The sequence below is a fragment of the Nerophis lumbriciformis genome, linkage group LG03, assembly GCF_033978685.3.
Source record: "Nerophis lumbriciformis linkage group LG03, RoL_Nlum_v2.1, whole genome shotgun sequence".
Taxonomy (NCBI): domain Eukaryota; kingdom Metazoa; phylum Chordata; class Actinopteri; order Syngnathiformes; family Syngnathidae; genus Nerophis; species Nerophis lumbriciformis.
In genome coordinates, this window is record NC_084550.2 from 28,835,632 (window position 1) to 28,900,000 (window position 64,369).

At 42.9% G+C, this 64,369-nt stretch overlaps 2 protein-coding genes across 3 annotated transcripts in view; both read right to left on the bottom strand.

The window, feature by feature from the left end:
- Positions 1 to 13,724, bottom strand: part of LOC133582320 (ankyrin repeat domain-containing protein 33B-like) — a 14,151-nt gene extending 427 nt beyond the window's left edge. Inside the window, exons 1-5 of the mRNA XM_061936492.1 lie at positions 12,661 to 13,724; positions 6,533 to 6,662; positions 4,031 to 4,171; positions 3,802 to 3,965; positions 1 to 429 (exon numbers count right to left, since the gene is read on the bottom strand). The exon at positions 1 to 429 is cut by the window's left edge and continues 427 nt beyond it. Of these exons, the coding sequence (XP_061792476.1) occupies positions 1 to 429; positions 3,802 to 3,965; positions 4,031 to 4,171; positions 6,533 to 6,662; positions 12,661 to 13,143 (1,347 nt within the window). The 5' untranslated portion in view covers positions 13,144 to 13,724. The remainder of the gene's footprint in view (positions 430 to 3,801; positions 3,966 to 4,030; positions 4,172 to 6,532; positions 6,663 to 12,660) is intronic.
- Positions 13,725 to 15,115: 1,391 nt separating this feature from the next.
- On the bottom strand, positions 15,116 to 59,445 carry atpsckmt (fATP synthase c subunit lysine N-methyltransferase). 2 transcript variants are annotated; one of them, XM_061936522.2, is made up of 5 exons: positions 59,004 to 59,445; positions 58,316 to 58,595; positions 51,697 to 51,834; positions 30,035 to 30,085; positions 15,116 to 18,995 (listed from the first exon to the last, which is right to left on the bottom strand). In XM_061936522.2, the coding sequence occupies exons 2-5, from the start codon at positions 58,580 to 58,582 to the stop codon at positions 18,783 to 18,785; spliced, it is 669 nt and encodes a 222-aa protein (XP_061792506.1). In that variant the 5' UTR covers positions 58,583 to 58,595; positions 59,004 to 59,445; the 3' UTR covers positions 15,116 to 18,782. The 2 variants fall into 2 exon arrangements, with proteins under 2 accessions (XP_061792506.1, XP_061792498.1); XM_061936514.2 differs by having other exon boundaries at positions 58,316 to 59,444.
- Positions 59,446 to 64,369: the final 4,924 nt, after the last annotated feature.

Sequence of the window (64,369 nt, forward strand, 5' to 3'; positions counted from 1 at the left end):
GGCCCGCCTCATGGCCACCGAGGAGGCCGCCGCCGCCATGTCCGTCAGAATCTGAGGTTGGAGGCTGGCCCTGCGATCCCTGGCCTTGGGGATGAGGAGGACGCGGGAGTTCTGGAAGAAGGTCTTGTAGTGGTTCAGTCTGTCAGGGCCCAGGTTCTTAAGGTCGGCCAGCCGTTGTCTCTTGAGGATATCCTGCACCGCGTAGCGCCGTTTCCCCAGGCAGGGGGGGCTCCCCGGGCATACGGTGCGACAGGCGGTGGCGACAACCGGACTGCTGAGACCGGTGGTGATTCTGACCATGTGTTCCAGAACGCCGTCATCCAGAGGGTGGACCTTGTTGCTGAGGTAAAATCTGAAAGGGCAACAGGACAGGAGGCCCACCAGACGCTTGCAGCAGGACTTGGGCTCTTGGGCCTGGGACACCAAATCCTGCAGAGGACAAAACAAATTGTTCAAAGAAAAAAAAAATGGAGGATTTTCTTTCACCAATTTAGCCTGGAGGCCATGTGTGACCTGCCTGTTTGAGGCTGGAGCGCTAGGCATCGAGCTAAAAGCCCCAGCTGTCAACTCGATGTCCAGCACCATCTCTGAAGGCAGGGGTGTCACACTCCTTTTCATGGAGGGCCACGTCGCAGACGTAATACATGACGTGGTGGACCACTTTAAGTGACGGACCGGGGTAAAGAATGTGGCGGACCACTTTAAGAGACGGACCGGGGTAAACTATGGGGCGGACCACTTTAAATGACGGACCGGGTAAACGATGGGGCGGACTACTTTAAATGACGGACCGGGTTAAACGATGGGGCGGACCACTTTAAAAAATGGACCGGGGTAAAAGATGTGGCGGACCACTTTAAATGACGGCCCGGGGTTAACGATGGGGCGGACCACTTAAAATGACGGACCCGGGTAAAAGATGTGGCGGACCACTTTAAATGACGGACCCGGGTAAAAGATGTGGCGGACCACTTTAAATGACGGACCAGGGTAAACGATGGGGCGGACCACTTTAAGTGACGGATCGGGTTAAAGGATGTGGCGGACCACTTTAAATGACGGACCCGGGTAAAAGATGTGGCGGACCACTTTAAATGACGGACCAGGGTAAACGATGGGGCGGACCACTTTAAGTGACGGACCGGGTTAAAGGATGTGGCGGACCACTTTAAATAACGGACTGGGGTTAACGATGGGGCGGACCACTTAAAATGACGGACCCGGGTAAAAGATGTGGCGGACCACTTTAAATGACGGACCAGGGTAAACGATGGGGCGGACCACTTTAAGTGACGGACCGGGTTAAAGGATGTGGCGGACCACTTTAAATAACGGACCCGGGTAAAAGATGTGGCGGACCACTTTAAATGACGGACCAGGGTAAACAATGGGGCGGACCACTTTAAGTGACGGACCGGGTTAAAGGATGTGGCGGACCACTTTAAGTGACGGACCGGGGTAAACGATGTGGTGGACCACTTTAAATGACGGACAGGTGTAAATGATGTGGCGGACCACTTTAACTGACGGACCGGGGTAAACGATGAGGCGGACCACTTTAAATGACGGACTGGGTTAAACGATGGGGCGGACCATTTTAAATGACCGACCGTAGTAAACGTTGTGGCGGACCACTTTAAATGACGGACCGGGTTAAACGATGGAGCGAACCACTTGGCGGTGGCGGCGTCTTACCGTAGTAAACAATGTGGCGGACCACTTTAAATGACGGACCGGGGTAAAAGATGTGGCGGACCACTTTAAATGACGGACCGGGGTAAACGATGGGGCGGACCACTTTAAGTGACGGACCGGGTTAAAGGATGTGGCGGACCACTTTAAGTGGATGGGGCGGACCACTTTAAGTGACGGACCGGGATAAACGATGTGGCGGACCACTTTAAGTGACGGACCGGGGTAAACGATGTGGTGGACCACTTTAAATGACGGACAGGTGTAAATGACGTGGCGGACCACTTTAACTGACGGACCGGGGTAAACGATGAGGCGGACCACTTTAAATGACGGACTGGGTTAAACGATGGGGCAGACCATTTTAAATGACGGACCGTAGTAAACGTTGTGGCGGACCACTTTAAATGACGGACCGGGTTAAACGATGGGGCGAACCACTTTAAATGACGGACCGTAGTAAACAATGTGGCGGACCACTTTAAATGACGGACCGGGGTAAAAGATGTGGCGGACCACTTTAAATGACGGACCAGGGTAAACGATGGGGCGGACCACTTTAAGTGACGGACCGGGTTAAAGGATGTGGCGGACCACTTTAAATGATGGACCCGGGTAAAAGATGTGGCGGACCACTTTAAATGACGGACAAGGGTAACCAATGGGGCGGACCACTTTAAGTGACGGACCGGGTTAAAGGATGTGGCGGACCACTTTAAGTGACGGACCGGGGTAAACGATGAGGCGGACCACTTTAAATGACGGACCGGCTTAAACGATGTGGCGGACCACTTTAAATGACGGACTGGGTTAAACGATGAGGCGGACCATTTTAAATGACGGACCGTAGTAAACGTTGTGGCGGACCACTTTAAATGACGGACCGGGTTAAACGATGGGGCGAACCACTTTAAATGACGGACCGTAGTAAACGTTGTGGCGGACCACTTTAAATGACGGACCGGGTTAAACGATGGGGCGAACCACTTTAAATGACGGACCGTAGTAAACAATGTGGCGGACCACTTTAAATGACGGACCGGGGTAAAAGATGTGGCGGACCACTTTAAATGACGGACCGGGTTAAACGATGGGGCGGACCACTTTAAATGACGGACCGTAGTAAACAATGTGGCGGACCACTTTAAATGACGGACCGGGGTAAAAGATGTGGTGGACCACTTTAAATGATGGACCGGGTTAAACGATGGGGCGGACCACTTTAAATGACGGACCGGGTTAAACGATGGGGCGGACCACTTTAAATGACGGACCGTAGTAAACAATGTGGCGGACCACTTTAAATGACGGACCGGGGTAAAAGATGTGGCGGACCACTTTAAATGACGGACCGGGTTAAACGATGGGGCGGACCACTTTAAATGACGGACCGTAGTAAACAATGTGGCGGACCACTTTAAATGACGGACCGGGGTAAAAGATGTGGTGGACCACTTTAAATGATGGACCGGGTTAAACGATGGGGCGGACCACTTTAAATGACGGACCGGGTTAAACGATGGGGCGGACCACTTTAAATGACGGACCGGGTTAAACGATGGGGCCGACCACTTTAAATGACGGACCGTAGTAAACAATGTGGCGGACCACTTTAAATGACAGACCGGGGTAAAAGATGTGGCGGACCACTTTAATGACGGACTGGGGTCAACGATGTGGCGGCCCACTTTAAATGACGGACTGGGTTAAACGATGTGACGGACCACTTTAAATGACGGACCGGGTTAAACGATGTGACGGACCACGTTAAATGACCGACCGTAGTAAACAATGTGGCGGACCACTTTCAATGACGGACCGGGGTAAACGATGGGGCGGACCACTTTAAATGACGGACCGGGGTAAACAATGAACCTTCGCTTCGTTGAACCTACAACTTCTTACCCTAATGTAATGAAGGATTGCGGCCGCTAGGTGTCACCAGATCACAAATTATCACTTGATCAAACCTTTGCTAACATTCCACACTGCAAAATAATAAAAGGATGCCTGCTGATGTGGTAAAGGATTAATATTGACATCGGCCAACACTCAAGGCGGAAGTGACATGGTATGGTAGTACGGGGACAAATAAAAGGAGCCCATTACCTCCAGCAGGGGCCACTCCAGGCTGAAGCAGTCACAGAACTGCTCGGCACACGGCTTCAACATGAGGCGGTACATCAGGTTGGCGGTCTCGTAGCGGCCCGTGAACAGAGCCCACTCTCTGGGCGTCATCTTGCGCCCGCCGTCCCGGGCTTGGACGTCGCCTCCTGCAAACATGAACCCACGTGGCTTCGCTGCGTCGGCGTCAATGTCGGCGGTGGCGGCGTCTTACCGGCCAGCATGATCATGCGGCAACAGTCGGCCCGACCCTGCATGGCCGCCTTCATCAAGGCTGTGAAGCCGTGACAGTTCCTCCTCTCGATGTCCAGTCCACTGAAATAGTTGAGCAGGAAGTAGGAGATGATCATGTGACCTGCACGGCACACAAGAACAATATCTGTGAATAGTTAACCATTAAAAATGTCCATTAGTTTGGCACAAAATATTACTGCACAAATGATGCAGTAAAACTTGACTACAACTCCCAAAAACAACAAAAATGTTTGCTATTCAATAAAGAAATGTCCAAAGAAAGTTAAGGTCTTAAGTATTTATGTGAGATCTCAAACAACCGGGTTACAGAGAAGCGAGTCTACGCTGCTTAGAGGGAAGGAAGGAAACAAAGTGTGAGAAAGAAACCTCCAGACCCTTGTGTCGGCCTTAAGTATGTGAAGACAGCGGAGGAGGGGCTGGGGTGGAATGGCGGGAAGAGGATGGGAGAAAAAAAGTCTGATTGTGAACAAGAACGGTTTAAACATCATAAAAGACAGTAATACAGCATCAATCACACAAACCATTAAAAGGCAGTAATACAGCATCAATCACACAAACCATTAAAAGGCAGTAATACAGCATCAATCACACAAACCATTTAAAAGGGCAGCAATACAGCATCAATCACATATGAAACCCATTTGAAAAGTTACATTTTGATCAAAAGACAAATAAAGCATAAATGAGTGATCTTTGACATCACAAGAGACCTTGTTTCATGATTTAAGGATGTGTGCGTTATAACCGGGTCGCACGGTAGGAAAGGTCGTGTTGCCTGGGATGCGGAAAGTCAGGCAGGAGAAGCAGTGTGCAGGTAAAAGAGTCTTTTGATCCACCAAGAAAATGCAAACATCCAAAATAGGAATTTTTGCTATTCAATAAAGAAATGTCCAAAGAAAGTCAAGGTCTTAAGTATTTATGTGAGATCTCAAACAGCCGGATTTTAGAGAAGCGAGTCTACGCTGCTTAGAGGGAAGGAAGGAAACAAGAAACCTCGTATCGGCCTTAAGTATGTGAAGACAGCGGAGGGGGGGCTGGGGTGGAAAGGCGGGAAGAGGATGAGGGAAAAAAAGTCTGATTGTGAACAGGAACGGTTTAAACATCATAAAAGGCAGTAATACAGCATCAATCCCACAAACCATTAAAAGGCAGCAATACAGCATCAATCACATATGAAACCCATTTGAAAAGTTAACGTTTTGATCAAAAGACAAATAAAGCATAAATGAGTGATCTTTGACATCACAACAGTCCTTGTTTCATGATTTAGGGACGTTACCATGAATCAATTTAAGTGGACCCCGACTTATACAAGTTGAAAAACTTATTGGGGTGTTAACATTTAGTGGTCAATTGTACGGAATATATACTGTACTGTGCAATCTACTAATAAAAATTTCAATCAATCAATCAAAGGTGTGCGTTGTAACTGGGTCGCATGGTAGGGATTTGATTTTTGATTTTTATTAAGGATCCCCATTAGCTGGTTGCCACCACAACCCACTGGTCTTCCTGGGGTCCACAAACTCAATACAATTACAAGTAAATGCACATAATTATAACTACACAATACAGAAACAAATAAAAGCAAGAGGATGGGAGAAAAAAAGTCTGATTGTGAACAAGAACGGTTTAAACATCATAAAAGACAGTAATACAGCATCAATCACACAAACCATTAAAAGGCAGTATCAATCAATCAATCAATGTTTATTTATATAGCCCTAAATCACAAGTGTCTCAAAGGGCTGCACAAGCCACAACGGCATCCTCGGTACAGAGCCCACATAAGGGCAAGGAAAAACTCACAACCCCAATGGGACGTCGATGTAATACAGTATTACATCATCATATACAGCATCAATCACACAAACCATTAAAAGGCAGTAATACAGCATCAATCACACAAACCATTAAAAGGCAGTAATACAGCATCAATCACACAAACCATTAAAAGGCAGTAATACAGCATCAATCACACAAACTATTAAAAGGCAGTAATACAGCATCAATCACATAAAATCCCATTTGAAAAGATAGGTTTTGATCAAAAGACAAATAAAATATAAATGAGTGATCTTCGGCATCACAACAGTCTTTGCTTCCTGCGTGCAGGTAAAAGTCTTTTGATCCACCAAGATAATGCAAACATCCAAAAAGGAGACCATACTTAAGGACACTTAACATTCAATGAAAAAAATGCTTTTGTTGCCTGTGTCCGCTTCCTAAAATTAGACTTAAACATGAAAAGTAGTTTTCAATAATACATATTTGGGTTAAATAATATAATCAAAATGTGTTTCCACTTAGTCCTGTTAAGCTAACACAGGAAGTTGCATCATTCAGACGGTCTGCAGGCCATTAGGGCCAAAAGTAAGAGTACAAAAAATGAAATATCAGACTTAGTTTTCAAAAATGAGTGTTTTTAAGAGCGTTACAACACGTGTGTGTTGTTGTTTACCTGCTTGTGCTGCAGTAATGAGGGCAGTGTTGCCCTCGTTGTCCTGCCAGTTGACGTCAATGTAAGGACATTGAGCCAGGGCAATGACCACGTCCACGTAACCATGGTAACAAGCAACAATCAGTGCCGACTGAAACACAAAAGTAGAAAGATGTTCAGTCGTTAATGTCAGAATAATTGTATATATAATAATAATAATATAAGTTATCACACAACTTGTTTTCCCATGAGTTCAGGCTGCCCTGCGAGAAGACAAAAACTGTCTTTGTCCTTATATATATATATATATATATATATATATATATATATATATATATATATATATATATATATATATATATATCCCCAGGGAAACCTGCGAAACAGGCTTGTAAGGATGATATAGCCTCTATGTTTTTCCTGACCTAACATATATATATATATATATATATATATATATATATATATATATATATATATATATATATATATATATATATATATATATTTATATATGTGTGTGAATATATATATGTGTGTATATACATACATATATATATGTATGTGTGTGCGTGTATATATATACACAAATATATGTGTGTATATACAGTATATGTATGTATATATATATGTATATATGTATATATACATGTGTGTGTACATATACATACATATATACATACACGTGTGTGTGTATATACACACACGTGTATATATACACATTTTTGTGAATATATATATATACAGACACATATGTATGTACATTTATGTATAATATATATAACATACATACACACATATATACTGTATATGTACATACGTATATACTGTACACACACACATATATACAAACATTTATACACAAATATGTATATATATATATACACGTAAAAGCCAGTAAATTAGAATATTTTGAAAAACTTGATTTATTTCAGTAATTGCATTCAAAAGGTGTAACGTGTACATTATATTTATTCATTGCACACAGACTGATGCATTCAAATGTTTATTTCATTTAATTTTGATGATTTGAAGTGGCAACAAATGAAAATCCAAAATTCCGTGTGTCACAAAATTAGAATATTACTTAAGGCTAATACAAAAAAGGGATTTTTAGAAATGTTGGCCAACTGAAAAGTATGAAAATGAAAAATATGAGCATGTACAATACTCAATACTTGGTTGGAGCTCCTTTTGCCTCAATTACTGCGTTAATGCGGCGTGGCATGGAGTCGATGAGTTTCTGGCACTGCTCAGGTGTTATGAGAGCCCAGGTTGCTCTGATAGTGGCCTTCAACTCTTCTGCGTTTTTGGGTCTGGCATTCTGCATCTTCCTTTTCACAATACCCCACAGATTTTCTATGGGGCTAAGGTCAGGGGAGTTGGCGGGCCAATTTAGAACAGAAATACCATGGTCCGTAAACCAGGCACGGGTAGATTTTGCGCTGTGTGCAGGCGCCAAGTCCTGTTGGAAATTGAAATCTCCATCTCCATAGAGCAGGTCAGCAGCAGGAAGCATGAAGTGCTCTAAAACTTGCTGGTAGACGGCTGCGTTGACCCTGGATCTCAGGAAACAGAGTGGACCGACACCACCACATGGCACCCCAAACCATCACTGATGGTGGAAACTTTACACTAGACTTCAGGCAACGTGGATCCTGTGCCTCTCCTGTCTTCCTCCAGACTCTGGGACCTCGATTTCCAAAGGAAATGCAAAATTTGCATGGTTGGGTGATGGTTTGGGGTGCCATGTCATCTGCTGGTGTCGGTCCACTCTGTTTCCTGAGATCCAGGGTCAACGCAGCCGTCTACCAGCAAGTTTTAGAGCACTTCATGCTTCCTGCTGCTGACCTGCTCTATGGAGATGGAGATTTCAAGTTCCAACAGGACTTGGCGCCTGCACACAGCGCAAAATCTACCCGTGCCTGGTTTACGGACCATGGTATTTCTGTTCTAAATTGGCCCGCCAACTCCCCTGACCTTAGCCCCATAGAAAATCTGTGGGGTATTGTGAAAAGGAAGATGCAGAATGCCAGACCCAAAAACGCAGAAGAGTTGAAGGCCACTATCAGAGCAACCTGGGCTCTCATAACACCTGAGCAGTGCCAGAAACTCATCGACTCCATGCCACGCCGCATTAACGCAGTAATTGAGGCAAAAGGAGCTCCAACCAAGTATTGAGTATTGTACATGCTCATATTTTTCATTTTCATACTTTTCAGTTGGCCAACATTTCTAAAAATCCCTTTTTTGTATTAGCCTTAAGTAATATTCTAATTTTGTGACACACGGAATTTTGGATTTTCATTTGTTGCCACTTCAAATCATCAAAATTAAATGAAATAAACATTTGAATGCATCAGTCTGTGTGCAATGAATAAATATAATGTACAAGTTACACCTTTTGAATGCAATTACTGAAATAAATCAAGTTTTTCAAAATATTCTAATTTACTGGCTTTTACCTGTATATATATATATAAAATTAAATATCCCTCACGAGCAGGGAAACCTGCGAAACAGGCTTGTAGGGATGATATAGCCTCTTGTGTTTTTTCCTGACCTAACGTGTATATATATATATATATATATATATATATATATATATATATATATATATATATATGTATATGTATATATATATATATATACATATATATATATATATATATATATATATATATATATATATATATATATATATATATATATATATATATATACACACACACACATAACAAAAAAGTTTTTCGAAAATTTGGAATTGATTTAGAATCGGGATAAGTACGATTTTTTTTCAAGCACTCCTAAATGCAATGTGTCAGTATTCCATGTATTTGCTAATTCTATGCTAAAAATTCACTCCTCTTACTCAATTGGTCAAATTAAACTCAAATATTTGGCTTAGGAACTGTAACAACGCATTTTGTAATAATGTAATAAACACTCACCTTCTTTTGTAAAAAAAAAAAATCTTCCACATTTTGTAATAAAATTGTTCAACACAACTTTGACGCATTTACATATTTCAAAAGTTATTACAAAATGTGTGTGCTGCACTTTTTTTTTTTTATTGCAACAATTTAGTGCATTATGTAATAAATTACATGACATCACATATTACATCATGCACCGCATGTTATTCAAAAAAGGGCAGTGTCAGCATTTTGTCATAACTTCGGCAATATGTAACACGCTATTACATCATTAGATAATGCATCATTATTACACAATGTGACAGATTATTACATCATTAGATAATGCATCATTATTACACAATGTGACAGATTATTACATCATTAGATAATGCATCATTATTACACAATGTGACAGATTATTACATCATGTGGGGGAAACATATTACATCATTAGATAATGCATCATTATTATACAATGTGACAGATTATTACATCATGTGGGGGAAATGTATTACATCATTAGATAATGCATCATTATTACATACTGCATTGTTGCAGGAACAGTGTACCAAAATGAAGTTGACTGAAATTGGCAAATACTACACATTTTGAGTAGTTCAATATGTGTATTGTCACATTTAAAAAAAAAAACATCTACTTTTATTTGTTGGAATGACCCATTCATTATTTTTGTATTGAAGTTAACTTTATCAGGTATAATTTTCTGATAGGATTGGAAGTAACATGTGTTTGCATTTAGTCACATAACCCTTGAAAAGCAGTCTTCTACTGAGGTCAAAGTGCACGTGTCCATCCCCGCGCTGCAGGGACTTCCCAAGAAAGTGGGAATCCCACAAGAATGTAGGTTTTGGCTTTAGGAGGAAGATTAAAGACCTTAGCAACATCTGGTAGAAGGTCCACACATAGGGACAGAGGATATGGGTCGATCACAGGTTAACTAGTCAAAGACCTTAGCAACATCTGGTAGAAGGTCCACACATAGGGACAGAGGACAGGGGTCGATCACAGATTAACTAGTCAAAAACCTTAGCAACATCTGGTAGAAGGTCCAAACATAGGGACAGAGGACAGGTGTCGATCACAGGTTAACCAGTCAAAGACCTTAGCAACATCTGGTAGAAGGTCCACACATAGGGACAGAGGATAGGGGTTGATCACAGGTTAACTAGTCAAAGACCTTAGCAACATCTGGTAGAAGGTCCACACATAGGGACAGAGGACAGGTGTCGATCACAGGTTAACCAGTCAAAGACCTTAGCAACATCTGGTAGAAGGTCCACACATAGGGACAGAGGATAGGGGTCGATCGCAGGTTAACTAGTCAAAGACCTTAGCAACATCTGGTAGAAGGTCCACACATAGGGATATAGGATAGGGGTCGATCGCAGGTTAACTAGTCAAAGACCTTAGCAACATCTGGTAGAAGGTCCACACATAGGGACAGAGGACAGGAGTCGATCACAGATTAACTAGTCAAAGACCTTAGCAACATCTGGTAGAAGGTCCAAACATAGGGACAGAGGTCGATCACAGGTTAACCAGTCAAAGACCTTAGCAACATCTGGTAGAAGATCCACAAATAGGGACAGAGGATAGGGGTCGATCACAGGTTAACTAGTCAAAGACCTTAGCAACATCTGGTAGAAGGTCCACACATAGGGACAGAGGACAGGGGTCGATCACAGGTTAACTAGTCAAAGACCTTAGCAACATCTGGTAGAAGGTCCAAACATAGGGACAGAGGATAGGGGTCGATCACAGGTTAACTAGTCAAAGACCTTAGCAACATCTGGTAGAAGGTCCACACATAGGGACAGAGGTCGATCACAGGTTAACTAGTCAAAGACCTTAGCAACATCTGGTAGAAGGTCCACACATAGGGACAGAGGATAGGGGTCGATCACAGGTTAACTAGTCAAAGACCTTAGCAACATCTGGTAGAAGGTCCCCACATAGGGACAGAGAATAGGAGTCGATCACAGGTTAACTAGTCGAAGACCTTAGCAACATCTGGTAGAAGGTCCACACATAGGGACATAGGATAGGGGTCGATCACAGGTTAACTAGTCAAAGACCTTAGCAACATCTGGTAGAAGGTCCACACATAGGGACAGAGGATAGGGGTCGATCGCAGGTTAACTAGTCAAAGACCTTAGCAACATCTGGTAGAAGGTCCACACATAGGGACAGTGGATAGGAGTCGATCACAGGTTAACTAGTCAAAGACCTTAGCAACATCTGGTAGAAGGTCCACACATAGGGACAGAGGATAGGGGTCGATCACAGGTTAACTAGTCAAAGACCGTAGCAACATCTGGTAGAAGGTCCACACATAGGGACAGAGGATAGGAGTCGATCACAGGTTAACTAGTCAAAGACCTTAGCAACATCTGGTAGAAGGTCCACACATAGGGACATAGGATAGGCGTCGATCGCAGGTTAATTAGTCAAAGACCTTAGCAACATCTGGTAGAAGGTCCACACATAGGGACAGAGGATAGGGGTCGATCGCAGGTTAACTAGTCAAAGACCTTAGCAACATCTGGTAGAAGGTCCACACATAGGGAAAGAGGATAGGGGTCGCTCACAGGTTAACTAGTCAAGTAAATAAACTGAGTGGTATGCAGGCTGTCCGGCACCAAGATTAGACCCATCATTCCACTCATCCTGGACATTCAAACGAACACTTTCCCAAGTTCCAAACCAAATTCCGGTTTTACTGGAAATTCAAACTCTTCAACATTCAAACCATTCCAACATTCATCCTACGTCCATTAGCATTTCAGTTCAGCGTCAGCTCTTCGACATTCAAACTATTCTTCCATTCATACTACATTCTGTCAGCATTTCACTTCAACTTCAGCATTGGAGCATTCACATGCAATTCCTCTAGGAATGGCCTCTTCTAGTTTACAATTAAGTTTTTGTTTGCCTAGAACCATTGCCCTGTTTTTTATTCCGATTACAATCATGATCAGTATGTTTATACACCACCGAGTAACTGCTGATGAGGCTGCTAGTTTTCTGAAGACCTTGGTATGTTTTACCAAGGGATGAAGGCGATGACTTAGCAAGCCTGTTAAAAGATGATCCCAAAGCCAAGCAGAGAACACCTCCCATCTGTCACCAGGAGGATTAACCCCGTGCTCCGACCCCACAGGACTATTGGATATTTCTCACAAGATGACATTTTGTCCAGGTTACTCTTACTCTTCTGTTCCGGTCCGTCTCCTGCACTTCCTCCTCCGTCACTCCTTGTCTGATCATGATCTTGACGATGATGGCGTTGTTGTTGCAGCAGGCCTTAAAGAAGGTGATGGGCTCCGGACTATCGGGGCTGGGAGAGCGGAGACCGTCCGACCCGACGGAACTGTCAATGGGGTAGAAAGAATCGTCGGAGGCGATGCTCCTCGTGTCCGAGTCCTCCGACAGGGCCTCAAAGTCTAATTCCTCAAACTCCTGGTAGATATCGTCCTCATCCTCCCAGTAATTTCGGGTGTAATCAGCTTCGACCTCCTCGATTTCTCCCGATTCCTCGCTGTGGTCGCCATCCTTGTCCACTTCAGTGACGGACATGACAGGCGTTGACCTGACCTCTTTGTTTGGGCCCGGCTGAACGCCGACTGATCCCATTCTTCCGGCGACGCCATTCTCCTGAAGTTTTCCACTTTCTTCCTCCGTTATTAACACCATTTAGTCCCACCCTCCCCCCACTCACGTCTTTGAATCGTGGTGGGATACCAGGACATCTTTAGGAGGACTTACAGTCGAGTCCAAAGGGTTCTCCTCACATCCATGTTTGGATCACAAGATGAGTTCACCAAGAGTCCAAACAGTTACTAAACATCCCAATGCGGTGTGACGGATTCCAATAGTTCCCACAGAGTCCATAATTGCAGGAAAAATCGTTTGTGTCTACTTTAGAAAAACACAAACTATAGTTTCGCCCGGCATCAAGTCACCACCAAGGAGTTGTTGGGGTGTAAGTAAAGCTGTCACCGTCGTCTGGAAAAAGGAGCACATACTAACATTGGTAGACTATTCAAAATGAATCTTGTACTTCTCCACGGAGGAACAGCGGACTTCTTTCTAAGACACTTCCTTCCCAAGTGACGCACACTAATCCATTTATTTACTCTGTGGCTCCCAGCCCTTCACCCCCGGTCTCTACAAGTCTTCATTTTCTTCAAGTCCGATGGTCCCACACCCTGAGTGACAAAATGAGGATTGGACAAGAAGTTACTTGCCAAACCTGCAATTCATGTTTCATTTACTCATTAAAGGCAATTGTATTTTGTTTTTAATGCCGAAAAAAAATTCAACACAGTCAGACTTTAATTTCCTTTTATGTTCTGACAAAGATCAATTCATACATACTGTAATTAATAAAACATGATTAATGTTGCACAAGATTCTGAGTTCATGTGTGAAAGGAAACATACCTGCCTTTAATTGGATTGGATGGTCACGTGACTTCATTTGCATACAGGATGCTGTAGACAAATCTTCATCATGAAAGTAGGTCAGAATGACTCACCTTCAGCTGGGATATATATCTTTTGCAATGATATATACATTGACAAAGTAGTAAACCTACTCATAAACTTTTAAACTCTTATATATTGTAGCGTCCCAGAAGAGTTAGTGCTGCAAAGGGTTCTGGGTATTTGTTCTGTTGTGTTTATGTTGTGTTACGGTGCGGATGTTCTCCCAAAATGTGTTTGTCATTCTTGTTTGGTGTGGATTCACAGTGTGGCGCATATTTCTAACAGTATTAAAGTTGTTAATATCACCACCCTCAGTGTAACCTGTATCGCTGTTGATGAAGTATGCGTTACATTCACGTGTGTGTGCGTACAGTAGCCGCACATATCTTGCGGCTGGGCCGGCACGTTGTTAGAATGCATGAAAAGCGGACGTGACGACAGCTCGTAGAGGACGTTAAAAGCAGTGCCTTTAAGGCACGCCCCCAAGACTGTGGTCCGGGTGGACTACAAGATATAATGACTGATGAACACCTTCATTCGATAATGAAGGTTGCCTTAGCTCAAAGCCTGAGCCCCGACATTAATGAACTAGCATCCAAGAAAAGATGGCAGGTATCTGGCTTGGGCACATCAGATTAGATCAGTGTGTTGCAAACTGGGCAGTTTAAAGTCCTGAATGGTTGTTTTATTCATTGTTATTTTACTTTCTAATTTATTAGCCTGTGGAAAAAGTTAATGTTGATATTTACCACAGAAGGCTGCAAATAGAAAAAAGGCATTACATTTTTATTTAAATTGTATTTAATATGCCATTGATATTTTTGAATTATTATTATTATTATTATTTGAAACTGGATTTTGCATGTCACTATAAAGTTATATAAGCCTTGCTTGTTCAATATTCAATGCAAAACTTGTTTGGGTCTCTATTAAAAGGTTCATTTGTTCAACCTTGGCCCGCGGCTTTGTTCACTTTTACATTTTGGCCCACTCTGTATTTGAGTTTGACACCCCTGTTCTACCGTAAGCAAAATAAATTGACATTCAGCCGGTAGGTGCAACTTGATGCTGTTATATATATATATATATATATATATATATATATACCGGTATATATATATATATATACACATTTTATATATATACAGTGGTGGTCAAAAGTGTACATAGACTTGTAAAGAACATCATGTCATGGCTGTCTTGAGTTTCCAATCATTTCTACAACTCTTATGTTTTTGTGATGTAGTGATTGGAGCACATACTTGTTGGTCACAAAAAACATTCATGAAGTTTGCTTCTTTTATGAATTTATTATGGGTCTACTGAAAATGTGAGGGTCAAAAGTATACATACAGCAATGTTAATATTTGCTTACATGTCCCTTGGCAAGTTTACCTGCAATAAGGCGCTTTTAGTAAGCTTCTGGCAAGCTTGAATTTTTGACAAAATTGGTGCAGTTCAGCTAAATGTGTTGCTTTTCTTACATGGACTTGTTTCTTCAGCATTGTCCACACGTTTAAGTCAGGACTTTGGGAAGGCCATTCTAAAACCTTCATTCTAGCCTGATTTAGCCATTCCTTTACCACTTTTGGGGTCATTGTCCTGTTGGAACACCCAACTGCGCCCAAGACCCAAACTCCGGGCTGATGATTTTAGCTTGTCCTGAACAATTTGGAGCTAATCCTCCTTTTTCATTGTCCCATTTAAAGCAGCAGTTCCATTGGCAGCAAAACAGGCCCAGAGCATAATACTACCACCACCAAGCTTGACGGTAGGCATGGTGTTCCTGGGATTAAAGGCCTCACCAAACATATTGCTGGGTATTGTGGCCCAACAGCTCACTTTTTGTTTCATCTGACCACAGAACTTTCCTCCAGAAGGTCTTATGATGAAAATGATTTGATTATTGTGATTTGGATTGATAAAGCTGGAAAATATTTAACGTTCTTTAAAAAGGTTGGAGGTAATAATGTGGTAATCCTCCCCTTTGCTTCACAGACCGTTAAAACCGTGTGAATTAGCGGAGACATAATTGGATTCGTCCAAAATAGCCACAAGTCCTGTCCTTTCCAGGTAGGCTCCCTTACAGACCAGACACCAGTTCTTAGGAATAAATTGTTTATTTAGAACGCTGATGTCATCGTTACACATGTTTCAAAGCTAAGCGTGTCCAATTAGATTTTGCTTTCTACAGGTTGTCCCTAGAGTCTGGACATAAGGAAACTTTCACCTTTGCATCACCAATCTTGAAAATCATGTTGAAGGTTTTATTTGTTAATATTACAGTTTTATAAAATGGCAAAAATGCCATTCATTGAAAGACTTAGACTTAGTAGAGTTGTTGGGTTTTGGTTTCACTTTACTTTGAGATATTGATCTGCCTTTCCAGAAACTGCACTCTGCAAACCTCATTTTTACTATTTAGTTTGTTTCCAACAAACTTTCTTTTTATCTATCACATTGCATTAAATGTGTCTATGTGCGTTCTTCATCTAGGTCACAGGTGTCAAACTCAAGGCCCGGGGGCCAGATGTGGCCCGCCACTTCATTTTGTGTGGCCCTGGAAATAATATGTATCAATAAAGTACTGTAACTTTTCTTACTAAATGTATTCTTTCTGTCTATTTTGGGGGGGGGGGAAATATATGTACTTTAACTTAAATATTGTGTAATTATGCAAAAATATATGATCAAACATTCAAACCATTTTTTAAATAGGAATAAATACTAATAATAATGATTTCAAAGCAAATTATCCATCAAATTGTGCAATGTAAAAGTAGCAATAGATTTTATGGTCAAATTGTGAAATTTACTGTGGTTTTTACAGCATTTTTCTCTAAATGAAAAAAACAGTACTTTTTTTTACTGTAATAAACTATGGTGCTATTTTGGCATTTACAGTAATACACCCCAAAAATATATAGTTGTTGAAAATAAAAACATTTTACTGTAAAATTGCATTTTTTTTAATTTGCAGTAAAAAAACCAAATGTACATTTTACAGTAACATTACCATAAAAACAGCAGTACTCTTTTTCCATTTACAGTAATATACACTACATTTTGAAGTGAAATTATTGCAACGTACCATTTTTTTTTTCACATTTTAGTTTGAAAAAAATCTACTAATAAAATGCATTAAAAAATGGTGTAATAATAGTATTGAGTGTTAGAGGCGGGGCCAAACATAACTGCCATGTGGCCCTCAGTGAAAACCACTTTGACACCTCCGCTTTAAAGCCAGAAAAAAAAGACCCAATTTCATTTCAAAATAAAATTCAAATAAACTAAATATGTTCTGTTTTTTAAATGTTCATAAATAAAAAAAGACTATTAAAAAATTGACCGTTGATTATAGATTAAACTGTCAAAATCAACGTCGTTATGAATTAGGCTCCAAATATTTTCAATTTGAAATATTTTTTTGCCATAAAAAAACAAGATTCTCCATGAAAAAATGGCATTAAACAAACAAACAAAAAACATTTAAACAACAATAAAAAGGTTTATAATCGACAGGTAGACGTTGAAGTTGATCTCGAGATATAAGGGTTTTGACGTAAATACAAATTTAAATAATGTACGACTCATTTTTAACACTTTTGTATCCTTGAGGATTTTATTATGATTTTTTTTTTTTAACTGTTATTGCTCAAAAATAATGAATCAAAGAAAAAAATAACAATTTTTGAGCTATTTACTGCTCAAATTACTTCACATCAATTATTTCACTTTTAAAACTTTGGAGGAGGGTGAAATGTTGCATATTTTGTGTTTTTGCCATTAAAAAAAACGGTTTTCTGTAACAAAAAGGGCTTCAAACAGTCAAAAAATAAATACTCATTTATATCCACAGACAGTTTTAAAGTCGATCTAGAGCAAAGGTGTCCAAAGTGCGGGGTTTTTAATTGGTCGACGACACATTTTAAAGACAAAATAAACATTACAACAATACAAAAAAAAAACTAGAATATGCCATTTCTAGTCAAATTGAAATGTGGAGCCGAACTTAAATGCTAACGTTGGCATGCTAACAGCTCGAATGCGTCAAGTATCAAGTTATGACTATGAAGTTGATTAACGTGGATTAACGTGTTACCATTTAGTGGTCAATTGTACGGAATATGTACTGTACTGTGCAATCTACTAATAAAAGTCTCAATCAATCAATCAAAAAAGTGTATGCATGCTAACAGTTAGCATGTTTCATGTACATTTGGCTTTAAAATGATCATCTAGTGGCCAATGCTACTGTAGAATCGCTATTTTTACTTGATTTAGCCATTTTTATGGTTGAAAATGTTAAATTTAGGGCATAATTTGTCGAATATGATTTGTTACTGATAAAACGAAGCTGTGTTGAGATAGTTTAGCATATATTGATTGATTCGCATTCCTTCTAGTTTTTTTATTGTACAAAATGTATCAAAGTGGGCCCTGCGTCCTTCAATTTTTATTTACGGGGCCCCTCACTGGAAAAAAATGTGGACACCGCTGATCTAGAGATTTAAGCTTATTTTGAAAAATGTTATAGTAAGACCTAGCAACTTGAGGGGAGCCCTAATGGTTCAAAAAAAAATGTGTATCTTGTATTGGTTTTGAAAATGAAAATGATCAAACATTTGAAACTTGCTAGCCAACGTAGAACCCTGGGGTCCAAACTTGGGATTGACGTAACTGAGGCGTTCCTCAAGGCACACCTTTAAGTCCTCTCCTTTTGAAATGTTTCAAATAATGTGATGTATGGAACTTACGTGTTTACTTCACATGCAGTCAGTTACATTAGTGGTGTTCCTCAAGGCTCCATCTTAGGTCCTCTCTTGTTCATCAACTGCTGGTCCTTCACTTCACTTTCATTTTCTGTCCTTTCAAAAGTGTGACGTCGTGTTCCTCGGCCGTGTGAGACTTAAAGGACCCGGCTTCATACACCCACACGGTGTCTATGCCCTCCCCGGCGGTGTGTTCAGGGACCCAGTTGGGGAAGGGGAATCTGCAGGCCACCACCTTAGCGCATCTGGGTAACTCCTTCTCCAGCTTCAGCTCCAGTTGGTCCATCTGTGTATGAACCATGACATCTGTGTATGAACATATGTGTATGAACCATGACATCTGTGTATGAACCGTGACATCTGTGTATGAACCATGACATCCGTGTATGAACATCTGTGTATGAATTGTGACATCTGTGTATGAACCGTGACATCTGTGTATGAACCATGACATCTGTGTATGAACATCTGTGTATGAACCATGACATCTGTGTATGAACCGTGACATCTGTGTATGAACCGTGACATCTGTGTATGAACCATGACATCCGTGTATGAACATCTGTGTATGAACCGTGACATCTGTGTATGAACCATGACATCTGTGTATGAACCGTGACATCTGTGTATGAACCATGACATCCGTGTATGAACCGTGACATCTGTGTATGAATTGTGACATCTGTGTATGAACCGTGACATCTGTGTATGAACCGTGACATCTGTGTATGAACATCTGTGTATGAACCATGACATCTGTGTATGAACCGTGACATCTGTGTATGAACCATGACATCTGTGTATGAACCGTGACATCTGTGTATGAACCATGACATCCGTGTATGAACCGTGACATCTGTGTATGAATTGTGACATCTGTGTATGAACCGTGACATCTGTGTATGAACCATGACATCTGTATATGAACCATGACATCTGTGTATGAACATCTGTGTACGAACCATGACATCTGTGTATGAACATCTGTGTATGAACCATGACATCTGTGTATGAACCATGACATCTGTATATGAACCATGACATCTGTATATGAACCATGACATCTGTGTATGAACCATGACATCTGTGTATGAACATCTGTGTATGGACATCTGTGTATGAACCGTGACATCTGTGTATGAACATCTGTGTATGAACATCTGTGTATGAACCATGACATCTGTGTATGAACATCTGTGTATGAACCGTGACATCTGTGTATGAACATCTGTGTATGAACATCTGTGTATGAACCATGACATCTGTGTATGAACATCTGTGTATGAACCATGACATCTGTGTATGAACCATGACATCTGTATATGAACCATGACATCTGTGTATGAACATCTGTGTATGAACCATGACATCTGTGTATGAACATCTGTGTACGAACCATGACATCTGTGTATGAACATCTGTGTATGAACCATGACATCTGTGTATGAACCATGGCATCTGTATATGAACCATGACATCTGTGTATGAACATAAATAAATAATAAATAAATGGGTTGTACTTGTATAGCGCTTTTTCTACCTTCAAGGTACTCAAAGCGCTTTGACACTACTTCCACATTTACCCATTCACACACACATTCACACACTGATGGCGGGAGCTGCCATGCAAGGCGCTAACCAGCAGCCATCAGGAGCAAGGGTGAAGTGTCTTGCTCAGGACACAACGGACATGACGAGGTTGGTACTAGGTGGGGATTGAACCAGGGACCCTCGGGTTGCGCACGGCCACTCTCCCACTGCGCCACGCCGTCCCCTGTGTATGAACCGTGACATCTGTGTATGAACATCTGTGTACGAACCATGACATCTGTGTATGAACATCTGTGTATGAACCATGACATCTGTGTATGAACCATGGCATCTGTATAAGAACCATGACATCTGTATATGAACCATGACATCTGTGTATGAACATAAATAAATAATAAATAAATGGGTTGTACTTGTATAGCGCTTTTTCTACCTTCAAGGTACTCAAAGCGCTTTGACACTACTTCCACATTTACCCATTCACACACACATTCACACACTGATGGCGGGAGCTGCCATGCAGGGCGCTAACCAGCAGCCATCAGGAGCAAGGGTGAAGTGTCTTGCTCAGGATGTATGAACCATGACATCTGTGTATGAACATCTGTGTATGAACCATGACATCTGTGTATGAACCATGACATCTGTATATGAACCATGACATCTGTGTATGAACATCTGTGTATGAACCGTGACATCTGTGTATAAACCATGACATCTGTGTATGAACCATGACATCTGTGTATGAACATCTGTGTATGAACCATGACATCTGTGTATGAACATCTGTGTATGAACCATGACATCTGTGTATGACATCTGTGTATGAACCATGACATCTGTGTATGAACATCTGTGTATGAACATCTGTGTATGAACCATGACATCTGTGTATGAACATCTGTGTATGAACCGTGACATCTGTATATGAATTGTGACATCTGTGTATGAACCGTGACATCTGTGTATGAACATCTGTGTATGAACCATGACATCTGTGTATGAACCGTGACATCTGTGTATGAACCGTGACATCTGTGTATGAACCATGACATCTGTGTATGAACATCTGTGTATGAACCGTGACATCTGTGTATGAACCATGACATCTGTGTATGAACCGTGACATCTGTGTATGAACCATGACATCCGTGTATGAACCGTGACATCTGTGTATGAATTGTGACATCTGTGTATGAACCGTGACATCTGTGTATGAACCGTGACATCTGTGTATGAACATCTGTGTATGAACCATGACATCTGTGTATGAACCATGACATCTGTGTATGAACCATGACATCTGTGTATGAACCGTGACATCTGTGTATGAACCATGACATCTGTGTATGAACCGTGACATCTGTGTATGAACCATGACATCCGTGTATGAACCGTGACATCTGTGTATGAATTGTGACATCTGTGTATGAACCGTGACATCTGTGTATGAACCATGACATCTGTATATGAACCATGACATCTGTGTATGAACATCTGTGTACGAACCATGACATCTGTGTATGAACATCTGTGTATGAACCATGACATCTGTGTATGAACCATGACATCTGTATATGAACCATGACATCTGTATATGAACCATGACATCTGTGTATGAACCATGACATCTGTGTATGAACATCTGTGTATGGACATCTGTGTATGAACCGTGACATCTGTGTATGAACATCTGTGTATGAACCATGACATCTGTGTATGAACATCTGTGTATGAACCGTGACATCTGTGTATGAACATCTGTGTATGAACATCTGTGTATGAACCATGACATCTGTGTATGAACCATGACATCTGTGTATGAACCATGACATCTGTATATGAACCATGACATCTGTGTATGAACATCTGTGTATGAACCGTGACATCTGTGTATGAACCATGACATCTGTGTATGAACATCTGTGTATGAACCATGCCATCTGTGTATGAACCATGGCATCTGTATATGAACCATGACATCTGTATATGAACCATGACATCTGTGTATGAACATAAATAAATAATAAATAAATGGGTTGTACTTGTATAGCGCTTTTTCTACCTTCAAGGTACTCAAAGCGCTTTGACACTACTTCCACATTTACCCATTCACACACACATTCACACACTGATGGCGGGAGCTGCCATGCAAGGCGCTAACCAGCAGCCATCAGGAGCAAGGGTGAAGTGTCTTGCTCAGGACACAACGGACATGACGAGGTTGGTACTAGGTGGGGATTGAACCAGGGACCCTCGGGTTGCGCACGGCCACTCTCCCACTGCGCCACGCCGTCCCCTGTGTATGAACCGTGACATCTGTGTATGAACATCTGTGTATGAACCATGACATCTGTGTATGAACATCTGTGTATGAACCATGACATCTGTGTATGAACCATGACATCTGTATATGAACCATGACATCTGTGTATGAACATCTGTGTATGAACCGTGACATCTGTGTATGAACCATGACATCTGTGTATGAACATCTGTGTATGAACCATGACATCTGTGTATGAACATCTGTGTATGAACCATGACATCTGTGTATGACATCTGTGTAGGAACCATGACATCTGTGTATGAACATCTGTGTATGAACCATGACATCTGTGTATGAACATCTGTGTATGAACCGTGACATCTGTATATGAATTGTGACATCTGTGTATGAACCGTGACATCTGTGTATGAACCATGACATCTGTGTATGAACATCTGTGTATGAACCATGACATCTGTGTATGAACCGTGACATCTGTGTATGAACTGTGACATCTGTGTATGAACCATGACATCTGTGTATGAACATCTGTGTATGAACCGTGACATCTGTGTATGAACCATGACATCTGTGTATGAACCGTGACATCTGTGTATGAACCATGACATCCGTGTATGAACCGTGACATCTGTGTATGAATTGTGACATCTGTGTATGAACCGTGACATCTGTGTATGAACCGTGACATCTGTGTATGAACATCTGTGTATGAACCATGACATCTGTGTATGAACCATGACATCTGTGTATGAACCATGACATCTGTGTATGAACCGTGACATCTGTGTATGAACCATGACATCTGTGTATGAACCGTGACATCTGTGTATGAACCATGACATCCGTGTATGAACCGTGACATCTGTGTATGAATTGTGACATCTGTGTATGAACCGTGACATCTGTGTATGAACCATGACATCTGTGTATGAACATCTGTGTACGAACCATGACATCTGTGTATGAACATCTGTGTATGAACCATGACATCTGTGTATGAACCATGACATCTGTATATGAACCATGACATCTGTATATGAACCATGACATCTGTGTATGAACCATGACATCTGTGTATGAACATCTGTGTATGGACATCTGTGTATGAACCGTGACATCTGTGTATGAACATCTGTGTATGAACATCTGTGTATGAACCATGACATCTGTGTATGAACATCTGTGTATGAACCGTGACATCTGTGTATGAACATCTGTGTATGAACCATGACATCTGTGTATGAACATCTGTGTATGAACCATGACATCTGTGTTGACATCTGTATATGAACCATGACATCTGTGTATGAACATCTGTGTATGAACCGTGACATCTGTGTATGAACCATGACATCTGTGTATGAACATCTGTGTATGAACCATGACATCTGTGTATGAACCATGGCATCTGTATATGAACCATGACATCTGTGTATGAACATAAATAAATAATAAATAAATGGGTTGTACTTGTATAGCGCTTTTTCTACCTTCAAGGTACTCAAAGCGCTTTGACACTACTTCCACATTTACCCATTCACACACACATTCACACACTGATGGCGGGAGCTGCCATGCAAGGCGCTAACCAGCAGCCATCAGGAGCAAGGGTGAAGTGTCTTGCGCAGGACACAACGGACATGACGAGGTTGGTACTAGGTGGGGATTGAACCAGGGACCCTCGGGTTGCGCACGGCCACTCTCCCACTGCGCCACGCCGTCCCCTGTGTATGAACCGTGACATCTGTGTATGAACATCTGTGTATGAACCATGACATCTGTGTATGAACATCTGTGTATGAACCATGACATCTGTGTATGAACCATGACATCTGTATATGAACCATGACATCTGTGTATGAACATCTGTGTATGAACCGTGACATCTGTGTATGAACCATGACATCTGTGTATGAACATCTGTGTATGAACCATGACATCTGTGTATGAACATCTGTGTATGAACCATGACATCTGTGTATGACATCTGTGTATGAACCATGACATCTGTGTATGAACATCTGTGTATGAACATCTGTGTATGAACCATGACATCTGTGTATGAACATCTGTGTATGAACCGTGACATCTGTATATGAACCATGACATCTGTGTATGAACCGTGACATCGGTGTATGAACCATGACATATGTGTATGACATCTGTGTATGAACATATGTGTATGAACATCTGTGTATGAACATCTCTGTATGAACCATGACATCTGTGTATGAACCATGACATCTGTGTATGAACATCTGTGTATGAACCATGACATCTGTGTATGAACCATGACATCTGTGTATGAACATCTGTGTATGAACCATGACATCTGTGTATGAACCATGACATCAGTGTATGAACCATGACATCTGTGTATGAACATCTGTGTATGACATCTGTGTATGACATCTGTGTATGAACCATGACATCTGTGTATGAACATCTGTGTATGAACATATGTGTATGAACCATGACATCTGTGTATGAACATCTGTGTATGAACCATGACATCTGTGTATGACCCGTGACATCTGTGTATGAACCATGACATACTGTATGTGTATGACATCTGTGTATGAACATATGTGTATGAACATCTGTGTATGAACCATGACATCTGTGTATGAACATATGTGTATGAACATCTGTGTATGAACCATGACATCTGTGTATGAACATCTGTGTATGAACCGTGACATCTGTGTATGAACCATGACATCTGTGTATGAACATCTGTGTATGAACCATGACATCTGTGTATGAACCATGACATCTGTATATGAACCATGACATCTGTGTATGAACATCTGTGTATGAACCATGACATCTGTGTATGAACCATGACATCTGTGTATGAACATCTGTGTATGACATCTACGTATGACATCTGTGTATGAACCATGACATCTGTGTATGAACATCTGTGTATGAACCATGACATCTGTGTATGAACATCTGTGTATGAACCATGACATCTGTGTATGAACATCTGTGTATGAACCGTGACATCTGTATATGAACCATGACATCTGTGTATGAACCGTGACATCTGTGTATGAACCATGACATATGTGTATGAACATATGTGTATGAACATCTGTGTATGAACCATGACATCTGTGTATGAACATCTGTGTATGAACATCTGTGTATGAACCGTGACATCTGTGTATGAACCATGACATCTGTGTATGAACATCTGTGTATGAACATCTGTGTATGAACCATGACATCTGTGTATGAACATCTGTGTATGAACATCTGTGTATGAACCGTGACATCTGTGTATGAACATCTGTGTATGAACATCTGTGTATGAACCGTGACATCTGTGTATGAACATCTGTGTATGAACCGTGACATCTGTGTATGAACCATGACATCTGTGTATGAACATCTGTGTATGAACATCTGTGTATGAACCATGACATCTGTGTATGAACATCTGTGTATGAACATCTGTGTATGAACCGTGACATCTGTGTATGAACATCTGTGTATGAACCGTGACATCTGTGTATGAACCATGACATCTGTGTATGAACATCTGTGTATGAACCATGACATCTGTGTATGACCCGTGACATCTGTGTATGAACCATGACATACTGTATGTGTATGACATCTGTGTATGAACATATGTGTATGAACATCTGTGTATGAACCATGACATCTGTGTATGAACATATGTGTATGAACATCTGTGTATGAACCATGACATCTGTGTATGAACATCTGTGTATGAACCGTGACATCTGTGTATGAACCATGACATCTGTGTATGAACCATGACATCTGTGTATGAACCATGACATCTGTATATGAACCATGACATCTGTGTATGAACATCTGTGTATGAACCATGACATCTGTGTATGAACCATGACATCTGTGTATGAACATCTGTGTATGACATCTGCGTATGACATCTGTGTATGAACCATGACATCTGTGTATGAACATCTGTGTATGAACCATGACATCTGTGTATGAACATCTGTGTATGAACCATGACATCTGTGTATGAACATCTGTGTATGAACCGTGACATCTGTATATGAACCATGACATCTGTGTATGAACCGTGACATCTGTGTATGAACCATGACATATGTGTATGAACATATGTGTATGAACATCTGTGTATGAACCATGACATCTGTGTATAAACATCTGTGTATGAACATCTGTGTATGAACCGTGACATCTGTGTATGAACCATGACATCTGTGTATGAACATCTGTGTATGAACATCTGTGTATGAACCATGACATCTGTGTATGAACATCTGTGTATGAACCGTGACATCTGTGTATGAACATCTGTGTATGAACATCTGTGTATGAACCGTGACATCTGTGTATGAACATCTGTGTATGAACCGTGACATCTGTGTATGAACCATGACATCTGTGTATGAACATCTGTGTATGAACATCTGTGTATGAACCATGACATCTGTGTATGAACATCTGTGTATGAACCGTGACATCTGTGTATGAACCATGACATCTGTATATGAACCATGACATCTGTGTATGAACATCTGTGTATGAACCATGACATCTGTGTATGAACCATGACATCTGTGTATGAACATCTGTGTATGACATCTGCGTATGACATCTGTGTATGAACCATGACATCTGTGTATGAACATCTGTGTATGAACCATGACATCTGTGTATGAACATCTGTGTATGAACCATGACATCTGTGTATGAACATCTGTGTATGAACCGTGACATCTGTATATGAACCATGACATCTGTGTATGAACCGTGACATCTGTGTATGAACCATGACATATGTGTATGAACATATGTGTATGAACATCTGTGTATGAACCATGACATCTGTGTATAAACATCTGTGTATGAACATCTGTGTATGAACCGTGACATCTGTGTATGAACCATGACATCTGTGTATGAACATCTGTGTATGAACATCTGTGTATGAACCATGACATCTGTGTATGAACATCTGTGTATGAACCGTGACATCTGTGTATGAACATCTGTGTATGAACATCTGTGTATGAACCGTGACATCTGTGTATGAACATCTGTGTATGAACCGTGACATCTGTGTATGAACCATGACATCTGTGTATGAACATCTGTGTATGAACATCTGTGTATGAACCATGACATCTGTGTATGAACATCTGTGTATGAAAATTTTATCACCATAGAAGTGTTTTGTTTCTTGCCACCGCCATGATTATTGACATTCCTATGCCCTATCGAAAATAAGGAGCATAAATGTCAACATTGTTATTGAAAAAGTAACCTAGTGTTTATTATTAAAAAAGTAATTAACGTGAACAAAATTGTAAAATGCACAAAGTGCATCTGCGGCCCGTAGCTAATTATTTAACGGCCCGCCACACCATCGCTAACATTCCAGTATTAGGTCATTTCCGGGATTTGGCCACATCTTTGGGGACATTTCCATGGAATCACATCTGTGGGTCATGTCTTAGTCTGTGATATCCATTGATTGGCAGGTGCGTACTGATTGACATGTCCCTAACGTCCTATGTTCATGTCACTGTTGTCATTTTCGTGGGGTGTCCAGTCTTTGGGAAATGTCTGTGAGGTCATATCCACGTATGGGGGTCATTTCTGGGATTTGTGCGGCACAGTGGGGACACGTCTTGTGGAGACATTGGCCACATGGGGTCACGTCTGTGGGTGTCATGTCCACGGCTGTGGAGAGGCTCATATCTGTGTCATGTCAACAAAGATCATGGCGTCTGTTTGTGTTCCCATGTCTGTAGAGTTGTGATGCCTCAGCAGTTAGCCACCTGACTGCTCCTTGTCTTCACTTATTCTTGACTATTTTATTAAACATGCGCGATTTGATGAAGTCTTAGTGCTCTGAAGACATTTACATGTACTGTAGATGTCTTTTTAAAGATACAGTACATGTTGATAATCATGTGTCCTCACATGATTCTCTTATTGGCTAGCTCACATTTAATTTCGGTATTCCAAACATCCTTTCTAATCCAAAATGAAGAGTTGACTGTTCCTGCTCTTATGTTTACATCACTGAGCCCGCCTTCCTTTTTTGTAAACTCTTACTTTAGTGGTCAAACAAAAGGCCGTCTGCACTTGGATACCATTTGGGGTGTTGTTGATTTATTGTGAGCCACTCGACGCCTCACAGCTACCCCTTTAAATCTCCATGACAACCATAGCTGATGTTTAAGAAGGCCTTATTGCACACATAAGTAATGTGCCTTGGTGACTTGAGCTCTTGACTTGGGACTCATTGTTTGAAAAACAAACAAATCATTCCATTATCGAGTCATCCCCTCTCTATATCCCTTAACGCTCGTCTCTGTGCGACCTTTGAGGTCACTGATAGAAACTTCCAATCGTCTTTTAAAGAGAAGAAAAAGATTGTAAACTATAAAAGTATCTTTGAGCTGAAGTTCACTGATGACCGTCTGCTGTTTGTGCACTTTGAAGTACAAGGAGGTGATGTTTATTACAAGAAAATGCTTCCTTCACCAAAAAGTGTTTTTTCTTAGCTGATGTAGCATGAAACTCTAATGGAAGTCTGCAAGTCTGTCTGACTTCTCTGGAATGTCTTCAACATGCTGACTTTGTAATAAAAACACTTTTCATGAGAAAAGAAAAAAAACAAACAAAAAAAAAAAACATTCCAGTATTAGCATGATAGCTTTTTTGGGGGGGCTAATTTTGCAGGTATATGCCTCTGCGTTGAATATGTTGTTACTTGACGAATGCTAACTGTTAGCAGCTAGCTTTTTTCGCAAATTTTACACCAGTGTCATAGTTCCACTCAGGCTTGAATACAAAGTCTCCCTAATAACCCACCAGTGCCTCCATGGAAATGCCCCCCCTCCACCTCAGACAACTTCTCACCCCTCCACACGACACCTGCGCTAACCTCCTCCGACCTCCGAGGACAAAGCTCCAAACTATGGGAGACCGGGCTTTCTGCTCCGCCACTCCCAGTCTGTGGAACGCTCTCCCTGACCACCTGAGGGCACCACAGACTGTGAATGCCTTTAAAAAAGGCTTAAAAACCCTTCTTTTTGAAAAAGCCTTTTTTTTAAGATATATGCGTGCTAGTTATAGTTTTTATTTGTATTTATTTTTATTATCTTTTTCATTTTTAATACTGTAGCACTTTGAAGTTTTTTGCTCAATGTAAAGTGCTTTTACAAATAAAATCCATTATTATTATTATTATTATTACTCCATAAATTAGCCGCACCGTTTTATAAGCCGCAGGTTTCAAAGTGTAGGAAAAAAAAGTAGCGACTTACAGTCCAGTATTTACCGTAATTATTACTAGTTTTATAAGTTTAAACACTTCAACTTTGCTTTTTTTGAGTTTTCTTGTTAAATTGTATTGTCACCATGTGCTGTGTACAAAAACAAAACCACACCAAATAATTAAAGTGGAGGAAAAGTATGTAGCAAATAGTGGGACTTACCATTTGAGGCACTCCAAATATGACAACATTGGAGTATTGTGCAAAGCTGACCTAAAAAAAAAAAAAAGAGTCATCACTAGAATGATTGTGATCCTTGTGAGAATGGACTTACTACATGGACTAAATGTGTGAGAATGGACTTACGACATGGACTAAGTGTGTGAGAATGGACTTACTACATGGACTAAGTGTGTGAGAATGGACTTACAACATGGACTAAGTGTGTGAGAATGACTTACTACATGGACTAAGTGTGTGAGAATGGACTTACTACATGGACTAAGTGTGTGAGAATGGACTTACTTCATGGACTAAGTGTGTGAGAATGGACTTACTACATGGACTAAGTGTGTGAGAATGGACTTACTACACGGACTAAGTGTGTGAGAATGGACTTACGACATGGACTCAGTGTGTGAGAATGACTTACTACATGGACTAAGTGTGTGAGAATGGACTTACTACATGGACTAAGTGTGTGAGAATGGACTTACTACATGGACTAAGTGTGTGAGAATGGACTTACTACATGGACTAAGTGTAAGAGAATGGACTTACGACATGGACTCAGTGTGTGAGAATGGACTTACTACATGGACTAAGTGTGTGAGAATGGACTTACTACATGGACTCAGTGTGTGAGAATGGACTTACTACATGGACTAAGTGTGTGAGAATGGACTTACTACATGGACTAAGTGTGTTAGAATGGACTTACGACATGGACTAAGTGTGTGAGAATGACTTACTACATGGACTAAGTGTGTGAGAATGGACTTACTACATAGACTAAGTGTGTGAGAATGGACTTACTACATGGACTAAGTGTGTGAGAATGGACTTACGACTTGGACTAAGTGTGTGAGAATGGATTTACTACATGGACTAAGTGTGTGAGAATGGACTTACTACATGGACTAAGTGTGTGAGAATGGACTTACTACATGGACTAAGTGTGTGAGAATGGACTTACGACATGGACTCAGTGTGTGAGAATGGACTAACTACATGGACTAAGTATGTGAGAATGGACTTACTACATGGACTCAGTGTGTGAGAATGGACTAACTACATGGACTAAGTATGTGAGAATGGACTTACTACATGGACTCAGTGTGTGAGAATGGACTTACTACATGGACTAAGTGTGTGAGAATTGACTTACGACAAGGACTAAGTGTGTGAGAATGGACTTACTACATGGACTCAGTGTGTGAGAATGGACTTACTACATGGACTCAGTGTGTGAGAATGGACTTACTACATGGACTAAGTGTGTGAGAATGGACTTACTACATGGACTAAGTGTGTGAGAATGGACTTACTACATGGACTAAGTGTGTGAGAATGGACTTACGACATGGACTAAGTGTGTGAGAATGGACTTACTACATGGACTAAGTGTGTGAGAATGGACTTACTACATGGACTAAGTGTGTGAGAATGGACTTACGACATGGACTCAGTGTGTGAGAATGGACTAACTACATGGACTAAGTATGTGAGAATGGACTTACTACATGGACTCAGTGTGTGAGAATGGACTAACTACATGGACTAAGTGTGTGAGAATTGACTTACGACATGGACTAAGTGTGTGAGAATGGACTTACTACATGGATTCAGTGTGTGTGAGAATGGACTTACTACATGGACTCAGTGTGTGTGAGAATGGACTTACTACATGGACTCATTGTGTGAGAATGGACTTACTACATGGACTAAGTGTGTGAGAATGGACTTACTGAATGGACTAAGTGTGTGAGAATGGACTTACGACTTGGACTAAGTGTGTGATAATGGACTTACTACATGGACTAAGTGTGTGAGAATGGACTTACGACATGGACTAAGTGTGTGAGAATGGACTTACTACATGGACTAAATGTGTGAGAATGGACTTACGACATGGACTAAGTGTGTGAGAATGGACTTACTACATGGACTAAGTGTGTGAGAATGGACTTACAACATGGACTAAGTGTGTGAGAATGACTTACTACATGGACTAAGTGTGTGAGAATGGACTTACGACATGGACTAAGTGTGTGAGAATTGACTTACGACATAGACTAAGTGTGTGAGAATGGACTTACTACATGGACTCAGAGTGTGAGAATGGACTTACTACATGGACTCAGTGTGTGAGAATGGACTTACTACATGGACTAAGTGTGTGAGAATGGACTTACTACATGGACTAAGTGTGTGAGAATGGACTTACGACATGGACTAAGTGTGTGAGAATGGACTTACTACATGGACTAAGTGTGTGAGAATGACTTACTACATGGACTAAGTGTGTGAGAATGGACTTACTTCATGGACTAAGTGTGTGAGAATGGACTTACTACATGGACTAAGTGTGTGAGAATGGACTTACTACACGGACTAAGTGTGTGAGAATGGACTTACGACATGGACTCAGTGTGTGAGAATGGACTTACTACATGTACTAAGTATGTGAGAATGGACTTACTACATGGACTCAGTGTGTGAGAATGGACTTACTACATGGACTAAGTGTGTGAGAATGGACTTACTACATGGACTAAGTGTGTGAGAATGGACTGACTACATGGACTAAGTGTGTGAGAATGGACTTACTACATGGACTAAGTGTGTGAAAATGGACTGACTACATGGACTAAGTGTGTGAGAATGGACTTACGACATGGACTCAGTGTGTGAGAATGGACTAACTACATGGACTAAGTATGTGAGAATGGACTTACTACATGGACTAAATGTGTGAGAATGGACTTACTACATGGACTAAGTGTGTGAGAATGGACTAACTACATGGACTAAGTATGTGAGAATGGACTTACTACATGGACTCAGTGTGTGAGAATGGACTTACTACATGGACTAAGTGTGTGAGAATTGACTTACGACATGGACTAAGTGTGTGAGAATGGACTTACTACATGGACTCAGTGTGTGAGAATGGACTTACTACATGGACTAAGTGTGTGAGAATGGACGTACTACATGGACTAAGTGTGTGAGAATGGACTTACTACATGGACTCAGTGTGTGAGAATGGACTTACTACATGGACTAAGTGTGTGAGAATGGACGTACTACATGGACTAAGTGTGTGAGAATGGACTTACGACATGGACTAAGGGTGTGAGAATGGACTTACTACATGGACTAAGTGTGTGAGAATGGACTTACTACATGGACTCAGTGTGTGAGAATGGACTTACTACATGGAACAAGTGTGTGAGAATGGACTTACTACATGTACTAAGTGTGTGAGAATGGACTTACGACATGGACTACGTGTGTGAGAAAGGACTTACTACACGGACTAAGTGTGTGAGAATGGACTTACGACATGGACTCAGTGTGTGAGAATGACTTACTACATGGACTAAGTGTGTGAGAATGGACTTACTACATGGACTAAGTGTGTGAGAATGGACTTACTACATGGACTAAGTGTGTGAGAATGGACTTACCACATGGACTAAGTGTGTGAGAATGGACTTATGACATGGACTAAGTGTGTGAGAATGGACTTACGACATGGACTCAGTGTGTGAGAATGGACTAACTACATGGACTAAGTATGTGAGAATGGACTTACTACATGGACTCAGTGTGTGAGAATGGACTTACTACATGGACTAAGTGTGTGAGAATTGACTTACGACATGGACTAAGTGTGTGAGAATGGACTTACTACATGGACTCAGTGTGTGAGAATGGACTTACTACATGGACTCAGTGTGTGAGAATGGACTTACTACATGGACTAAGTGTGTGAGAATGGACTTACTACATGGACTAAGTGTGTGAGAATGGACTTACGACATGGACTAAGGGTGTGAGAATGGACTTACTACATGGACTAAGTGTGTGAGAATGGACTTACTACATGGACTAAGTGTGTGAGAATGGACTTACTACATGGACTAAGTGTGTGAGAATTGACTTACGACATGGACTAAGTGTGTGAGAATGGACTTACTACATGGACTCAGTGTGTGAGAATGGACTTACTACATGGACTAAGTGTGTGAGAATGGACTTACTACATGGACTAAGTGTGTGAGAATGGACTTACGACATGGACTAAGGGTGTGAGAATGGACTTACTACATGGACTAAGTGTGTGAGAATGGACTTACTACATGGACTCAGTGTGTGAGAATGGACTTACTACATGGAACAAGTGTGTGAGAATGGACTTACTACATGTACTAAGTGTGTGAGAATGGACTTACGACATGGACTACGTGTGTGAGAAAGGACTTACTACACGGACTAAGTGTGTGAGAATGGACTTACGACATGGACTCAGTGTGTGAGAATGACTTACTACATGGACTAAGTGTGTGAGAATGGACTTACTACATGGACTAAGTGTGTGAGAATGGACTTACTACATGGACTAAGTGTGTGAGAATGGACTTACCACATGGACTAAGTGTGTGAGAATGGACTTATGACATGGACTAAGTGTGTGAGAATGGACTTACGACATGGACTCAGTGTGTGAGAATGGACTAACTACATGGACTAAGTATGTGAGAATGGACTTACTACATGGACTCAGTGTGTGAGAATGGACTTACTACATGGACTAAGTGTGTGAGAATTGACTTACGACATGGACTAAGTGTGTGAGAATGGACTTACTACATGGACTCAGTGTATGAGAATGGACTTACTACATGGACTCAGTGTGTGAGAATGGACTTACTACATGGACTAAGTGTGTGAGAATGGACTTACTACATGGACTAAGTGTGTGAGAATGGACTTACGACATGGACTAAGGGTGTGAGAATGGACTTACTACATGGACTAAGTGTGTGAGAATGGACTTACTACATGGACTAAGTGTGTGGGAATGGACTTACTACATGGACTAAGTGTGTGAGAATGGACTTACGACATGGACTAAGTGTGTGAGAATGGACTTACTACATGGACTCAGTGTGTGAGAATGGACTTACTACATGGAACAAGTGTGTGAGAATGGACTTACTACATGGACTAAGTGTGTAAGAATGGACTTACGACATGGACTAAGTGTGTGAGAAAGGACTTACTACACGGACTAAGTGTGTGAGAATGGACTTACGACATGGACTCAGTGTGTGAGAATGACTTACTACATGGACTAAGTGTGTGAGAATGGACTTACTACATGGACTAAGTGTGTGAGAATGGACTTACTACATGGACTAAGTGTGTGAGAATGGACTTACTACATGGACTAAGTGTGTGAGAATGGACTTACTACATGGACTAAGTGTGTGAGAATGGACTTACGACATGGACTAAGTGCGTGAGAATGGACTTACTACATGGACTAAGTGTGTGAGAATGACTTACTACATGGACTAAGTGTGTGAGAATGGACTTACTTCATGGACTAAGTGTGTGAGAATGGACTTACTACATGGACTAAGTGTGTGAGAATGGACTTACTACACGGACTAAGTGTGTGAGAATGGACTTACGACATGGACTCAGTGTGTGAGAATGGACTTACTACATGTACTAAGTATGTGAGAATGGACTTACTACATGGACTCAGTGTGTGAGAATGGACTTACTACATGGACTAAGTGTGTGAGAATTGACTTACGACATGGACTAAGTGTGTGAGAATGGACTTACTACATGGACTCAGTGTGTGAGAATGGACTTACTACATGGACTCAGTGTGTGAGAATGGACTTACTACATGGACTAAGTGTGTGAGAATGGACTTACTACATGGACTAAGTGTGTGAGAATGGACTGACTACATGGACTAAGTGTGTGAGAATGGACTTACTACATGGACTAAGTGTGTGAGAATGGACTGACTACATGGACTAAGTGTGTGAGAATGGACTTACGACATGGACTCAGTGTGTGAGAATGGACTAACTACATGGACTAAGTATGTGAGAATGGACTTACTACATGGACTAAATGTGTGAGAATGGACTTACTACATGGACTAAGTGCGTGAGAATTGACTTACGACATGGACTAAGTGTGTGAGAATGGACTTACTACATGGACTCAGTGTGTGAGAATGGACTTACTACATGGACTAAGTGTGTGAGAATTGACTTACGACATGGACTAAGTGTGTGAGAATGGACTTACTACATGGACTAAGTGTGTGAGAATGGACGTACTACATGGACTAAGTGTGTGAGAATGGACTTACGACATGGACTAAGGGTGTGAGAATGGACTTACTACATGGACTAAGTGTGTGAGAATGGACTTACTACATGGACTCAGTGTGTGAGAACGGACTTACTACATGGAACAAGTGTGTGAGAATGGACTTACTACATGTACTAAGTGTGTGAGAATGGACTTACGACATGGACTACGTGTGTGAGAAAGGACTTACTACACGGACTAAGTGTGTGAGAATGGACTTACGACATGGACTCAGTGTGTGAGAATGACTTACTACATGGACTAAGTGTGTGAGAATGGACTTACTACATGGACTAAGTGTGTGAGAATGGACTTACTACATGGACTAAGTGTGTGAGAATGGACTTACCACATGGACTAAGTGTGTGAGAATGGACTTATGACATGGACTAAGTGTGTGAGAATGGACTTACGACATGGACTCAGTGTGTGAGAATGGACTAACTACATGGACTAAGTATGTGAGAATGGACTTACTACATGGACTCAGTGTGTGAGAATGGACTTACTACATGGACTAAGTGTGTGAGAATTGACTTACGACATGGACTAAGTGTGTGAGAATGGACTTACTACATGGACTCAGTGTGTGAGAATGGACTTACTACATGGACTCAGTGTGTGAGAATGGACTTACTACATGGACTAAGTGTGTGAGAATGGACTTACTACATGGACTAAGTGTGTGAGAATGGACTTACGACATGGACTAAGGGTGTGAGAATGGACTTACTACATGGACTAAGTGTGTGAGAATGGACTTACTACATGGACTAAGTGTGTGGGAATGGACTTACTACATGGACTAAGTGTGTGAGAATGGACTTACGACATGGACTAAGTGTGTGAGAATGGACTTACTACATGGACTCAGTGTGTGAGAATGGACTTACTACATGGAACAAGTGTGTGAGAATGGACTTACTACATGGACTAAGTGTGTAAGAATGGACCTACGACATGGACTAAGTGTGTGAGAAAGGTCTTACTACACGGACTAAGTGTGTGAGAATGGACTTACGACATGGACTCAGTGTGTGAGAATGACTTACTACATGGACTAAGTGTATGAGAATGGACTTACTACATGGACTCAGTGTGTGAGAATGGACTTACTACATGGACTAAGTGTGTGAGAATGGACTTACTACATAGACTAAGTGTGTGAGAATGGACTTACGACATGGACTAAGGGTGTGAGAATGGACTTACTACATGGACTAAGTGTGTGAGAATGGACTTACTACATGGACTAAGTGTGTGGGAATGGACTTACTACATGGACTAAGTGTGTGAGAATGGACTTACGACATGGACTAAGTGTGTGAGAATGGACTTACTACATGGACTCAGTGTGTGAGAATGGACTTACTACATGGAACAAGTGTGTGAGAATGGACTTACTACATGGACTAAGTGTGTAAGAATGGACTTACGACATGGACTAAGTGTGTGAGAAAGGACTTACTACACGGACTAAGTGTGTGAGAATGGACTTACGACATGGACTCAGTGTGTGAGAATGACTTACTACATGGACTAAGTGTGTGAGAATGGACTTACTACATGGACTAAGTGTGTGAGAATGGACTTACTACATGGACTAAGTGTGTGAGAATGGACTTACTACATGGACTAAGTGTGTGAGAATGGACTTACTACATGGACTAAGTGTGTGAGAATGGACTTACGACATGGACTAAGTGCGTGAGAATGGACTTACTACATGGACTAAGTGTGTGAGAATGACTTACTACATGGACTAAGTGTGTGAGAATGGACTTACTTCATGGACTAAGTGTGTGAGAATGGACTTACTACATGGACTAAGTGTGTGAGAATGGACTTACTACACGGACTAAGTGTGTGAGAATGGACTTACGACATGGACTCAGTGTGTGAGAATGGACTTACTACATGTACTAAGTATGTGAGAATGGACTTACTACATGGACTCAGTGTGTGAGAATGGACTTACTACATGGACTAAGTGTGTGAGAATTGACTTACGACATGGACTAAGTGTGTGAGAATGGACTTACTACATGGACTCAGTGTGTGAGAATGGACTTACTACATGGACTCAGTGTGTGAGAATGGACTTACTACATGGACTAAGTGTGTGAGAATGGACTTACTACATGGACTAAGTGTGTGAGAATGGACTGACTACATGGACTAAGTGTGTGAGAATGGACTTACTACATGGACTAAGTGTGTGAGAATGGACTGACTACATGGACTAAGTGTGTGAGAATGGACTTACGACATGGACTCAGTGTGTGAGAATGGACTAACTACATGGACTAAGTATGTGAGAATGGACTTACTACATGGACTAAATGTGTGAGAATGGACTTACTACATGGACTAAGTGTGTGAGAATTGACTTACGACATGGACTAAGTGTGTGAGAATGGACTTACTACATGGACTCAGTGTGTGAGAATGGACTTACTACATGGACTAAGTGTGTGAGAATTGACTTACGACATGGACTAAGTGTGTGAGAATGGACTTACTACATGGACTAAGTGTGTGAGAATGGACGTACTACATGGACTAAGTGTGTGAGAATGGACTTACGACATGGACTAAGGGTGTGAGAATGGACTTACTACATGGACTAAGTGTGTGAGAATGGACTTACTACATGGACTCAGTGTGTGAGAACGGACTTACTACATGGAACAAGTGTGTGAGAATGGACTTACTACATGTACTAAGTGTGTGAGAATGGACTTACGACATGGACTACGTGTGTGAGAAAGGACTTACTACACGGACTAAGTGTGTGAGAATGGACTTACGACATGGACTCAGTGTGTGAGAATGACTTACTACATGGACTAAGTGTGTGAGAATGGACTTACTACATGGACTAAGTGTGTGAGAATGGACTTACTACATGGACTAAGTGTGTGAGAATGGACTTACCACATGGACTAAGTGTGTGAGAATGGACTTATGACATGGACTAAGTGTGTGAGAATGGACTTACGACATGGACTCAGTGTGTGAGAATGGACTAACTACATGGACTAAGTATGTGAGAATGGACTTACTACATGGACTCAGTGTGTGAGAATGGACTTACTACATGGACTAAGTGTGTGAGAATTGACTTACGACATGGACTAAGTGTGTGAGAATGGACTTACTACATGGACTCAGTGTGTGAGAATGGACTTACATGGACTCAGTGTGTGAGAATGGACTTACTACATGGACTAAGTGTGTGAGAATGGACTTACTACATGGACTAAGTGTGTGAGAATGGACTTACGACATGGACTAAGGGTGTGAGAATGGACTTACTACATGGACTAAGTGTGTGAGAATGGACTTACTACATGGACTAAGTGTGTGAGAATGGACTTACTACATGGACTAAGTGTGTGGGAATGGACTTACTACATGGACTAAGTGTGTGAGAATGGACTTACGACATGGACTAAGTGTGTGAGAATGGACTTACTACATGGACTCAGTGTGTGAGAATGGACTTACTACATGGAACAAGTGTGTGAGAATGGACTTACTACATGGACTAAGTGTGTAAGAATGGACTTACGACATGGACTAAGTGTGTGAGAAAGGTCTTACTACACGGACTAAGTGTGTGAGAATGGACTTACGACATGGACTCAGTGTGTGAGAATGACTTACTACATGGACTAAGTGTGTGAGAATGGACTTACTACATGGACTAAGTGTGTGAGAATGGACTTACTACATGGACTAAGTGTGTGAGAATGGACTTACTACATGGACTAAGTGTGTGAGAATGGACTTACTACATGGACTAAGTGTGTAAGAATGGACTTACGACATGGACTAAGTGTGTGAGAAAGGACTTACTACATGCAGTCGGTCTTTGGAGTTTTGACGACAGGTACGGCGCCAGAGTCTGTTGAAATAAAGTGTTTCTCGCCTTCCTGTCGGTAATTTTAATGAGCTAAATATGTACATAAAGTGTTGTACTTATATTCCAACTCCGCGTTCTTCTTGGTCATCGCCGCTGCCGCCGTCACCCCCCGCCCCCCGACCACACCACCACAAATAGATGCCTGTCCTGTGGGAAACACTGACTTACTACATGGACTAAGTGTGTGAGAATGGACTTACTACATGGACTAAGTGTGTGAGAATGGACTTACTTCATGGACTAAGTGTGTGAGAATGGACTTACTACACGGACTAAGTGTGTGAGAATGGACTTACGACATGGACTCAGTGTGTGAGAATGACTTACTACATGGACTAAGTGTGTGAGAATGGACTTACTACATGGACTAAGTGTGTGAGAATGGACTTACTACACGGACTCAGTGTGTGAGAATGGACTTACGACATGGACTCAGTGTGTGAGAATGGACTTACTACATGGACTAAGTGTGTGAGAATGGACTTACTACACGGACTAAGTGTGTGAGAATGGACTTACGACATGGACTCAGTGTGTGAGAATGGACTTACTACATGGACTAAGTGTGTGAGAATGGACTTACTACATGGACTAAGTGTGTGAGAATGGACGTACTACATGGACTAAGTGTGTGAGAATGGACTTGCTACATGGACTAAGTGTGTGAGAATGGACTTACGACATGGACTCAGTGTGTGAGAATGGACTTACTACATGGACTAAGTGTGTGAGAATGGACTTACTACATGGACTAAGTGTGTGAGAATGGACTTGCTACATGGACTAAGTGTGTGAGAATGGACCTACTACATGGACTAAGTGTGTGAGAATGGACTTACTACACGGACTAAGTGTGTGAGAATAGACTTAAGACATGGACTCAGTGTGTGAGAATGGACTTACTACATGGACTAAGTGTTTGAGAATGGACTTACTACATGGACTAAGTGTGTGCGAATGGACTTACTACATGGACTAAGTGTGTGAGAATGGACTTACTACATGGACTAAGTGTGTGAGAATGGACTTACTACATGGACTAAGTGTGTGAGAATGGACTTACTACATGGACTCAGTGTGTGAGAATGGACTTACTACATGGACTAAGTGTGTGAGAATGGACTTACTACATGGACTAAGTGTGTGAGAATGGACTTATTACACGGACTAAGTGTGTGAGAATGGACTTACGACATGGACTCAGTGTGTGAGAATGACTTACTACATGGACTAAGTGTGTGAGAATGGACTTACTACATGGACTAAGTGTGTGAGAATAGACTTACTACCTGGACTAAGTGTGTGAGAATGGACTTACGACATGGACTCAGTGTGTGAGAATGGACTTACTACATGGACTAAGTATGTGAGAATGGACTTACTACATGGACTCAGTGTGTGAGAATGGACTTACTACATGGACTAAGTGTGTGAGAATGGACTTACTACATGGACTAAGTGTGTGAGAATGGACTTACTACATGGACTAAGTGTGTGAGAATGGACTTACTACATGGACTAAGTGTGTGAGAATGGACTTACTTCATGGACTAAGTGTGTGAGAATAGACTTACTACATGGACTAAGTGTGTGAGAATGGACTTACGACATGGACTCAGTGTGTGAGAATGGACTTACTACATGGACTAAGTATGTGAGAAGGGACTTACTACATGGACACAGTGTGTGAGAATGGACTTACTACATGGACTAAGTGTGTGAGAATGGACTTACTACATGGACTAAGTGTGTGAGAATGGACTGACTACATGGACTAAGTGTGTGAGAATGGACTTACGACATGGACTCAGTGTGTGAGAATGGACTAACTACATGGACTAAGTATGTGAGAATGGACTTACTACATGGACTCAGTGTGTGAGAATGGACTTACTACATGGACTAAGTATGTGAGAATTGACTTACGACATGGACTAAGTGTGTGAGAATGGACTTACTACATGGACTCAGTGTGTGAGAATGGACTTACTACATGGACTCAGTGTGTGAGAATGGACTTACTACATGGACTAAGTGTGTGAGAATGGACTTACTACATGGACTAAGTGTGTGAGAATGGACTTACTACATGGACTAAGTGTGTGAGAATGGACTTACTACATGGATTCAGTGTGTGAGAATGGACTTACTACACGGACTAAGTGTGTGAGAATGGACTTACGACATGGACTCAGTGTGTGAGAATGGCTTACTACATGGACTAAGTGTGTGAGAATGGACTTACAGTGTTTCCCACACATTCATTTATTTGTGGCGGCCCGCCACGAAAGAATTACGTCCGCCACAAATGGATTTTTCGGCTTTTGACTCGCTCAACCGCTCATAAAAGCAATGGGACTATGTATGTACCTTGTAGTTACAACTCCGGTGCAGTAGGTGGCAGTAGCCTACTATGCATTGTAACTCCGCCAATAGCACTTAATTCACCTGGTGGGCCAGAAGAAGAAGAAGAAGAAGAAGAAGAAGACGGCGGAGTAAAACAACGGACCGACCGGATCAAAATACGAGGGTAATATAGGTTGTAGGTAGATAAGTTATAGCTGCATCGCTCACGGCTCGTCATATATTTAACGTTAATCCGCGATTTCACCGAGCGTTTCACTCACGGTGAGCAGCCTGACGCTGCTTCATTAACACTGCCGCTGTTGTCACGTCACGTGTTACCATACCGACGAGCTAACGTGTCCAGGTTATAACCCTGTTGTCAATAAACACACGTGGAGACGGTGCTTCAGATACTGCATTAATAATGAAGCTAAATTGTCCACTGTCCACTGCAGCATGTGAATGCAATGAAAAGAATAAAATCTGAGCCAACCAGCTGTTAAAATGTTGTCCAGGTTAATGTTTTGGCCATTAAAGGGCCTTCATTTCAAGATTTCAACTGTGATCGGGCTTTAAACAGGTGGCTGACCTGTTCAGATGAGTGTAACTCAGGGGTGCTCACACTTTTTCTGCAGGCGAGCTACTTTTCAATTGATCAAGTCGTGGGGATCTACCTCATTCATATATATAATTTATATTTACTTATTTATGAAATATATGTTTTTGTTAACAAGTTAAAGGTGTTTAATGATAATGCAGGCATGTTTAACACATATAGTTAATATTGTTAACAAGTTAAAGGTGTTTAAAGATAATACAAGCATGTTTAACACATATTGTTAATAAATTAAAGGTGTTTAATGATAATACAAGTATGTTTAATACATATAGTTAATATTGTTAACAAGTTAAAGGTGTTTAATGACAATACAAGCATGTTTAACACATATAGTTAATATTGTTAACAAGTTAAAGGTGTTTAAAAATAATACAAGCATGTTTAACACATATAGATTCCTTTCTTTCATGAAGACAAGAATATAAGTTGGTGTATTACCTGATTGTGATGACTTGCATTGATAGGAATCAGACAGTGGTGCTGATAACGTCCGCATTTTCGAATGGAGGAGGAAAAAAAGTCCTCCTTTCTGTCCAATACCACATGAAAGTGGTTGGTTTTTGGCATCTTATTTGTCCAGCTTCCGTACTCCTTTGTATACACTTTACAATAAATACATTGTCGGCAAACTCCGTAGCTTGCTAGCTTGTGCACGCCAGCTTTCTGAGACTCTTATTTTGTTAGCGCAACTGTGCAGTCGGTCTTTGGAGTTTTGACGACAGGTACGGCGCCAGAGTCTGTTGAAATAAAGTGTTTCTCGCCTTCCTGTCGGTAATTTTAATGAGCTAAATATGTACATAAAGTGTTGTACTTATATTCCAACTCCGCGTTCTTCTTGGTCATCGCCGCTGCCGCCATCACCCCCCGCCCCCCGACCACACCACCACAAATAGATGCCTGTCCTGTGGGAAACACTGACTTACTACATGGACTAAGTGTGTGAGAATGGACGTACTACATGGACTAAGTGTGTGAGAATGGACTTACGACATGGACTAAGTGTGTGAGAAAGGACTTACTACATGGACTAAGTGTGTGAGAATGGACTTACTACATGGACTAAGTGTGTGAGAATGGACTTACTTCACGGACTAAGTGTGTGAGAATGGACTTACTACATGGACTAAGTGTGTGAGAATGGACTTACTACACGGACTAAGTGTGTGAGAATGGACTTACAACATGGACTCAGTGTGTGAGAATGACTTACTACATGAACTAAGTGTGTGAGAATGGACTTACTTCATGGACTAAGTGTGTGAGAATGGACTTACTACATGGACTAAGTGTGTGAGAATGGACTTACGACATGGACTCAGTGTGTGAGAATGGACTTACTACAAGGACTAAGTGTGTGAGAATGGACTTACTACATGGACTAAGTGTGTGAGAATGGACTTACTACATGGACTAAGTGTGTGAGAATGGACCTACTACATGGACTAAGTGTGTGAGAATGGACTTACTACACGGACTAAGTGTGTGAGAATGGACTTACGACATGGACTCAGTGTGTGAGAATGGACTTACTACATGGACTAAGTGTGTGAGAATGGACTTACTACATGGACTAAGTGTGTGAGAATGGACTTACTACATGGACTAAGTGTGTGAGAATGGACTTACTACATGGACTAAGTGTGTGAGAATGGACTTACTACATGGACTAAGTGTGTGAGAATGGACTTACTACATGGACTCAGTGTGTGAGAATGGACTTACTACACGGACTCAGTGTGTGAGAATGGACTTACTACATGGACTAAGTGTGTGAGAATGGACTTACTACATGGACTAAGTATGTGAGAATGGACTTACGACATGGACTCAGTGTGTGAGAATGACTTACTACATGGACTAAGTGTGTGAGAATGGACTTACTACATGGACTAAGTGTGTGAGAATGGACTTACTACATGGACTAAGTGTGTGAGAATGGACTTACTACATGGACTAAGTGTGTGAGAATGGACTTACGACATGGACTCAGTGTGTGAGAATGGACTTACTACATGGACTAAGTATGTGAGAATGGACTTACTACATGGACTCAGTGTGTGAGAATGGACTTACTACATGGACTAAGTGTGTGAGAATGGACTTACTACATGGACTAAGTGTGTGAGAATGGACTTACTACACGGACTAAGTGTGTGAGAATGGACTTACTACATGGACTCAGTGTGTGAGAATGGACTTACTACACGGACTAAGTGTGTGAGAATGGACTTACGACATGGACTCAGTGTGTGAGAATGGACTTACTACATGGACTAAGTGTGTGAGAATGGACTTACAGTGTTTCCCACACATTCATTTATTTGTAGCGGCCCGCCACGAAAGAATTACGTCCGCCACAAATGGATTTTTCGGCTTTTGACTCGCTCGACCGCTCATAAAAGCAATGGGACTCTGTCTGTGAATGTACCTTGTAGTTACAACTCCGGTGCAGTAGGTGGCAGTAGCCTACTATGCATTGTAACTCCGCCAATAGCACTTAATTCACCTGGTGGGCCAGAAGAAGAAGAAGAAGAAGAAGACGGCGGAGTAAAACAACGGACAGACCGGATCAAAATACGAGGGTAATATAGGTTGTAGGTAGATAAGTTATAGCTGCATCGCTCACGGCTCGTCATATATTTAACGTTAATCCGCGATTTCACCGAGCGTTTCACTCACGGTGAGCAGCCTGACGCTGCTTCATTAACACTGCCGCTGTTGTCACGTCACGTGTTACCATACCGACGAGCTAACGTGTCCAGGTTATAACCCTGTTGTCAATAAACACACGTGGAGACGGTGCTTCAGATACTGCATTAATAATGAAGCTAAATTGTCCACTGTCCACTGCAGCATGTGAATGCAATGAAAAGAATAAAATCTGAGCCAACCAGCTGTTAAAATGTTGTCCAGGTTAATGTTTTGGCCATTAAAGGGCCTTCATTTCAAGATTTAAACTGTGATCGGGCTTTAAACAGGTGGCTGACCTGTTCAGATGAGTGTAACTCAGGGGTGCTCACACTTTTTCTGCAGGCGAGCTACTTTTCAATTGATCAAGTCGTGGGGATCTACCTCATTCATATACCGTATTTTCCGCACTATAAGCCGCCCCGGGTTATTAGCCGCACCTTCAATGAATGGCATATTTCAAAACTTTGTCCACCTATAAGCCGCCCCGGACTATAAGCCGCGCCTACGCTGCGCTAAAGGGATTGTCAAAAAAACAGTCAGATAGGTCAGTCAAACTTTAATAATATATTAAAAACCAGCGTTCTAACAACTCTGTCCCAAAATGTACGCAAATGTGCAATCACAAACATAGTAAAATTCAAAATAGTGCAGAGCAATAGCAACATAATGTTGCTCAAACGTTAATGTCACAACACACAAAATAAACATAACACTCACTTTCTGAAGTTATTCTTCATTCGTAAATCCTTCGAATTCTTCGTCTTCGGTGTCCGAATTGAAAAGTTGGGCAAATGTGGGATCCAAAATGGCCGGCTCCGTCTCGTCGAAGTAATCGGAGTCAGTGTCACTGTTGTCCAGCAGTTCTGTGAATCCTGCCTTCCGGAAAGCTCGGACCACAGTTGTGACCGAAATATCTGCCCAGGCATTTACGATCCACTGGCAGATGTTGGCGTATGTCGTCCGGCGCTGTCTGCCTGTCTTAGTGAAGGTGTGTTCGCCTTCGGTCATCCATTGTTCCCACGCCGTTCGCAGTCGTGATTTGAATGCCCTGTTGACACCAATATCCAGCGGTTGGAGTTCTTTGGTTAATCCACCCGGAATGACGGCGAGTGTTGTATTTGTGTGCTTCACTTGTTTTTTGACACCATCTGTGATGTGGGCGCGCATAGAGTCGTATATCAACATGGACGGAGCTGTGTGAAAAAAGCCACCTGGCCTCTTCGCGTAAACTTCCCTTAACCACTCGCTCATCTTTTCTTCATCCATCCATCCCTTCGAGTTAGCTTTTATGATGACGCCGGCTAGAAAGGTCTCTTTTGGCAAGGTCTTCCTTTTGAATATCACCATGGGTGGAAGTTTCAGGCCATTAGCATGGCAAGCTAGAACCACAGTGAAGGACGACTTCTCATTCCCTGTGGTGCGAATATTCACCGTACGTGCTCCCGTTGTATCCACAGTATCCACAGTATCCACAGTGCGGTTCACAGGAATATCAGTTGCTGTGAAATAGTAATCCGTGTGAGGATGGAGAGATTGCGTCTTTTCATGAACCGGATCCTTGTCGCTTAGTAGGAGCCATTTTGTGGTCTTTACAGATGTAAACAGGAAATGAAACGTACGGTAATATCCGCGCGCTTTTTCTTCTTCTACGCGGGCGGGTGGTTGCTTACAGTAGAAGAAGAAGCGCTTCCTGTTCTATGGGGGCGGGTGCTTACCTTGGCGGTTGCTTGCGTAGAAGAAGAAGCGTTTCCTGTTCTACCGGGAAAAAAGATGGCGGCTGTTTACCGAAGTTGCGAGATCGAAACTTTATGAAAATGAATCTTAATATTTATCCATATATAAAGCGCACCGGGTTAAAAGCCGCACTGTCAGCTTTTGAGTAAATTTGTGGTTTTTAGGTGCGGCTAATGGTGCGGAAAATACGGTATATAATTTATATTTACTTATTTATGAAATATATGTTTTTGTAAACAAGTTAAAGGTGTTTAATGATAATGCAAGCATGTTTAACACATATAGTTAATATTGTTAACAAGTTAAAGGTGTTTAAAGATAATACAAGCATGTTTAACACATATTGTTAATAAATTAAAGGTGTTTAATGATAATACAAGTATGTTTAATACATATAGTTAATATTGTTAACAAGTTAAAGGTGTTTAATGACAATACAAGCATGTTTAACACACATAGTTAATATTGTTAACAAGTTAAAGGTGTTTAAAAATAATACAAGCATGTTTAACACATATAGATTCCTTTCTTTCATGAAGACAAGAATATAAGTTGGTGTATTACCTGATTGTGATGACTTGCATTGATAGGAATCAGACAGTGGTGCTGAAAACGTCCGCATTTTCGAATGGAGGAGAAAAGAAGTCCTCCTTTCTGTCCAATACCACATGAAAGTGGTTGGTTTTTGGCATCTTATTTGTCCAGCTTCCGTACTCCATTGTATACACTTTACAATAAACACATTGTCGGCAAACTCCGTAGCTTGCTAGCTTGTGCACGCCAGCTTTGTGAGACTCTTATTTTGTTAGCGCAACTGTGCAGTCGGTCTTTGGAGTTTTGACGACAGGTACGGCGCCAGAGTCTGTTGAAATAAAGTGTTTCTCGCCTTCCTGTCGGTAATTTTAATGAGCTAAATATGTACATAAAGTGTTGTACTTATATTCCAACTCCGCGTTCTTCTTGGTCATCGCCGCTGCCGCCGTCACCCCCCGCCCCCCGACCACACCACCACAAATAGATGCCTGTCCTGTGGGAAACACTGACTTACTACATGGACTAAGTGTGTGAGAATGGACTTACTACATGGACTAAGTGTGTGAGAATGGACTTACTACATGGACTCAGTGTGTGAGAATGGACTTACTACAAGGACTAAGTGTGTGAGAATGGACTTACTACATGGACTAAGTGTGTGAGAATGGACTTACTACATGGACTAAGTGTGTGAGAATGGACTTACTACATGGACTAAGTGTGTGAGAATGGACTTACGACATGGACTAAGTGTGTGAGAATGGACTTACTACATGGACTAAGTGTGTGAGAATGGACTTACTACATGGACTAAGTGTGTGAGAATGGACTTACTTCATGGACTAAGTGTGTGAGAATGGACTTACTACATGGACTAAGTGTGTGAGAATGGACTTACTACACGGACTAAGTGTGTGAGAATGGACTTACGACATGGACTCAGTGTGTGAGAATGACTTACTACATGGACTAAGTGTGTGAGAATGGACTTACTACATGGACTAAGTGTGTGAGAATGGACTTACTACATGGACTAAGTGTGTGAGAATGGACTTACTACATGGACTAAGTGTGTGAGAATGGACTTACAGTGTTTCCCACACATTCATTTATTTGTGGCGGCCCGCCACGAAAGAATTACGTCCGCCACAAATGGATTTTTCGGCTTTTGACTCGCTCGACCGCTCATAAAAGCAATGGGACTCTGTCTGTGAATGTACCTTGTAGTTACAACTCCGGTGCAGTAGGTGGCAGTAGCCTACTATGCATTGTAACTCCGCCAATAGCACTTAATTCATCTGGTGGGCCAGAAGAAGAAGAAGAAGAAGAAGACGGCGGAGTAAAACAACGGACAGACCGGATCAAAATACGAGGGTAATATAGGTTGTAGGTAGATAAGTTATAGCTGCATCGCTCACGGCTCGTCATATATTTAACGTTAATCCGCGATTTCACCGAGCGTTTCACTCACGGTGAGCAGCCTGACGCTGCTTCATTAACACTGCCGCTGTTGTCACGTCACGTGTTACCATACCGACGAACTAACGTGTCCAGGTTATAACCCTGTTGTCAATAAACACACGTGGAGACGGTGCTTCAGATACTGCATTAATAATGAAGCTAAATTGTCCACTGTCCACTGCAGCATGTGAATGCAATGAAAAGAATAAAATCTGAGCCAACCAGCTGTTAAAATGTTTGTCCAGGTTAATGTTTTGGCCATTAAAGGGCCTTCATTTCAAGATTTCAACTGTGATCGGGCTTTAAACAGGTGGCTGACCTGTTCAGATGAGTGTAACTCAGGGGTGCTCACACTTTTTCTGCAGGCGAGCTACTTTTCAATTGATCAAGTCGTGGGGATCTACCTCATTCATATATATAATTTATATTTACTTATTTATGAAATATATGTTTTTGTTAACAAGTTAAAGGTGTTTAATGATAATGCAAGCATGTTTAACACATATAGTTAATATTGTTAACAAGTTAAAGGTGTTTAAAGATAATACAAGCATGTTTAACACATATTGTTAATAAATTAAAGGTGTTTAATGATAATACAAGTATGTTTAATACATATAGTTAATATAGTTAACAAGTTAAAGGTGTTTAATGACAATACAAGCATGTTTAACACATATAGTTAATATTGTTAACAAGTTAAAAGTGTTTAAAAATAATACAAGCATGTTTAACACATATAGATTCCTTTCTTTCATGAAGACAAGAATATAAGTTGGTGTATTACCTGATTGTGATGACTTGCATTGATAGGAATCAGACAGTGGTGCTGATAACGTCCGCATTTTCGAATGGAGGAGAAAAAAAGTCCTCCTTTCTGTCCAATACCACATGAAAGTGGTTGGTTTTTGGCATCTTATTTGTCCAGCTTCCGTACTCCTTTGTATACACTTTACAATAAATACATTGTCGGCAAACTCCGTAGCTTGCTAGCTTGTGCACGCCAGCTTTCTGAGACTCTTATTTTGTTAGCGCAACTGTGCAGTCGGTCTTTGGAGTTTTGACGACAGGTACGGTGCCAGAGTCTGTTGAAATAAAGTGTTTCTCGCCTTCCTGTCGGTAATTTTAATGAGCTAAATATGTACATAAAGTGTTGTACTTATATTCCAACTCCGCGTTCTTCTTGGTCATCGCCGCTGCCGCCGTCACCCCCCGCCCCCCGACCACACCACCACAAATAGATGCCTGTCCTGTGGGAAACACTGACTTACTACATGGACTAAGAGTGTGAGAATGGACTTACTACATGGACTAAGTGTGTGAGAATGGACTTACTACATGGACTCAGTGTGTGAGAATGGACTTACTACAAGAACTAAGTGTGTGAGAATGGACTTACTACATGGACTAAGTGTGTGAGAATGGACTTACTACACGGACTAAGTGTGTGAGAATGGACTTACGACATGGACTCAGTGTGTGAGAATGGACTTACTACATGGACTAAGTGTGTGAGAATGGACTTACTACATTGACTCAGTGTGTGAGAATGGACTTACTACATGGACTAAGTGTGTGAGAATGAACGTACTACATGGACTAAGTGTGTGAGAATGGACTTACTACATGGACTAAGTGTGTGAGAATGGACTTACTACATGGACTAAGTGTGTGAGGATGGACTTACGACATGGACTAAGTGTGTGAGAATGGACTTACTACATGGACTATGTGTGTGAGAATGGACTTACTACATGGACTAAGTGTGTGAGAATGGACTTACTACATGGACTCAGTGTGTGAGAATGGACTTACTACATGGACTAAGTGTGTGAGAATGGACTTACTACATGGACTAAGTGTGTGAGAATGGACATACTACATGCACTAAGTGTGTGAGAATGGACTTACTACATGGACTAAGTGTGTGAGAATGGACTTACGACATGGACTAAGTGTGTGAGAATGGACTTACTACATGGACTAAGTGTGTGAGAATGGACTTACTACATGGACTAAGTGTGTGAGAATGGACTTACGACATGGACTCAGTGTGTGAGAATGGACTTACTACATGGACTAAGTGTGTGAGAATGGACTTACTACATGGACTAAGTGTGTGAGAATGGACTTACTACATGGACTAAGTGTAAAACTGACCTTCCATAAGTCTGAGATGTGAAAGGCGGTGGAGTGGTGTACTCCTTCCCTCCAGGCCTTGTAGCGAGAGTACCACACCAGCCAGGGGTTCAACTCAAAGCCCGATGCCTGAAATCCACGCCTTGCTGCTGCGATCACCTGCACGACAAAGTATCTTAGTCCTATGTATGTGCCCCCACTTCGACAGGATCTCCTCCCCGTCATCTTTGCTGTAGCGGTGCCTTTTAGCGCTTCCATAGCGAATCTACTGACTGATATAAGTTGGAACTGTACGCTACTTGGCATTAGAAATGGCAGATGAATGTCCCACAAAGAGAGGATACAGGAAAAGAAGGCGCTTAGTGACTAAAATGGCGGACACATTTTCGGGATTTATGCAGATCCCAAATACACATCAGCAGGTACCAATCGGTAGGAAAAGTTGGTTTTGCGTAATGTTGAGATAATGTCTCCTAATAAGTGCCATTTTGGGGTCCATAATAATTGAAGCACAGTACGTCTGACTATGCTAGTCGTAATGCTCCGGTACGGTTTCACAGCTTACCAAAGTCATTCTAAAACATTTTGACGTTGTGTGTAATGTTCTATATTCTCAATGAAACATTAACGTTTTGGTGTTGCTTGCTGACGAGTACTTGCTAGCGTCATTTATTGGTCAGGCGTCAACCTGCAGTCCTGGTAGCCTGGCTCTAACTTCCTGGCAGCCTGCCTAACTTCCTGGTAGCGTGCCTAACTTCCTGGTTGCCTGCCTAACTTCCTGGTAGCCTGCCTAACTTCCTGGCAGCCTGACTAACTTCCTGGTATCTTGCCTAACTTCCTGGTAGCTTAGCTAACTTCCTGGCAGCCTGACTAACTTCCTGGTAGCTTGCTTAACTTCCTGGTAGCATAGCTAACTTCTCGGCAGCTCGCCTAATTTCCTGGCAACCTGACTAACTTCCTGGTAGCCTGCCTAACTTCCTGGTAGCTTGGCTAACTTCCTGGTTGCCTGCCTAACTTCCTGGCAGCCTGACTAACTTCCTGGTAGCTTGCCTAACTTCCTGGTAGCTTAGCTAACTTCCTGGTAGAATGCCTAACTTCCTGGTAGCTTGGCTAACTTCCTGGTTGCCTGCCTAACTTCCTGGCAGCCTGACTAACTTCCTGGTATATTGCCTAACTTCCTGGTAGCTTAGCTAACTTCCTGGTAGAATGCCTAACTTCCTGGTAGCTTGGCTAACTTCCTGGTTGCCTGCCTAACTTCCTGGCAGCCTGACTAACTTCCTGGTATATTGCCTAACTTCCTGGTAGCTTAGCTAACTTTCTGGCAGCCTGACTAACTTCCTGGTAGCCTGGCTAACTTCCTGGTAGCCTGCCTAACTTCCTGGTAGCTTGCCTAACTTCCTGGTAGCTTAGCTAACTTCCTGGTAGAATGCCTAACTTCCTGGTAGCTTGGCTAACTTCCTGGTTGCCTGCCTAACTTCCTGGCAGCCTGACTAACTTCCTGGTATATTGCCTAACTTCCTGGTAGCTTAGCTAACTTTCTGGCAGCCTGACTAACTTCCTGGTAGCCTGGCTAACTTCCTGGTAGCCTGCCTAACTTCCTGGTAGCTTGGCTAACTTCCTGGCAGCCTGACTAACTTCCTGGTATCTTGCCTAACTTCCTGGTAGCTTGGCTAACTTCCTGGCAGCCTGACTAACTTCCTGATAGCTTGGCTAACTTCCTGGTAGCTTGGCTAACTTCCTGGTAGCTTAGCTAACTTCCTGGTAGCTTAGCTAACTTCCTGTTTGCCTGTCTGACTTCCTGGTAGCTTGGCTAACTTCCTGGTAGCTTAGCTAACTTCCTGGTAGCTTGGCTAACTTCCTGTTTGCCTGTCTGACTTCCTGGTAGCTTGGCTAACTTCCTGGTAGCTTAGCTAACTTCCTGGTAGCTTGGAAAACTTCCTGGTTGCCTGCCTAACTTCCTGGCAGCCTGACTAACTTCCTGATAGCTTGACTAACTTCCTGGTAGCTTGGCTAACTTCCTGGTAGCTTAGCTAACTTCCTGGTAGCTTGGCTAACTTCCTGTTTGCCTGTCTGACTTCCTGGTAGCTTGGCTAACTTCCTGGTAGCTTAGCTAACTTCCTGGTAGCTTGGCTAACTTCCTGGTTGCCTGCCTAACTTCCTGGCAGCCTGACTAACTTCCTGGTAGCTTGCCTAACTTCCTGGTAGCTTAGCTAACTTCCTGGTAGAATGCCTAACTTCCTGGTAGCTTGGCTAACTTCCTGGTTGCCTGCCTAACTTCCTGGCAGCCTGACTAACTTCCTGGTAGCTTGCCTAACTTCCTGGTAGCTTAGCTAACTTCCTGGCAGCCTGACTAACTTCCTGGTAGCTTGCTTAACTTCCTGGTAGCATAGCTAACTTCTCGGCAGCTCGCCTAATTTCCTGGCAACCTGACTAACGTCCTGGTAGCCTGCCTAACTTCCTGGTAGCTTGGCTAACTTCCTGGTTGCCTGCCTAACTTCCTGGCAGCCTGACTAACTTCCTGGTAGCTTGCCTAACTTCCTGGTAGCTTAGCTAACTTCCTGGTAGAATGCCTAACTTCCTGGTAGCTTGGCTAACTTCCTGGTTGCCTGCCTAACTTCCTGGCAGCCTGACTAACTTCCTGGTATATTGCCTAACTTCCTGGTAGCTTAGCTAACTTCCTGGCAGCCTGACTAACTTCCTGGTAGCCTGGCTAACTTCCTGGTAGCCTGCCTAACTTCCTGGTAGCTTGGCTAACTTCCTGGCAGCCTGACTAACTTCCTGGTATCTTGCCTAACTTCCTGGTAGCTTAGCTAACTTCCTGGCAGCCTGACTAACTTCCTGATAGCTTGGCTAACTTCCTGGTAGCTTGGCTAACTTCCTGGTAGCTTAGCTAACTTCCTGGTAGCTTGGCTAACTTCCTGTTTGCCTGTCTGACTTCCTGGTAGCTTGGCTACCTTCCTGGTAGCTTAGCTAACTTCCTGGTAGCTTGGCTAACTTCCTGTTTGCCTGTCTGACTTCCTGGTAGCTTGGCTAACTTCCTGGTAGCTTAGCTAACTTCCTGGTAGCTTGGAAAACTTCCTGGTTGCCTGCCTAACTTCCTGGCAGCCTGACTAACTTCCTGATAGCTTGACTAACTTCCTGGTAGCTTGGCTAACTTCCTGGTAGCTTAGCTAACTTCCTGGTACCTTGGCTAACTTCCTGTTTGCCTGTCTGACTTCCTGGTAGCTTGGCTAACTTCCTGGTAGCTTAGCTAACTTCCTGGTAGCTTGGCTAACTTCCTGGTTGCCTGCCTAACTTCCTGGCAGCCTGACTAACTTCCTGGTAGCTTGCCTAACTTCCTGGTAGCTTAGCTAACTTCCTGGTAGAATGCCTAACTTCATGGTAGCTTGGCTAACTTCCTGGTTGCCTGCCTAACTTCCTGGCAGCCTGACTAACTTCCTGGTAGCTTGCCTAACTTCCTGGTAGCTTAGCTAACTTCCTGGTATCTTGCCTAACTTCCTGGTAGCTTAGCTAACTTCCTGGTAGCTTGGCTAACTTCCTGGTAGCTTGGCTAACTTCCTGGTAGCTTAGCTAACTTCCTGTTTGCCTGTCTGACTTCCTGGTAGCTTGGCTAACTTCCTGGTAGCTTAGCTAACTTCCTGGTAGCTTGGCTAACTTCCTGGTTGCCTGCCTAACTTCCTGGCAGCCTGACTAACTTCCTGGTATATTGCCTAACTTCCTGGTAGCTTAGCTAACTTTCTGGCAGCCTGACTAACTTCCTGGTAGCCTGCCTAACTTCCTGGTAGCTTGCCTAACTTCCTGGTAGCTTAGCTAACTTCCTGGTAGAATGCCTAACTTCCTGGTAGCTTGGCTAACTTCCTGGTTGCCTGCCTAACTTCCTGGCAGCCTGACTAACTTCCTGGTATATTGTCTAACTTCCTGGTAGCTTAGCTAACTTTCTGGCAGCCTGACTAACTTCCTGGTAGCCTGGCTAACTTCCTGGTAGCCTGCCTAACTTCCTGGTAGCTTGGCTAACTTCCTGGCAGCCTGACTAACTTCCTGGTATCTTGCCTAACTTCCTGGTAGCTTGGCTAACTTCCTGGCAGCCTGACTAACTTCCTGATAGCTTGGCTAACTTCCTGGTAGCTTGGCTAACTTCCTGGTAGCTTAGCTAACTTCCTGGTAGCTTGGCTAACTTCCTGATTGCCTGTCTGACTTCCTGGTAGCTTGGCTAACTTCCTGGTAGCTTAGCTAACTTCCTGGTAGCTTGGCTAACTTCCTGTTTGCCTGTCTGATTTCCTGGTAGCTTGGCTAACTTCCTGGTAGCTTAGCTAACTTCCTGGTAGCTTGGAAAACTTCCTGGTTGCCTGCCTAACTTCCTGGCAGCCTGACTAACTTCCTGATAGCTTGACTAACTTCCTGGTAGCTTGGCTAACTTCCTGGTAGCTTAGCTATCTTCCTGGTAGCTTGGCTAACTTCCTGTTTGCCTGTCTGACTTCCTGGTAGCTTGGCTAACTTCCTGGTAGCTTAGCTAACTTCCTGGTAGCTTGGCTAACTTCCTGGTTGCCTGCCTAACTTCCTGGCAGCCTGACTAACTTCCTGGTAGCTTGCCTAACTTCCTGGTAGCTTAGCTAACTTCCTGGTAGAATGCCTAACTTCCTGGTAGCTTGGCTAACTTCCTGGTTGCCTGCCTAACTTCCTGGCAGCCTGACTAACTTCCTGGTAGCTTGCCTAACTTCCTGGTAGCTTAGCTAACTTCCTGGCAGCCTGACTAACTTCCTGGTAGCTTGCTTAACTTCCTGGTAGCATAGCTAACTTCTCGGCAGCTCGCCTAATTTCCTGGCAACCTGCCTAACTTCCTGGTATCTTGGCTAACTTCCTGGTTGCCTGCCTAACTTCCTGGCAGCCTGACTAACTTCCTGGTAGCTTGCCTAACTTCCTGGTAGCTTAGCTAACTTCCTGGTAGAATGCCTAACTTCCTGGTAGCTTGGCTAACTTCCTGGTTGCCTGCCTAACTTCCTGGCAGCCTGACTAACTTCCTGGTATATTGCCTAACTTCCTGGTAGCTTAGCTAACTTTCTGGGAGCCTGACTAACTTCCTGGTAGCCTGGCTAACTTCCTGGTAGCCTGCCTAACTTCCTGGTAGCTTGGCTAACTTCCTGGCAGCCTGACTAACTTCCTGGTATCTTGCCTAACTTCCTGGTAGCTTAGCTAACTTCCTGGCAGCCTGACTAACTTCCTGATAGCTTGACTAACTTCCTGGTAGCTTAGCTAACTTCCTGGTAGCTTGGCTAACTTCCTGTTTGCCTGTCTGACTTCCTGGTAGCTTGGCTACCTTCCTGGTAGCTTAGCTAACTTCCTGGTAGCTTGGCTAACTTCCTGTTTGCCTGTCTGACTTCCTGGTAGCTTGGCTAACTTCCTGGTAGCTTAGCTAACTTCCTGGTAGCTTGGAAAACTTCCTGGTTGCCTGCCTAACTTCCTGGCAGCCTGACTAACTTCCTGATAGCTTGACTAACTTCCTGGTAGCTTGGCTAACTTCCTGATAGCTTAGCTAACTTCCTGGTAGCTTGGCTAACTTCCTGTTTGCCTGTCTGACTTCCTGGTAGCTTGGCTAACTTCCTGATAGCTTAGCTAACTTCCTGGTAGCTTGGCTAACTTCCTGGTTGCCTGCCTAACTTCCTGGCAGCCTGACTAACTTCCTGGTAGCTTGCCTAACTTCCTGGTAGCTTAGCTAACTTCCTGGTATCTTGCCTAACTTCCTGGTAGCTTAGCTAACTTCCTGGTAGCTTGGCTAACTTCCTGGTAGCTTGGCTAACTTCCTGGTAGCTTAGCTAACTTCCTGTTTGCCTGTCTGACTTCCTGGTAGCTTGGCTAACTTCCTGATAGCTTAGCTAACTTCCTGGTAGCTTGGCTAACTTCCTGGTTGCCTGCCTAACTTCCTGGCAGCCTGACTAACTTCCTGGTAGCTTGCCTAACTTCCTGGTAGCTTAGCTAACTTCCTGGTATCTTGCCTAACTTCCTGGTAGCTTAGCTAACTTCCTGGTAGCTTGGCTAACTTCCTGGTAGCTTGGCTAACTTCCTGGTAGCTTAGCTAACTTCCTGTTTGCCTGTCTGACTTCCTGGTATCTTGCCTAACTTCCTGGTAGCTGAGCTAACTTCCTGGCAGCCTGACTAACTTCCTGATAGCTTGGCTAACTTCCTGGTAGCTTGGCTAACTTCCTGGTAGCTTAGCTAACTTCCTGGTAGCTTGGCTAACTTCCTGTTTGCCTGTCTGACTTCCTGGTTGCCTGCCTAACTTCCTGGTAGCTTGCCTAACTTTTGCTTTATTTCGGTGAAAGTGCAGCAGTTCTGACTGTCATGCGTGTGTTTTGTTGTGTAAATGATTGTTGGCATTTGCAGATTTTTGTTTATTTGCATTTGTTTTCGCTCCTGCAGTATTTTTGTGTGTTTGTAGCTCATTTCTGTGTTTAAGGCATGTTTGGACTTTGCCCGCATCGGCCACCGTAGTTCTGTCTCTGCGAACAGAACAAACTGTAATAACAGTAAATACATTGAACAGGAACATTTAGGTGCTCATTTAATTTGAAACAACGTTTTTACTTCTGTAATGTTAGTAGCTTTCATATTATGAATGAAACAAAAAGTGTTTTTATGAACTTACGATCCTTCCATCTCCACTGCCAATGTCCACCAGAGTGCCCGACCTGGCCCGCAGTGCACGGAGGACATTCTGCACTTGTGCGGGGGTCGCAGGGACAAACGGTAGGCAGACTTTCCTCCAGGCCGGGGCCAGGAAGGGTGTAGTGAGCGCGTACACAGCGAGCAGTGATCCGCCCAGCAGCCCGGTCACCATCACTCCCAGCCGGCTGCTGCTCCTCTCCGTCACACGCTGGCCCGACGACTCCGGAAAAAGGTCATTTTCCGACATGACAGACTTTCAACTAAAACATAAAAACTGAGAATTTAGTCATCTTTTAAAACATAATTATATGATGTTAAAATGCACGGCGCACGCTTTTTAATAACTGGGTTGTTTTGACCTTTGAGTGCACCGCCAAAATCATTCCGGCTAGACACAAGTTCCGCCCCTCGCAGAAGCTTTTAGTTACTTTATTGAGTTTACAACCCCCTTGTGCTGTTTTGTACTGTTTTTGTACTTATTGTGAGTATTATTTCTCAATTGTTTAATAATATAAAGGTTTATAAAATAAAATAAAAAAAGGTAATTTTTCGACATGATGTACTTTCAACCATTACATAAAAATTGAGGATTTAGCCGACTTTTAAAACATAATTATATGATATTAAAATGCACAGCGCGTACTTTTTAATAACTGGGTTGTTTTTACCTTTGCGTGCACCGCCAAAATCATTCCGACTTGACACAAGTTCCGCCCCCTCGCAGACATTTCCGCCCTGCCATTTGGGGAAGAAACACGACTTGTAATCGTTTTATTAAAAATGTCATTTTTCGACACGATAAGCTTCCAACTAATACATAAAAACAGATAATTTATCCGGCTTTTAAAACATAATTATATTATGTTAAAATGCTCGGCGTGCACTTTTTAATAACTGGGTTGTTTTGACCTTTGAGTGCACCGCCAAAATCATTCCATCCATCCATCCATCCATCTTCTTCCGCTTATCCGAGGTCGGGTCGCGGGGGCAGCAGCCTAAGCAGGGAAGCCCAGACTTCCCTCTCCCCAGCCACTTCGTCCAGCTCTTCCTGTGGGACCCTGAGGCGTTCCCAGGCCAGCCGGGAGACATAGTCTTCCCAACGTGTCCTGGGTCTTCCCCGCGCCCTCCTACCGGTCGGACGTGCCCTAAACACCTCCCTAGGGAGGCGTTCGGGTGGCATCCTGACCAGATGCCCGAACCACCTCATCTGGCTCCTCTCGATGTGGAGGAGCAGCGGCTTTACTTTGAGCTCCTCCCGGATGGCAGAGCTTCTCACCCTATCTCTAAGGGAGAGCCCCGCCACCTGGCGGAGGAAACTCATTTCAGCCGCTTGTACCCGTGATCTTGTCCTTTCGGTCATAACCCAAAGCTCATGACCATAGGTGAGGATGGGAACGTAGATCGACCGGTAAATTGAGAGCTTTGCCTTCCGGCTCAGCTCCTTCTTCACCACAACGGATCGATACAGCGTCCGCATTACTGAAGACGCCGCGCCGATCCGCCTGTCGATCTCACGATCCACTCTTCCCTCACTCGTGAACAAGACTCTGAGGTACTTGAACTCCTCCACTTGGGGCAAGATCTCCTCCCCAACCCGGAGATGGCACTCCACCCTTTTCCGGGCGAGAACCATGGACTCGGACTTGGAGGTGCTGATTCTCATCCCAGTCGCTTCACACTCGGCTGCGAACCGATCCAGCGAGAGCTGAAGATCCTGGCCAGATGAAGCCATCAGGACCACATCATCTGCAAAAAGCAGAGACCTAATCCTGCAGCCAACAAACCAGATCCCCTCAACGCCTTGACTGCGCCTAGAAATTCTGTCCATAAAAGTTATGAACAGAATCGGTGACAAAGGGCAGCCTTGGCGGAGTCCAACCCTCACTGGAAACGTGTCCGACTTACTACCGGCAATGCGGACCAAGCTCTGGCACTGAGCATACAGGGAGCGGACTGCCACAATCAGACAGTCCGATACCCCATACTCCCTGAGCACTCCCCACAGGACTTCTCGAGGGACACGGTCGAATGCCTTCTCCAAGTCCACAAAACACATGTAGACTGGTTGGGCAAACTCCCATGCACCCTCAAGGACCCTGCCGAGAGTATAGAGCTGGTCCACAGTTCCACGACCAGGACGAAAACCACACTGTTCCTCCTGAATCCGAGGTTCGACTATCCGGCGTAGCCTCCTCTCCAGTACACCTGAATAGATCTTACCGGGAAGGCTGAGGAGTGTGATCCCACGATAGTTAGAACACACCCTCCGGTTCCCCTTCTTAAAGAGAGGAACCACCACCCCGGTCTGCCAATCCAGTGGTACCGCCCCCGATGTCCACGCGATGCTGCAGAGTCTTGTCAACCAAGACATCCCCACAGCATCCAGAGCCTTAAGGAACTCCGGGCGGATCTCATCCACCCCCGGGGCCTTGCCACCGAGGAGCTTTTTAACTACCTCAGCAACCTCAGCCCCAGAAATAGGAGAGCCCACCACAGACTCCCCAGGCACTGCTTCCTCATAGGAAGACGTGTTGGTGGGATTGAGGAGGTCTTCGAAGTATTCCCTCCACCGATCCACAACATCCGCAGTCGAGGTCAGCAGAACACCATCCTCGCCATACACGGTGTTGATAGTGCACTGCTTCCCCTTCCTGAGGCGGCAGATGGTGGTCCAGAATTGCTTCGAAGCCGTCCGGAAGTCGTTTTCCATGGCCTCACCGAACTCCTCCCATGTCCGAGTTTTTGCCTCTGCGACCGCTGAAGCCGCACACCGCTTGGCCTGTCGGTACTTGTCCACTGCCTCAGGAGTCCTATGAGCCAAAAGAACCCGATAGGACTCCTTCTTCAGCTTGACGGCATCCCTCACCGCCGGTGTCCACCAACGGGTTCTAGGATTACCGCCACGACAAGCACCAACTACCTTGCGGCCACAGCTCCAATCAGCCGCCTCGACAATAGAGGCGCGGAACATGGTCCATTCGGACTTAATGTCCAGCACCTCCCTCGTGACATGTTCAAAGTTCTTCCGGAGGTGGGAATTGAAACTCTCTCTGACAGGAGACTCTGCTAGACGTTCCCAGCAAACCCTCACAATGCGTTTGGGCCTGCCAGGTCTGTCCGGCATCCTCCCCCACCATCGCAGCCAACTCACCACCAGGTGGTGATCGGTAGAAAGCTCCGCCCCTCTCTTCACCCGAGTGTCCAAAACATGAGGCCGCAAATCCGATGACACAACTACAAAGTCGATCATGGAACTGCGGCCTAGGGTGTCCTGGTGCCAAGTGCACATATGGACACCCTTATGTTTGAACATGGTGTTCGTTATGGACAATCTGTGACGGGCACAAAAGTCCAATAACAAAACACCGCTCGGGTTCAGATCCGGGCAGCCATTCTTCCCAATCACGCCTCTCCAGGTTTCACTGTCGCTGCCAACATGAGCATTGAAGTCCCCCAGTAGAACGAGGGGATCACCCGGGGGAGCACTCTCAAGTACTCCCTCGAGTGAATCCAAAAAGGGTGGGTACTCTGAGCTGCGGTTTGGCGCGTAAGCGCAAACCACAGTCAGGACCCTTTCCCCCACCCGAAGGAGTAGGGAAGTTACCCTCTCGTCCACCGGGTTGAACTCCAACGTACAGGCTCTGAGCCGGGGGGAAACAAGAATTGCCACCCCAGCCCGTCGCCTCTCACTGCCGGCAACGCCAGAGTGGAAGAGAGTCCCGCCCCTCTCGAGAGAACTGGTTCCAGAGCCCTTGCTGTGCGTCGAAGTGAGTCCGACTATATCTAGCCGGAACTTCTCCACCTCGCGCACTAGCTCAGGCTCCTTCCCCCCCAGCGAGGTGACGTTCCACGTCCCAAGAGCTAGCTTCTGTAGCCGAGGATCGGACCGCCAAGTGCCCTGCCTTCGGCTTCCGCCCAGCTCACATCGCACCCGACCTCTATGACCCCTGCTATGGGTGGTGAGCCCATTGGAGGGGGGACCCACGTTGCCTCTTCGGGCTGTGCCCGGCCGGGCCCCATGGGGCCAGGCCCGGCCACCAGGCGCTTGCCATCGTGCCCCACCTCCGGGCCTGGCTCCAGAGGGGGGCCCCGGTGACCCGCGTCCGGGCGAGGGAAATCTGGGTTCCTTGTCAGTGTTATTCATAGAGATCTTCGATCATCAAAATCATTCCGACTTGACAAAAGTTCTGCCCCCTCGCATAAAGTTCCGCCATAAACAAGACTTGTAATCGATTTATTAAAAAGGTCATTTTTCGACACGATAAGCTTTCAACTAATACATAAAAATGGAGAATGTATCCAGCTTTTAAAACATAATTATATGATGTTAAAATGCACGGCGCGTACTTTTTAATAACTGGGTTTGTTTTGACCATTGGTGCACCGCCAAAATCATTCCGACTTGACACAAGTCCCGCCCCCTCGCAGACATTTCCGCCCTAAACATGACCTGTAATCGTTTTATAAAAAAGGTCATTTTTCGACATGATAGGCTTTCAACTAATACATAAAAACAGATAATTTATCCGGCTTTTAAAACATAATTATATTATGTTAAAATGCACGGCGTGCACTTTTTAATAACTGGGTTGTTTTGACCTTTGAGTGCACCGCCAAAATCATTCCGACTTGACAAAAGTTCCGTCCCCTCGCCGAAAGTTCCGCCATAAACAAGACTTGTAATCGATTTATTAAAAAGGTAATTTTTCGAGATGATAGGATTTCATATAATAAATAATAACGGAGAACTTAGCTGGACACACGGGCTTTTAGGACATAATTATATGATGTTAAAATGCACGGCGCATGCTTTTTAATAACTGGGTTGTTTTTACCTTTGAGTGCATCGCCAAAATCATTCCGACTTGACACAAGTTCCGCCCCCTCGCAGACATTTCCGCCCTGCCAATTGGGGAAGAAACACGACTTGTAATCCATTTCTACCGCTTATTCCCTTTGGGGTCGCGGGGGGCGCTGGAGCCTATCTCAGCTACAATCGGGCGGAAGGCGGGGTACACCCCGGACAAGTCGCCACCTCATCGCAGGGCCAACACAGACAGACAGACAACATTCACACTCACATCCACACACTAGGGCCAATTTAGTGTTACCAATCAACCTATCCCCAGGTGCATGTCTTTGGAGGTGGGAGGAAGCCGGAGTACCCGGAGGGAACCCACGCAGTCACGGGGAGAACATGCAAACTCCACACAGAAAGATCCCGAGCCCGGGATTGAACCCAGGACCTTCGTATAATCGATTTATTAAAAATGTCATTTTTCGACATGATATGCTTTCAACTAATACATAAAAAGTGAGAATTTAGTCGGCTTTTAAAACATAATTATATGATATTAAAATGCACGGCGTGCGCTTTTTAATAACTGGGTTTGTTTTTGACCATTGAGTGCACCACCAAAATCATTCCGACTTGACACAAGTTCCGCCCCCTCGCAGACATTTCCGCCCTGCCAATTGGGGAAGAAACACGACTTGTAATCGCTTTATTAAAAATATATTTTTTCGACATGATAGACTTTCAACCATTACATAAAAGTTGAGAATTTAGCCGGACGCGACGGCTTTTAAAATATAATTATATGATGTTAAAATGCACGGCGCGTACTTTTTAATAACTGGGTTGTTTTGACCTTTGTGTGCACCGCCAAAATCATTCCGACTTGACACAAGTTCCGCCCCCTCGCAGACATTTCCGCCCTGAACACGACCTGTAATCGATTTATTAAAAAAAGGTCATTTTCCGACACGATATACTTTCAACCATTATATAAAAACGGATAATTTAGCCAGCTTTTAAAACATAATGATATTATGTTAAAATGCACGGTACATACAGTAGCGGCTGGCTACGGGGTGTTAGCCACTGACTTTGCTGAGGGGCGGGACGTCCGGGGAGAGATAAAGAAGTGACGTTCTTTGATAGGAAGTAAGGCGTTCTAGTATTGCCGGGAGTTTTGTACTGTTTTTGTACTTATTTTGATTATTATTTCTCAACTGTTTGTAAATGTTGCAA

Excerpts from the sequence above, each read along its gene's own strand:
- atpsckmt (XM_061936522.2), bottom strand. The coding sequence starts at position 58,582 with ATGTCGGAAAATGACCTTTTTCCGGAGTCGTCGGGCCAGCGTGTGACG. Across the intron at positions 30,086-51,696 it reads ACATCTCAGACTTATGGAAG|GTCAGCTTTGCACAATACTC; the intron begins GTCAGTTTTACA and ends TTTTTTTTTTAG. Across the intron at positions 18,996-30,034 it reads TATTTGGAGTGCCTCAAATG|ATGGACCAACTGGAGCTGAA; the intron begins GTAAGTCCCACT and ends GTTCATACACAG.